This window comes from Eumetopias jubatus, unplaced genomic scaffold, assembly GCF_037043125.1.
Source record: "Eumetopias jubatus isolate StellerSeaLion01/CBP00866 unplaced genomic scaffold, mEumJub1_p1.0 scaffold_15, whole genome shotgun sequence".
Lineage (NCBI taxonomy): Eukaryota > Metazoa > Chordata > Mammalia > Carnivora > Otariidae > Eumetopias > Eumetopias jubatus.
The window spans coordinates 47,551,018-47,621,484 of record NW_028274821.1 but is presented as its reverse complement, the minus strand read 5'-3'; the positions used below and the strand labels follow the sequence as shown (position 1 = coordinate 47,621,484).

Here is a 70,467-nt window from a genome sequence, read left to right as displayed (position 1 = left end):
GTAGCTATTAAACAGAATGCAGCAGATCTAGCAAAAATATAGTGATTTTCAAGATACATCATGAGAGTAAAAAAAGAGAGTGGTACCGGATAATGTATGTAGAATACTTCAAATTAAATTTTATTTTATTTGTTTATTTTTTTAAAGATTTTATTTGTTTATTTGACAGAGAGAAAGCAAGAGAGGGAACACAAGCAGGGGGAGTGGGAGAGGGAGAAGCAGGCTTCCTGCAGTGCAGGGAGCCCGATGCAGGGCTCCATCCCAGGACCCTGGGATCAGGACCTGAGCCAAAGGCAGACGCTTAGTGACTGAGCCACCCAGGCACCCCGCAAATTAAATTTTAGAAATATTTGTATATGTGCTTGTACATACATAGAATATTTCTGGAAAGACATGCAAAATGTTGACTGTTGCCTCAGGGTAAGGACATGGATAGCTGGGGGCTGTGTGGAGGGTGTTTTATTTTGTACAGAATATAATTTGCTACCAGTTTTAAAAATAAGTGTTTGAGGGGAGGGGGGTGGGAGAATGGGTTAGTCTGGTGATGGGTATTAAAGAAGGCACGTTCTGCATGGAGCACTGGGTATTATACGCAAACAATGAATCATGGAACACTACATCAAAAACTAATGATGTATGGTGATTAACATAACATAATAAAAAAAAAAAAACCCAAGTGTTTGAACTACCTAATACAAAGAACTAATAAAGTAAGCCAAGCACTGGTAGCCGGAAGTTTTTCTAGAACTGACCACATTCTATTTCGTAAGAATTCTGCAACTGTCAATGTTGCATTAACAGGAAGATTAAAAAAAGAAGAGACATCAGGGTATTTCAGTTAGTTAGGCCTTATCTAAGCCTTAGTTTCCTCATTTGTAAAATGGGTACAAATGTGGCTATTTTGCAGAGTGGTTGCCTGGATTAGACATAAAGGGTATAAATTTATTATACATACTAGTACACACACACACACACACACACACACACACACACACACACACACATCCTCCTCTGGCTTTGGCCTTCAGTTTACCCAAAATAGTTCCCAGAGAAAGACCAAGCTGGACTTGAAGCAGGAAGAATTTAGGCATACCACCACATCTCAACGGCCCAGGACTTAGCATTAGCAGTTAAGTCCTACCCCCTTGGACTTCTGTTACTAAACAAACATTACCTTTGTAGTACTGAGCTGGGTGCTTGGATACAATGATGCACAAGACAAAACTCTGTGCTTTAAACTATGTTATGCAGTTTATACATGAGTGAATTTGTGTTCAAATCATATAGAACAAAACTAATGTTTCCTTTTGCTGCTACAGTTGTCCACAGAGGTAACTGCTGATATCCTCGTAAAGGTGGAGGAGATCTGTTATGACTTGTGGTTTTGTTTGGTGCATGCTGTTTTCCCCCCTTATATAATATGCATCATAAAGTATGCACTGTTCTGTAACTGGCTAAAATATCAATAAGTCTTGGAGATTTTTGCAGGTCATAAAGATTCTCCCCTGTTCTTTTAAACTGCTGCAGGTATCCTCTTATATGGATACATGTACCAGTTACTTAATCATTCCCCTACTGATGGACATTTAAGTTATCAATTTTTACTTGTATTGAATGCCCTAAAGAACATAGTTATACATACATCTGTTTCATACATCTTTTTCTTTCTTCCTTTTCCTCTGAGGCTATTAGCCTTGGTTATATACATTACAAATGTCTGCCAGCTTGTTGCTTGTATTATTACTTTGTATATGTTATTATTCAAACTACAGAATTTAAATTTTTAGATGGAAACAAATATACCAACCAATCTTTAAAAAAAGATGTCTTACAACTTTGTTGTCATGTTTAAGGTCTTTTATACACCCAGGATTATACACACACATTCTCCTATATATTCTGTTATTATTTGACATTTACATATTTTATCAACCTAGAATTTATTTTCAAAGTATGTCTTGTGGTAGGCAGTATAATGCTCCTCCCCACAAGATGTGTATGTATATCCTAATCTCTAGAACCTGTGAATATGTTAGGTTACAAGGCAAAATGAAATTAAGGTTGGAGATGGAATTAAGGTTGGTAATCAGCAGACTTTAAGATGATGTATTGGTTTCCTATTGCTGCTATGACGAATCACCACAAATTTAGTAGCTTATAACTCTCAATTTTATCCACTTATAGCTCTGGAGGTCAGAAGGCCGAATGAAGTAAGTTTCACTGGCTGGATTGAAAATGTAGGGCTGGCATCAGAAAGGATGAATACCCAACTATTACCTCAACATGGATGGGACTGGAGGAGATGATGCTAAGTGAAATAAGTCAAGCAGAAAAAGTCTATTATATGGTTTCACTTATTTGTGGAACATAAGGAATAGCAGGGAGGACATTAGGAGAAGGAAGGGAAAAATGAAGGGGGGTAAATCGGAGGGAGAGATGAACCATGAGAGGCTATGGACTCTGAGAAACAAACGGTTCTAGAGGGGAGGTGGTTGGGGGCATCAGTTAGCCCGGTGATGGGTATTAAGGAGGGCACATACTGCATGGACCACTGGGTGTTATATGCAAACAATGCATCATGGAACACTACATCAAAAACAAATGAAGTATTGCATGGTGACTAACATAACATAATAAAATTTTTTAAAAAAGAGAAAGAAAGGAAGAAAATGTAGGGCTGGTTCTTTCTGGAGGCTCTGAAGGGAAAGTCCCATCCCTTGCTTTTTTCAACAAGTGGCTACTTGTATTGCTTGACTTCCTCTGCCTTCAAAGCACATCTCTCTAATCTCTGCTTCTGTCATCATATCTCCTTCACCTTCCTGTTGTCAAATCTCCTTGGTCTCTCTCTTATAAGGACGCTTGTGATTATATTTAGAGCTCACCCAGATAATCCAGGATAATTTCCTCATTTCAGGATCCGTAACTTAATTACATAGGCAAAGTCCCTTTTTCCATAAAAGTAACAATCATAGGTTCCAGGAATTCAGGTCCAGGTATTTGGGGGGACATTATTCAGTCTGACACGTAGAGGAACATTATTCTGGATTATCCAGATGGGCCCAACATATCACAATTCTTATAAATAAAAGAGGGAGGCAGAACAAAGAGAACCAGAGAGATGGCAGAACCAGAAAGACGCAGCTTTCAAGATGGAGGATGCACTAAATCAAGGAATGTGGGTGACCTCTAGAGGGTCACCCACAAAGGCAAGAAACAAATTATCCCCTAGAGCCTCAAAAGGGAACACAATCATGTTAACACATTAATTCTAACCCAGTGAGACCCATCTTAGAATTCTTTTTAAAAACTTTAATTTTAGGGGGCACCTGGGTGGCTCAGTCAGTTGAGCATCCAGCTCTTGTTTTTGGCTCAGGTCATGATCTCAGGGTCTCATCTCAATCCACATCAGGCTCCTTTCTCAGCGGGAAGTCTGCTTGGGATTCTCTCTCCCTCTCCGTCTGCTCCCCCCTTTGTGTGTGCTCTCTCTCGCTCTAGAATAAATAAATCTTTTTTTAAAAAAGCTTTAATTTTAGTAAGAACACTTAACATGAGATTTACCCTCTTAACAATGTTTTTTAAAGATTTTTTTTATTGGGGTGCCTCAGATGGCTCAGTTGGGTAAGCAGTCCGACTTTGGCTTGGTCATGATCTTCCTCCGCTTGTGCTCGCACTCTCTTTCAAATAAATAAAATCCTTTTAAAAATTAATTTACAGACTTTACAGAGAGAGCTCGTGCGTTCAGTGTGTGTGGGGGGGAGAGGGGCAGAGAGAGAGGGTGAGCAAGAATATCAAGCAGACTCCCTGCTGAGTGTAGAGCCCCCTTTTTCCCACGACCTTGAGCTCATGACCTGAGCCAAAATCAAGAGTCGGATGCTTAACTGACTGAGCCACCCAGGCGCTCCTCTTAACAATTTTTCAAGTGTACAATACAGTATTACTGACTATAGGTATAATGTTGTAGAGCAAATCTCTAGAACTTATTCATCTTGAGATTACTGAAACTGTATGGCTGTTATTAATAATTCACATTTCCCCTTTCTCCAGTTCCTGGCAACCACAGTTACACATTTTGATTTTATGAATTTGACTATTTTAGATAACTCATGTAAATAAATCATACAGTATTTGTCTTTCTGCGACTGGTTTATTCCACTTAGCATAATGTCTTCAAGGTTCATCCATGTTGTTGCATATGGCAGAATTGTCTTCTTTTTTTTAAATTTTATTATGTTATGTTAATCACCATACATTACATCATTAGTTTTTGATGTAGTGTGTCATGATTCATTGTTTGCGTATAACACCCAGTGCTCCATGCAGCACATACTCTCTTTAATACCCATCACCAGGCTAACCCATCACCCTGCCCCCCTCCCCTCTAGAACCCTCAGTTTGTTTCTCAGAATCCATAGTCTCTCATGGTTCATCTCCCTCTCCAATTTCCCCCCCCTTCATTTTATCCTTCCTACTATCTTCTTCTTCTTTTAACATATAATGCATTATTTGTTTTAGAGGTACAGGTCTGTGATTCAACAGTCTTACACAATTCACAGCTCACCATAGCACATACCCTCCCCAATGTCTATCACCCAGCTGCCCCATCCCTCCCACCCCCCATGACTCCAGCAACTCTCAGTTTGTTTCCTGAAATTAAGAATTCCTCATATCAGTGAGATCATATGATACTTGTCTTTCTCTGATTGACTTATTTTGCTCAGCATAATTCTTTTTAAAGGCTTATTTTCCATTGTATGTGTATACCACAATTTCTTTATCCATTTATCTGTTGATGAGCATTTATGTTGTTTCCACATTTTGACTATTGTGCATGGTGCTGCAATGAATATGGGAATGCTAATATTTTTTAAGATCCTCCTTCAGTTCTTTTGGAAATATCCAGAAGTGGGATTGCTGGATCGTGTAGTAGTTTTATTTTTAATTTTAATCTCCATTCTATTTACCATAGTGGTTACACCAGTTTGCATTCCTATCAACAGTGCACAAGGGTTCCAAATTCCCTATATCCTCACCACACTTGTGGGGTTTTGTTTTTGTTTTGTTTTGTTTATAATAGCCATCCTGACAAACATGATACTTCATTGTGGTTTTGATTTGCATTCCCTAGTGATTATTGATGTTGGAGCATTTTTTCATAAAGCTGATAGCCATTTACATGTCTTCTTTAGAGAAATGTCTATTCAACTCCTTAGCTCATTTTTAAATCAAGTTTTGGGGTTTTTTTTGTTTGTTTGTTTATTTTTTTGCTGTTGAGTTGTAGGAGTTCCTTACCTATTTTGGATATTAACCCCTTACCAGATATATGGTTCACACATATTTTCTCCCATTCCATAAGCTGCCTTTTCACTCTGCTAATTGTTTTCATTGCTGTACAGAAGCTTTTTAGTTTGATGTAGTCCCACTTGATTGTGATGCCTTTAGCTTTGTTCTTCTTTCTCAAGATTGTTTGGCTGTCTCCTTTGTGGTTCTATTTGAATTTTAGGATTTTTTTTCTCCTTCTGAGTAAAAGCCAGTAGGATTTTGATAGAGAATGCTTTGGATTAGTAGATAACTTTGGGTAGCATGGACATTTTAACACTATCAATTATTCCAATCCATGAATACAGGATGTCTTTCCATTGATTTATGTCTTCTTTAATGTCATTTATCAATTTTTTTAAAGTAGGCTCTGTGCCCAATGTGGGGCTTGAACTCAAGAGCCTGAGATCAAGAGTCACATGCTCTACTGGCTGAGCCAGCCAGGCACTCCTCATTTATCAGTGTTTTGAAGTATTCGGTATACAAGTCTTTCACCTCATTAGCTAAGTTTGTTTCAAAGCATTTTCTTCTTTTTGAAGCTATTGCAAATGGGACTTTTTCTTTCTACATAGTTCATTGTTAGTGTATAGAAACACCCCTGATTTTTCTATATTGACTTTGTATCATTCCACATTACTGAATTAATAATTCTAATAGTCGGGTTATTTTTTTTTAGAGTTTTCTACATGTAAGATTATGCCATCTACAGAGATAATTTTACTTCTTCCTTTCCAATTTGGATGCCTTTTATTTTATTTTCTTGTCTAATTGCAGTGGCTAAAACTTCTAGTACTATGTTGAATTGAAGTAGAAAGAAGAGGCATCCTTGCCTTGTTGTTGATTTTTCAGTTTTAGAAACAGCTTTCCATTTTTCACTGCTCAATATGATGTTAATCATGGGTTTCTCATATATGACCTTTGTTAAGGTCATTTTCTTTAAATTCCTAGTTTATTGACAGTTTTATCATGAAAGGATGTTGAATTTTGTCAGATGTTTTTTCTGTATCTATTATTTAATCTCTTGTTATAGGCCTATTCAGATTGTCTTTTTATTCTCAAGTCAATTTGGAAATTTGTGTGTTTCCAGGACTTTGCCTGTTTTATCTGGGGTATCTAATTTGTTGGCATACAATTGCTCATAGTATTCTTTTATGATCCTCTTTATTTCTTTGAGAACAGTAGAAGGGTCTCATCTTTCATTTCTAATTCCAGCAATGTGAGTGCCATCTCTTTTGTCTTGGTTAATCAAGCTAAAGTTTTGCCAATTTTGTTGCTCTTTTCAGAGAATCAACTTTTTAATTTATTTTCTATATTTTTTCTATTCTCTGTTTTATTAATTTCCATTCTACTCTGTTTCCTTTCTTCTTGCTTTAAGTTTATTTTGCTCTGAAACTCTGTTCATTTTTCTTCATTCTTTTATCTCTGCTCTTCAGGTTGTATAATCTCTATTAAACTTTATTCAAATTTGTTAATTATCTCTTCTAAATCAAATCTACTGCTGCTGATCCTCTTTAGTGAATTTTTCACTTTAGTCATTATTTTTCTACTTTAGAATCTTCCATTTATTTTTTTAATAATTCCTATCTCTTTATTGATATCCTCTATTTGCTGCAACATGTTCATCATACCATTTTAACTCTTTAATTGTGTTCTCTTTAGTTCTTTGAACATGTTTATAATGGCTACTTTGAAAACTGTTAAACTTGACATCTGGTTGCTCTACAGGCAGTTTCTGTTGTCTGCTTTTTTCCAGGGTATGGGTCATACTTTCCTGTTTCCTTGCATGACTAATCATTTTTATTGGAATCCGGACACTTTAGATAATATATTGTAGCAAATCTGGGTACTGGTGCCTCCCCTTTGGTGCTCCTTATTGTTATTTGCTTATTTGTTTAGTAACAAATTATTTTATTAGAGTCTCTTTGTCTCTTGCACCATTACGCTTCTGATATTGTTCTTCAGAGAGCATATCCTTAGGTTATGCACACAGTCACCCTGGGTTAACAGTGTTTTCTTTTTCAAGGTTCTCTTCGGTTGTCCCTTTCCCTGATCATCCAGCTGTTAAACTATTGCTAGGTGATTTCTTTATTGCTTACAACAATATAAATGCTCATAAACTAACTCAGTGAAATTCAGATTCCTTCAAAGAGATAGTTCTGGAAGTCAGTTATTGATATTTGTTCTGATCCCAGACAGTCTTCTGTCAGCTATGTTTTTCCAGGTTCTCTCATGCACACTAGCTGGCCCAGTTTAGCTTATATATCACATGATTCTACCATTATCATCCCAATTGCCCTTCACTACTACCTTCACCGTTTTGGGGAGCACCCTTAGGCTTGAACTTCTCCATACTCTGCTGCAAATGAAGTCAGTTCCTTTAGGAAAAGAAATGGAGCTCTCTGGTTTATTGCCTACTCTCCCTCCAGGCAAAATCTCTGAGTTATGGCTATGGGGCTGGAAGGGAGGACAATGACAAGTTTCTCTCTGAATGACACTTTCAGTTTAGGAGCTGAGTGCTCAGTGGTGGTGGTTGGCTGTGGGGTGCGGGGGGCGGTACCTTCAGCTTTTTTTGCTTGACTCTCCTCATGTTACAGGCTGGGGGAAGGATGATTGGGGTCCCAGTATTCTTAGCAACACCACCTACAGGGTAGAGTTCCTTAAGGGCTGGGTAGAAGAAGAAAGACTCCACCCCTCACTGACACTTGCCTATAACTTAGCCTCAGTAGCAGATAGGTTGGGGGCAGTATGAGAAATACTGACATCCTGCCCCTCCTGGGATGATAGCTCTCCAACTGGGAACTAGGGGAGATGAAACTCTGTGTTCTTGGCTGCACCAGTGTAGAGTAAATTTTCCATCTTTCTGAATTGGGAGGGAGGAAGGGGAAAGCAGATCTTTCAGTTCAAATACCACAGACTGCCATGGTTCCTAACACATTTTAGTAAATTCTCTTGAATGTGTGTTTATTTTGTTACTAAATGTTCTTCAACCATACCCAGAGATTTTATCTGGTTGTTTCAAAATAATTTTCACTGGTTTTGCTGGTGAGCTTGTCCACAGAGTTCCTTATGCTGTTACGCTGAGAGTCAGAGAAATGCCACCCATCTTCTTTATTTCCTCTTTCTGGAACATGTGTTCTCTCCAGTAAGATTTATGTTGGGACTTCTGCTGTGTTTTACATTTCAAGGTGTCTGCCATGTTTTCCATCTCGATTTCTCTGTACATTCTGAGTTTTAGTTCATAATCCAGCTAACCAATTTTCTCTCCAACTCTGTCTAATGTTCTGAATTACTCTTTTGAGTTTTTAATTGTATTGACTATATTTTAAATTTTCTTCAGTACTATCTAGTTTTTTTTTTTAATCTGCCTGGTATTTAAGATATAATCTCATTGTTTTCTCTTCCTATGGCTTTGTTTCTAACCATTTATCCAATATGTATTTCATAGTATATATCTGATCTGTTCCTAAAATCTAAGGAATTTCTATTTCTTGTTTACTAAACTTATTTGCCATGAATGACTTAAATTTTATGAAATACTCTGTATATTGAGACATATTTTTAAAATTTATTTATTTATTTGAGAGGGGGATAGGGGCAGAGGGAGATGGAGAGAATCTCAAGCAGGCTCCACACCCAGTACAGAGCCTGTCGAGGGCTCGATCTCATGACCCCGAGATCATGACCTGAGCCGAAATCAGGAGTCAGACGCTTAACTGACTGAGCCACCCTGGTGCCCCAAGATATTTGAACTTTTGAATATTCACTGCATAGTTGATGCCATGAAGGAAATTTTAATTTTCAAATGTGTGCGAATGGTATTGTGGCTCCCTTAAAAATACTTATCCTTTAGAAGTACCATAGAAATACTCATGGATGAAATTATATGATGTATGTGAAGTGCTTCAAATAACATGGGAGGAGTGTAGTGGGTGGGAATATAGAAGAAACGCATTGGCTATGAGATGATTATTCTTGAAGCTGGGTAATAAAAGTTCATTACTATTCTTTGTATTTTTGTATACATTTGGAATTGACTTTCCTATTCCTTACTGCTTTAACCTTGTAATCTTGATTCTTACGGGGAGAGAATTTGTAAACTAAAGTGAGGTCAAAAAGAGCAGTTAATGAACACATCATCACATTCCGATGTGTAGACTTTTTAAACCTGAATCATCTATAAAGCTGAGGGCATCGTTTGCAAACACTGACAATTTCCTGTTAATTTTCCCTAAATGAAATCATCAAATGCTTTTGTTTTTATTCTGGAAAAAAATGTGCTCTGCAACAAAATACCTATGAATTCAAGCACACATCTTTTTCAATTATATGCTGAATTCTACAACACTTGGGTATTCTGGTGTTTGTACTTTTTTCAAAAATCTTTTCCTCAAGATCCTATTGATGTGACCAGCTATTCGATTTCTGTGTGTGTTCAGTTTACTGAGTGAGGTAAAACCAACAACTTTTTGTTGATTGCTCATTTTTTTTAAAGATTTTATTTATTCATTTGAGAGACAGAGGCAGAGAGAACATGAGCAGGGGGAGAGGTAGAAGGAGAAGCAGACTCCCCGCTGAGCAGGGAGCCCGAAGCGGGGCTTGAGCCCAGGACCCTGGGCTCAGGTTAAGCAGTCGCTTAACCAACTGAGCCACCCAGGTGCCCCTCTTTCCTTTTTAAAATAGATTTTATTAAGTCCAGAGCAGAAACAACCTTTTTTTGTTTTTAATTTGACAGAGAGAGCACAAGCAGGGGGAGCAGGAGAGGGAGAAGCAGGCTTCCCCACTGAGCAGGGAGCCTGATGTGGGGCTGGATCCCAGGATGCTGGTATCATGACCTGAGCTGAAGGCAGACATTTAGCTGACTGAGCCACCCAGGTACCCCAGTTCCTGAATATATTTTGGATGGTAGAATAAATATCTTCCTGGTGTGTGGGTTTTGAAGAGTCAAGGATAACTCCATGTTTTCGGTTTGAGGAACTGGAAGGATGAAACTTCCAACGCCCGAGATGGGAGAGTACTGGGAGAGATTTAGGGGTGGAGGTGGGGACTGGAACCAGTCACTGAGGAATGAGTGGAGATAGAAAAGTCCAAGAGTTGACCCCTGGAGCAGGTAACATTAAAAGATCTGAGAGAACAGCAGGAACCAGAAGAGACTGAGTAGCAACCATTGAGGTAGAAGGAAAACTGAGTGTGGTGTCCTTGGAAGCCAAGTGAAGAATATTTATCAGGGAAGAGGGAGGGATTAAATGTATCAAATGCTGCTGATAGGAAAAGAAAGATTAAGTCTCAGAACTGACCAGTAGATTTAGTAAGGAGGTGACCTTGAGAATAGTGGTGGTGGTGTTAGAAGTGGGGTACTGGCAAAATCTGGATTGGAGTGAGCTGAAGAAATAAAAGGAATTGGGAGACAGAAGAGATCTTCGGGGGCTATATCCCAGTAAAAGGAAAAGCAGTAAGACAAACAGCACACTAATTGTGGCCAAGAATTTTTTTTTTAATGGGAGAAGTACCAGCATATTTGTGTGCTGGGAGAAATGATCCAATGAGGGAAAATTTGAGTATGGAGAGATGGGCAACCACTAAAGTGAGGTCTTTGACAGTTGAGAGTCACACAGGAAAGACAGAATTAGATTTTCATTTACACAAATATTCGTCGAACTTGTGCTAATTACAAGGAACTGAGGATCTCAAGTGAAAAGGACAAAGTTCCTGTTTTTATGGAGGTTTATCAAATAGTGAGGGAGATGGGGAAGTCCTTAACTGAATGACAGCCCTTTAAATATTTAAAGTTCTGTTTTTCCTTCAATGGTTAAAGATACTCAATTTCTTTAACCATTACTTATGTGGCATGGTCTTCCCAGTGCTCACACCCTTCTAAACTGGTGCTCTTTAGATGGTCAATGTTCTCCTCAAAGTGTTGTGCCCAGAACAGGACAGTGTTCCAGACATGATTTAACAAATTCAGTATCAAGAAAGATTATTTTCTTATTTTACATGAACTGCTACAAAGCCAGGTCTCCTCTAGTGTCCACTCCTTAAAGAGAGTAGATGATTATGGTAAAAATCTCAAACAGTGCAGAAAGGCATGAAGTAGACAGTAGGTCTCTTGATTCATACCTCAGAGATTATTACTAAACTTTTTTTTTTAAAGATTTGAGAGAGAGAGAACGAGGAGGGGAGGGGTGGAGGAAGAGGGAGAAGCAGAGTCCCCGCTGAGCAGGGAGCCCAACACTGGGCTTGATCCCAGCACCCTGGGATCATGACCTGAGCTGAAGGCAGATGCTTAACCAACTTAACCAACTGAGCCACTCAGGTGCCCCTATTACTAAGCTTCTTACCAGAAACTTCCTATGAACAGAAAGCATAAATATGCTATCCACACACCTGAACTGCATTATTTTACTTCATGTATTTTTCTGATTTCCACTTTAACCAGACATGATTCCGTACTGGCACATAAAAATAATGCATCATTTATTTGTATTATGTACCTTATTTAGATGCCACCATTGAGGATTTTAGCCGTTCCTAAGCTTGCCTATTATAAACAACTCCAGGATGCACTGGGGCTAATGTGCAAAACATTTCAGGTCTCAAATATAACCCTGGTATTCCAGCCTTCTCCATTTTTTTTTTGGTTAACACTCTACATATGAACTATTCTGGTTCATCCACAAAATTATGAAAAACAATGCATTACCAATAACGTTTTCTAAGTAGATGCAAATGCACTTATCAGTAACTTGGCACTCTTCCAAAGGGCTAAGTCACTAAGCTACAACTTTTCCATTATGCCCATAATCCACTGGGTTAACTCTGAAATACTCAAACTGATCACCGTGTTTACTTAATTTTATAGCTTAAAAAAAAAAAGTGAAAGATGATGTAAGTAAAAAGCAATCCAGGAAGAAATGGTCAGCAAAGTCCTCAAGAATGAGGTATCCGGAAGAATATATTGGCTTTGTATAAGGAGTGGCTGACGGGTAACAACAATAGAAGAGAAGTATATTCCACGTGAGAAATCTGAAAATGAGGTTGCTAGAAAAGGCTACTGAATCAAGAGACACCCCTGAATGCCACTGGGGGAGAACTGTACTTTTTGAAGGCAGGAAGAAAAATGCCCACGTTTTTGCCTTGACATCCTCAGACATGTACTAAGAACGAAGGAAAGAAGGTATATATAGTATTATGGAGTAGTGGATCAGGGCTTACAGAGACAGGGAGCTCTGGGTTCGGATTCATTATATCATCTGTGTATCTCTAACGTGCAGCCAGGGTTGGATCCCTGCACTGGGGAATTCAAGAGTCATGATCCCACATAACCCAAACAGCTCAATATTAATGCTGGGGGGGCGGTAACCGGTTTATTTTGTTGTTTACAATTAGCAGCTTATTATCTTGAAGACAGTCTCCTAGACACAAACACAGACTTTACAGATTCTCTAAAGACAAGCTACATGACTAAAGGACCCAGTAACAGACCACAGTGAATAGTAGTATCTCTGAGGGAAAAAAAGGATCTCCCTGCGAGAGAAAACAAAACACATTCCTATAAAATGAACAACAAAAAGCAGAGAAAGAAGCAAGCTTCTGTTTTATGAAAAATTCCAAACCATTAACTCATGTAAAATAATTCATCAACTCATAAAAAGTAGAAACAAAGGTCAAATATTAATTTTAAAAATACCTGACACACTAACAGGTGTGTCTGTAGTCTCTTACAGAGTTTCGGACTCTCTGAGGATTAAACACCCAGTTATTCTCAAGTTGTTGCAGGACTAAGTATTGTTCTCACTGTACAGTTATTAATGATCCTCTTTTTTAATACAATGAAGATGGAACCCAAACAGAACTCCTCTTAGAATTACCATCTTAAAGTTTGCGCTTCACATCAGTTATGTTTTCAAGAACTGGATCTTTTTATTTTTAAGACAACTTTATTACTTGATTATATTCATTGTAAAAAAATGTGAAGACACAGAAAAATAGAAAATTAAAATGATTCAGTGACCCAACCCCAAATACAGTAACAAAAGATTACATATCCATTTCTGGTCTTTTTGTACATTAATGTAGAACTTTAAAACAAAATTAGCAATGGAAAATGTGTGCACATATTCTTTTTTCCTTTCATATTATAGAGCAGCCATTTCTTTAGGACATTAAATGTTATGTGAAAACATGATCCTCAGTTAGCTGCTCCACAATCCAATTAGAGGTAGGCCGTAATTTACCTCCAACTGTTGGATATTCAGATTGTTCTGAATATTTACTATTATAACTAATGGTATATTAGACATCCTTCCGTATACATAATTCTTTGTATCTCTGATAATTTTTTAAAGATAAATTCCTAGGAGTAACCAGCACAAAGGGTCTAAGTATTTTTAAGCCTTTTGATACATTTTAGCAAACTGCCCTCCAAAAAGACTGTACAAATTTAGTCACACCAATCAACAGCCTAAGAATTCCCATTTCTTCCTCATATTTCCTTGGTAACATTAGGCAACTGGATGTTACCTCCCACCCTTTATTATTACAAATTTACTGGGGGAACGGTAGATGGGGTCTAATCTTTTTTTTCTTAAAGTGTCAGAATTTTTCCACATATTCACTGGTCATTTTCTGAAGCAGTCTAAGCCTTCTAGAAGGCATCTCTGATACGTGCATGTCTTCTTGTCTTATCATGTTCTTCTCCTTAACAGGCGAGGGCATGAGAGCTGCATCTTTTCCATATTTTTTCCAAGTTAAGCTGAAATTTCTCAAATGGCTGAAATTAGAAAGTCTTCTTGTCTCCTAGGCAGCCGTGCTTGTTTAATGTCTTGGTAATAAAACAGAAAACTGGGCCATATTCTAAAAGGAAGAAAACAGGCACAGTTAACCAAGCACTTGCTGTAGGTAGTGATTCTGAAGATCAGGATAATCACCAGGAGTACTTATTATAAAAAACCAGATTTTGATTTCAGAGACTGAGGACTCACGGTATACATTCTTTCAATAAACTCCCCAGGAATTCTCCTGTTCACCAAACCTTAAAACCAACCAACCAGATGTGGGACTTGTGACATAGCCCCTAACTCTTAGTTCCTCTCTCTCCTTTCTTTGTGCTTATCTCAAGAAGGCTGTTCAGATTCTCCCGGACCTCCAGCCCTTGCACATCCACTAGGATACATTTTATACACCAGCCTCCAGCCTGGATTAAGGTAAATCAACCTCTGTCATTCACCTTAACCCACTGAAAAAAAAAAATCCTTGAAATCTTAGTACGTTAGTATCTCTAAACCTAATAGGATCTTATTCATCACTGCAAGTCTTATCTATCTTTGTAAACCACAGCTGGCCACACAGTGCATGCTAAGTGTTTCTGGAATGAATGAGAGAATGGAAGACACACATTTCAGTGTAGAGGGGACTGAACACACTACCCCAGAATAAGGGATTATTAGTAGGGTGTTCCTTAATGTGACAGAATGGAGGCCATGATTCTCAGTATCATCTAGAGCAGCAATTCCTCATTTTCTTTCTTTAGATCATGTATCTTTTTGAGAATCTGAGGAAAGCTACACATATTAACCCTCTTTAAAAATGCATACATACAGAAGCACGCTATTTTTACATACTTGCAGAAACTTCACAGAAGGAAAGGAGAACATGGATTTCTACCATCCTAGCATTTTTTTTACTTAAAAATGAAGCTGAAATATACATTTATTGCTTGAGAAATTATCTTCAAATTCAAGACTATGGTCAAAATGGGGTCAGTTGGAAAACCTAAAGAAAACCCCAAAAACAACAAAAAAAACCCCAAAACCAAAGAACAACCCATCACATGTTGCAGGTGACATTAGCCTCTGCAGCAGCAGAAGTAGGAGTCATATTTCCCATAATCAATAGCGTGCTTATTTAGAGAAGCTAATGTCCTGCCATTCCTGTTGCCCTACATTCAAGGAAATATAACAGTTTCCACTTTAAACTGACTTTCCTCAATTCTTAGAAATTAATTTGTTTCCCCTTTCTTCACAATTATAATAAAGGCTTGCCTATATTTCAATTATGATGCAACACTTCATGGGGGAAAGAGGGGCTATCATTTACTCATTAAGGAACATTTAGCTCCTAGGTATAGAGGCTGAAACCAACACATGTGTTTCCTGTCCCTTATGGGCTTAAAGTCTGGTGAGGAAAAAATGGAATACAAGTTCCAATATACCTGACTTTGCCAGTGCACAGGGCTGAGAGACAACCTGTTACCTGCAAGAACAGGCCTTGTGTGTCTCTCAGGGGTTTTGTAATGATAGCTGGAAACCGGCTGGGTTGGAGCACTTCCACCATGCACATGGTATCCACTAAAATCACAGCTCCTCAATGCCCAGCAGCTATCAATCACTGACCACCACACAGTGTCTTCATCACACTAAAATTGTGGCTTTCATTCCAGAGCTCCTCAGTGGTAGCAGGTCAGGTAAGGGAGGGCTTTTATCAACTTTTCAAATCCTCTCTCAACTACTTGTCATAAGACCCAAGAGTATAGGTATGAGCTAGACCTTAGGACATGCTAGCCACCTTCTCTGGATACTAGGGGAATGTAATATCCAATCGATTTGAGGCAACTCCTTATCCAGTGTGGTTAATCAAGAGAGTCACAAAATGTCCAAATAAAAATCATGCGTCTCTGAGCTTATTAGCACTCAGTTTAAATTATATTCTGGGAATTAATACTAGAGTTGAAAAGCTACCAGTCTACAGCCCATCCCATGTTTATCATTAATCACTGTCTTTGATACAACATCAACACTAAGTCGACATTCCTTGGCACTGTTTTGGTATTGCTATTAGAGTTCTGGCTTTAAAGGCTGCCAACACTCTGCCTGGGTCTGCCAAAGAGCAAACCGCTTTGTCAGCAATGTAAGCCATGCACAGAACAAGCACTATCAACCTTCTGAAGTATGACTTAGGGATACCCTGCAAAGCATGACAATGTTAAGAGCCTGGCAGACGAGATACTAAAACTCTCACCACCTGAACTTTCAACGGTCTTACATTACTTGCCAAAATATATAACTACTCAATTTCACAATGGTTAGTATGGTAGTAAAGAGCATGAAAACTTGTAGAGAACTTCTAGACTAGTATAAAATACACGACGAGCTGGACCAAGGACGAAATGCAAGAAAGAGAAAAAGGCAGCTGATGGTCTGTGGAAGCGTCTGCTTGCAGATGGCTGAGGGTACCTACCTTCAGGTTATGGAGGGTTTCTGACCATTCCATGGACCCTATCTGAGGTATGGTAGTGAGGAGTAAACTTTTGGCTTTATTGGCATTTTCTTTCAGGGTCTTTAAGACCCGGTCCACCGAAACCTAGAAAAACAACAGCACACGATGTTACTAGCCATTTACAATCCCACTGCTCTCCGCAGAACATTTTCCTGAGCTCCTACCTGATCTGTAAAGTCGGTTTACTCCAATTTCAATCCCCTGAGCACCAGCTCTGCATTTTTCAAGGCAGGCTTGTTCCCGGGGTGGGGGTAGGGGGGTTGTGCCTTGGAGAAACCCAATGACATCTCTGAAAAGCACTGCTGTTTTCAATATAATGTCTGGGAAACTATCTCAGATGTATAATGTGTTAGCATGGTCTGGAAAGATGTGGCTAATTCTCCTCACATCCACAGTAAAATGGATTCCAGTCTTAAAATTGTTTCCACACTGGCTAACCAATCACAAGATAAGCACATTGCTCTTCAGAGAAGTCTTCGAGCTAATAGAGAAATGCTGGAATCATAGTACCATCATTTCTACAGCTCCCAATGAATTAATGGATGGGCGGCTAACATCACAGAACAACAACAAAAAAATCCCAAACCGAACAAACAATCCACTTTAATGAGCTTCCTGACAGGAAAACTAAACAGTGGTTTTGACATCTGAATTGGATCAACTCTCTGGAACCAGCTGTCAGTTTACAGAAAATACAGAGGACAGAGAAATCTGTCAAACTACCCCCAAGGAGATGATTTCAGTGATCCAGAAAATTTCCTATAGGAAACTCTACAAGACAGATGACCTAGTTTCTTTTCAGAACACTTGGAAGTAAAAAATTGTGATGTTTGAGATAGCTAGAAACATGAACTGTGCTTCAATATATTAAGGAATTACTGTTGGAATGTGACAGTGATAATGGGGTTAGGTTAGATGTTTATGGATAAAATCATCAATCAGAGTCCAGATGAAATATAATTGGTCCTAAGCTGATATGTTTATAGTTGAAGCTGGATGTTGATTTACAAAAGCTCATACTGTTGTCGACTTTTGTATATGACTGAAATTGCTCCATAAGGATGTTGAAAAAAAAGTTGTGAATGTAAAATGGATGATCAGAGGTGGAGTACTTGTCACACCTCACCTATACTTAGAGGGTATCTGAGGTTCAGGGACATAAAGATTACAACTTTCTTTCTATTTCCTGGAGTTTATATAAAGTCCAGATCCGTCCCACAAACACTGAGGTGTGTTTAGAAAAAACTGACGAGCACTGTAGCAGATGGGAGTCCCATTACTGTGGGAACACCCTGCAGTGACCAGCTGGGTGCTCGCAGGTACACGCAGAGGCATGCTTTAAGCAGTCTTCCAATGCAGGCTCATGAAGCATCCAAGAAATTTACCTTATATTTACTTTTTTTCCTTACACTTTTCCTTTGACTGATATTTCTTTTCTTTTTTTTAAAGATTTTATTTGAGAGCAAGAAAGAGCACGAGTGGGGGGGGAAGGGGTAGAAGGAGAGGAAGAAGCAGACTCCCCGCTGAGCAGGAAGCCCGATGTGGGACTCGATCCGGGGACCCTGAGATCATGACCCGAGCTGAAGGCAGACACTTAACCTTCCTTTGACTGATACTTCTATACAGACTCTGATTGCTCTTTTCTCGTCTTTGTTCCTGCTGTTGGGCTCCACCCAAAATGCCTGTTCTACTAACCTCCTCACAGTAAAATCTAACCCTCTGTTGAATGCCCAGTTCAAATGTCCAGTTTTCTTCCAAACATTTCTGCGCCACCCCCCTGCATTATAGCTGGCACGTGATGACCGCCTTCTCAGGAGCCAACTCTATAGGGGCTGCTCTACGTATCTAATTTGGTTTCATTCTCCCAGAAATCCCGCAAGCTCAGAACTGTAAGTAAACAACCACCACCCCTCACCTCTGGCTCCATCCCACAGAAGAGTAAATGGATCAATGAACTTGCCCAGTGTTACAAGTAAGTGGAGTAACAGGAACCTGAAGGTGGGTGTAGGCAACTCGAAAATCTTTGTACCGTGCCACACTGCACATCTGGTTTAAAGCACGGTGACACACACGGCTGGCTGAGGATGCGATTTTCGCCTGTGCTTTTCTTGTGGCATTTAGCATCATCTGCCTTCATGCCTTACCATTTACACACAGCTTAGCGTCTCTGCTTTGAACTCAAGGGGCTCTAAATGCCTGCTTTCCAAACCTCATGTAGTAAAGGAAAGCACCACATGCTCTGCAGGGGAGACAGATGTTACTAGACTGAGCAGAAAGCCACAGGCAGGAAGCAACCTGCTCTCAGGGAGCGGTAGAGACTGGAGCCTCCTGCTAACTGGAGGCTGCTTCTCACAACCATGAGGCTGAGCTGTTCCTTAGGTGACCAGAGCCTCCCGCTAACTGGAGGCTAACTGGAGGCTAACTGGAGCCTAACTGGAGGCTGCTGTCCCTTAGGTGACCAGAGCTGCCAAGTCAGAGATTATGCTGTGTCAGGATCTGGAAGTTTCTTGCACACAAAATATCCTAGTAGTTAGCAATGGTTTATTACACTGAGGAGTCGGGACAAGGTACTCACACAAAACAAAGAACCTGTGTTCAAGTACAACCCAAACTCCATATACACACATGGACTGACAGCAAGGGTACCTTACTGTTTTACATGAAAATGGACAGCACAACAAGCAGCTCTGAGATGGTGGGAAGGGTCATCTTGGAGAAGAGGTCACCTCCCATAAATGTGCTCACAACAGCCACCCCTGCACTTGTTCACTTTAAATCCCCTTGACTGTAATTTTGTCCCTTTCTCTATTTTAAAGATTTTTATTTATTTGAGAGAGAGAAAGAGAGAGAGTGTGCACACGAGCAGAGGTCAGGGCAGAGGGCGAGGGAGAGAGAGAATCTCTAGCAGACTCCATGCTGAACGGTGAGCCTGACATGGGGCTTGATCCCACGATCCTGAGATCATGACCTGAGCCGAAATTAAGAGTCAGACGCTCAACCAACTGAGTCACCCAGGTGCCCCCCTACCCTTTCTCTATTTTAAAATGAGACAGGATAAGACAAAGGATCCAGTTTCTTCAAGTGAAATGCCAGGAGTGAAAAGACGGGGGAATATTAGATTAAAAGAGATTTAAGAGGCAGATCATTTAAATGCAATATGTGGATTATAAGGGACCCTGATCTGAACGGTTATATGAGACAAGAAGGAAAATGTAAACAGTCTGGATATTTGGTTACATTAAGGAATTAATATTTTTTGGTACAATACTGGTATTGTAGTTATTTTGTTATTATTTTATTTTATTTATTTTTTATTAAATATATTTTATTTATTTATTTGACAGAGAGAGACACAGCGAGAGAGGGAACACAAGCAGGGGGAGAGGGAGAGGGAGAAGCAGGCTTCCTGCTGAGCAGGGAGCCCGATGCAGGGCTCAAGCCCAGGACCGTGGGATCATGACCTGAGCCGAAGGCATATGCTTAACAACTGAGCCACCCAGGCGCCTATTATTTTATTTTTTTCAAAAAAAGGCCTTCTGGAAAAATATTTACTTCAAGATAATGAGGGCAGGGGAGAGGGAAGTGAGTAGGAGCATACATAGGACACAAGACTGGCTGTGGCTGGTAAAGCTACATGATGGGTAACTGGGGGTTCATTATACTAGCCTCTCTCCTTTTGCCTATGTTCGAAGTTTTCCACAGTGAGCATATTTACGGCGGAAGCCTGACTGAATTTGTCCAGTGTCTTCCCATACCAGCTGGACCTCCCTATCCTTCCTGCCCAGAACCCCTCACTGACCTCCCCTCTGAAATACTTACATAGTCTACACGGTGCTGCCTCCCTCCCTCCCTCCACTTCCCCCCAAGCGTGCCTGTTTTTCCCACCACCCTTCCACTGGAAAGGCCTCCCAGACTTCAAATCTTGGGTTGAGCCAACTGGATATGTGCTTCTCACCACACTATCTCTTTATAACCCTGAGCTTTCTTACACTGGTTGACTTAATTTCTGCACTTCCCCCCTAACCCCCCCCAAAAGCCTCAGAATGTTCGCGCTCCTCACAGGCTCGTCTGTCGGCTGTCATATTCCTACACCAACAGCCTGCAGTCACGGTAGGTTCAAGGACAGGTATGAATGTAGAGGCCTCTTACCAGGCAGAGGTAACAGATCTTTCCCTTTGAAAACACATAATAACCCATAGCACAGGATAAGAAAATGAGAACCAAAACACACTTTCATCCTTAAAATAAGGCCCAAGTCTCAATATGATTCCCACCACACCTACATGTCCACAATGTACTGTTTATCCGTGGATAAAAGTGTCTTTTTCTTCTCTGTGGAGATCTTCGTATCTTCCAACAAGAACTATAAAGAAAATACCTGACCACATACAGAACTGACTTTAAAACCTGGCAGAAAGGCCCTTTCTGGAAGGAATACAGTAGAACAAATGGTGAAGACACTCTCTCAAAGGCTCCCACGGGGCCTTACATGTTGGGAAGAGAATTCCACCTACCGCTTCCTCATGCTCCTTCCAGCAGTCATAATCTGTTGCCATGGCGATACTTGCATAGCAAATCCCAGCCTCCTTAGCGAGAACCACCTCTGGAACCGTGGTCATGTTGATAACATCCGCCCCCCAAGTGCGGAACATAAAGCTTTCTGCCCGGGAGCTAAAACGAGGTCCCTCGATTGTGACCATTGTGCCTTTTGAGTGGCACCGGAGTCCTAACTTTTTAGCAGTCTCTATGAGGACCTAGAAAACAAAGAACCACACACTCAGAAAATACAAACATAAGTTAACAGCTTACTATTTTGTGTTTTTTTTTTCCCTGATGTTTGACAAGTTAATTACTTCAAGATTTTTACTACAAATGGCTAGTACCTGCAGGCCCTCAGACAGAGCCCGGAAGATCTAGATCCGAACCTCCTCACATAACCCTGTTCCCCCGGCCCCTTGCACACAGCTTACAGCTACCAGAGCGAACAGTGAGCTTTTTCTCTACACCAGGCATTTGTTTATATTAATTTCACTTATTTCTTAACAGCTTGAAGAAGACTAAGCTGAGTTGTGAACATGGACTTGAGTCTGAGCCCTTCACCAGGGTGAGCTAAGGTGCCCCAATCCTATTCACATCTCCTCAAAGACATGCTGAGAACGGTTTCCAAGCTCTTTCACACAAAATCTGAAGACTGTTAGAGAAGCTTTTTTTGGTTAGAAAATGATTTCTGGGGTACCTGGGTGGCTCAGCTGGTTAAGCATCTAACTCGTAATTTCGGCTCAGGTCATGATCTCAGGGTTATGAGATCGAGCCCTGTGGCTGGCTCCGAACTGGGTGTGGAGCCTGCTTAAGATTCTCTCTCCCTCTCCCCATCTCCAAAAAAAAGAAAGTGATTTCTTCATAACATAATCTCTTTTGCCTGTTGTCTCTCCCAAAAACAAAACCAGAACGGGGATGTGCTGGTTTTTTCTCTCTAGGGATAAACTTATCATGGCATCTTACTTTAATGGCAAGGCCACGCATGGGTTTTAAAAACATTATTTAAAAGTTTGATCACTTTTTCCAGTGACTAATAATACACATCTAATCCTCAAGTTATTAATTTCTAGCCTGTGTCTCAACATTCCTTTTTAATAAAAAAAAATTAACTGTTAACCCACTTAAGCACTGCCAAAACTTCACTTAATCTTTGTATGTTTTCATTTTCTCATCTGTAAAATGGGAATAATGAGATTGTATTGCAGAAGTACTGTGAGGATTAAATGAGCTAAGGAATAATACAGCACAGAATTGTGTCGGACACATTTTAAACATTGGATACAAGCTAAATCAGTCTTCTAACAATTACTAACACTGGCACCTTCTACCCTTGTTTGCCAAATAACTGGCACAGACTCCTGGGGTGCTTTATATATAAAATGGTGTGACTCAGTGTCAATAAAGGCTCCAATTCAGGCCAAAGTCTAGCCTGCACATGCTGGAACCACATAAGCAAATTAACCTGTTTCTTTAAAAATAATTTTCATTATGCTATAGCAATGGGAGAAAGAATTTTAATAAGAGCCTTGGCAACACCAAATTTAGAAGCGTGACAAGTCACAATGAATAGTTGATATTATATCATGTTTGTTTATAATATATATGTTGAAAATAAGATTATGCTTAATAAAAACTTTCCCCTCAAGTACAGGTTAAACATTCGAGGGCCTAAATCACTCTTCCTTCATCTCTACCTCCCCCACCCCCAAATTAAAATATAGCCAGCCCAGTCCCATCTTCATTAAATGTCTTTTAAAGTCCTGAATAACCAAGCTGTATATCTTGGCCAAACTTCAGTATTTCCAGAAATGACTGGAGGAATATCATAACTACCTTGTACACTGGACTGCGGCATGTTAAATTCTCATGTCACCCTGGGAGGGGGGTGCCATGATGGTGAGGAGGAGGAAGTGAAGGATTATGGATGTGGACCAGCCACAGAGACAGACCCTGGGGTCTCAGTCACTTGAACCAGCACTTTGCACCCCTACAACCACAAGAACGGACAACTCCAACATCATGTACCAGCAATACAAACCACAGGCTGAGAGATCTCTGGGTCTGAGGCAAAGATGCTTTCATTTGCATGTTCTGAGCAATGATAATGGAACTCCTGAATCTACCACCATCCTTCAAATGTATTAGCAATATTAGATCACCAAGCTAAATATATTTTATGTGCCTAGACTTTGAAAGACAGTGCTTCCGATTACCTCCTAAAATGACTAGAGGTGAAAATATTTTGGGGGTAGAAGTGACATGGGACAAAATATTAACCCCACATATGTGACAAATGTTTTCTCTACCCATGTTCTAGCGAACCAGTTCACCTCCCCAAGGGAGACCACCAGTTTCTTTGGGTCAATTTTCTAAAGATTTTATTTATTTTTATTTATTTGACACAGAGAGAGAGATAGTGAGAGAGAGAGCACAAGCAGGGGGAGCAGCAGGCAGAGGGAGAGGGAGAAGAAGGCTCTCCCCTGAGCAGGGAGCCTGATGCGGGGCTCGATCCCAGGATCCTGGGATCATGACCTGAGCCAAAGGCAGATGCTTAACTGACTGAGCCACCCGGGCGCCCCTCTTTGGGTCAATTTTTTAAAAACACTCTATCTGCAGATAAATATTGTCATATTTACCTCTTTATATGTAACACAAGTGGCAGAAATCTTGTTTGCCACTTGACAATTCACCTTGACAATCCTTCCACATCCATACATGAAAGGTCATGTGAATGTTTTAAGTTAAACTGATAATTGCCAAGGGGCAGCACCATCTACTCTACATTTCTGGACAATATTTACAAATCTCTTTCAGAGTATGTAGGAATAAAGTTATATTCTGAAGGCTTATTTTTCCCACTTTCCTTTTTTTTTTTTAATTATTTATTTATTTGACACAGAGGGAGGGAGAGAGAGAGAGAGCACAAGCAGGGGGAGCAGGAGAGGCAGAGCAAGAAGCAGGCTCCCCGCTGAGCAGGGAGCCAATGAGGGGCTCGATCCCAGGATCCTGAGATCATGACCCGAGCTGAAGGCAGATGCTTAATGACTGAGCCACCCAGGCGCCCCATTTCCCATTTTCTTAAACCGCCTTTCCTAGCATTCTTTTAGTCTTACATGGGGCAGGGAGGGGTTCACTGGCTTGGCTAGGCCAAGAATAGCTGAGTTAATGTTGGCTCAAGGGAGGCTAAACTCTGTTACGGCAAACAGTCTCCAACTGCTGATCGCCAAGCCACCACATTTGCATCTATTCTGTTTACATCATTAGTTCATTAGTATTTATTTCCCCTACCCTACCTCTGCTGCTAGCACCTGAATTCAGTGTTTTCTGTGAGACACAACCTCAGGCCTATTCTCTCCCTGGTCTATTTCTTCCCAAGCTCTCCCTATTTTGAAATGGACAAGAATCTTATACATACCTAATTACCCCTGGAAAGCAAATTTATTACGTGGACAGATCTGCATTTCAGAGAGAAGACTAGGAGCAACGTTTTGATATATTCTGCTGATAACTACTTGGAAACATACATATCCCAAATACCCAAATACACACTTAACCTGCCATTTTTTTAAACAAATAAAAAGTGTATTTTCACACAAATCAGAATCAACAAGCAGTGGTATATCTGAAATGGCTCCCCCTGACTCCTGGCTTCACATTCTAGACTTTTAAGACCACCGTGAGGTTAAGGAGCCCTTGCTGTAAACTATGAGGAAACTACTTTTATACAATTACACAGGGCTGAACATAAAAGCTGCAATAAATCTACTTTCCATATGTAGGCGTTAATATCTGAATGAGTAAAATGCTTATGTACTTCCACTAAAGGGCTACCCACTTAGTTCTAAGATTTTACTGTAATCCTGGAGAGGAGGCTGGACAGTAATAGCCAAACTCGCCTCAAAGGCCAATGATGCCAATCTGACAATTTACAGATGATCAAAAACTGAATTCATAAAAGCAGTTGTTGGATATCTCATAACTAATAGGCATAGCTCAAAGCACTTTATAAATAATGACTCACTCATTTATCCTTCACACAGTGCTGTGAGATACATGTACCATTACCTTCATTTTCCAAATGAGGAAACTGAGGCCCAAGGGCATTAGGTAACTTGTCCAACAAGACACAACTATTAAGCACGAGAGCAGAGATTTGATCCCAAGTAATCTTTTTCCAGACTGTACACTGTGGATTAATATGCTAAATGATTTAAAAGGTATTCTGACAGCAAAATCAAAACCTATAAAAAAGGTAGGTTGCAACTCTGAGTGACTCAGCTTATCGATGACTGAGAGTAGTGGAGGCAGTACTAACAAAGGGAAAGTCTTCTAGTAACCTTGCAGAAGAAGCACACTGGAGAGGGAAAGAGGGCCTACCTGCTTAGCCAATTAATCGAATTCTAAATGCCACCCCAAGCCCTTACGACTTATTTTGGCGCACCTTCCAGAAAGACTACGAACCTCTCTTGTTTTGGGGCAGAACGGCTCAGCCATGGGAATATGGCATACTCCTCTGGTACTGGAATGACTTCCATCATAGAAGGTCTGAGGCCTTTTGGTGGTCCTACAAAATAAAGTGAAAAGGTTTGTTTGTTTGTTTGTTTTTAAAAAAGCCCTCACTCCATCCTCTGGGGGCTGATGAATCCATGGTATCTAGGTCAACACCTTGGTTCTCACTCCAGAATCGATAGCTCTGGATAAGCTGAAGGCAACTGTTGGAAAAGCTGCTTCAGGACAGTATCTGGCTCTGGGCTGGTGTGTGTGGTCTGGTGACTGACAGAACAACCACAGCAGATTGTAGGTACAACTCAACTTTGGGCTCAGGAGGCTGGGTAAAACCCTTAAGAGCTCACTACAGAATTCTCAATCATGGTAGACATAGAGGGGTTGTACAGTGAACCCCATATATGTCCATTATCTAGATTCAACAATTCAAACTTTGTCAAACTTGCTTCATCTGTTAGTTTTTCCATGGTTGCAAATCTCAGACTTTGTCGTTTCACCCCAACTTCAGATGGACCAAAATATGTGGATTTTTCACTGTAATGTCATGATGACATTTGATAAATATCAATTCCTCCATACCAACTAATACACAGACCAGATGCAAATTTCCCTGATGTCCTCAAAAATGTCCTATTTTTTTTTACTTATCTTTTATTTTTTAACTAATGCTTTTTTAGCTTCAAGCTCCAAACAAGGTCCTAACCTTACATTTGATTGGCCTGTCTCTAAATGAGGCTAATTCCCGCCCTCCACCCCCGACCGTATTTTTTCATGCCTTTGGTCCACTGAAGAAAGCAGCCCTTTGTCCTGCCCCACTTGCGGGACTCTCACTGCCCCCTCATCTAGCTTGTTCCTCTACTCACCGTAATTAGTTCTGAAACCTTAGTTCAGCTCCTGGTAGAACATTTTTGAATCCACAAAAGAAAGGCTAAAATTAACCCAGAGCCAAGTCACCCTGCAATTTTTCACCCAAAGTTTTCAGAATAAAGTACTTTCTGTGTCCTTTATATTGTTCTCAACTTGAACTCATGAGTAATACAGGAAAGAGAGTCTTCATCTTTCCTATGGTGGGGAGGGCCGGTGAGGGACAGCCCAAGGGAAAGCAGGGGAAGGTGGGCCACTTCATGTCTGCTTTCGGGAGCGGGAGGGAAGGGAACACCATGGAGAGATACACTGGTTGGATTTATACAGCTGGCACGCCCACCTACCAAAATTCACCTGTTCCTTCCATCCTGTCACATACTAAACAGTGACACTTATCTGGCACCAAAGCCACCTGGCTTCATAATGAGGTCTCAGTGCCCTGCAGGGATGAAAACCTAGCCTGGACTCCTCCCAGCCCTCTGTCATATGTGTTTTGGGGGAAGGCCAAGTTAACCCCCAAGCAATTCCAGATGGGGTTGAAGAACAGGTCAAATGGCCGTCCTAGCCCACAGAAACAGAGGCTTTCCTCTGTTTGTAAAACTAACCAATAAAATGGGGCCACGTACTCCAGCTCTGGCTTAGTCTCAGCCTTCCATGAGTCATTTACCACCATGATGAAGTATACGAAACCAGGGTCACAAAAACCTCCAGCAGCTATACCTCCATAAATGTCCATGCAACACCCCCACCTTACCTAACTCCATCCCTCTCTCTTCTCTTTCTACCCCTTCTTTGCCTAATCGCTTCTCTTTGTTCTGAACGTCTACCTTAAGACAAAACATGTGTTATGCTTTATGTTATGTCACATACACTCAATACTTACTACTACAGTTCATCCCCTCTGTCAAGTGGAACATTTTACATTTTTCTCTTTAACTACTAACTACAGGGCTTAGAGCAAACTGCCATATCTGTTCGATTCTCTATTTCCAATCATAAAATGTAGTTCATCCACCCATTTGTACAGGCATCGGGAGGATGAAGCCAACCAAGATGTCCAGACGGCTGCCGGCAGCTCAGAAGCAAGGTCGGGAGCTAGCGACAAACAAGGACCCGGCACCAAGGAGAAGCTATGGCTGAGGCGGGGCCTCAGTGCACTCAGCCCTGTAGGGGCAAGTGAAGGGCGGAGCACTGAGGAAGAAATGAAGACTCTAATACCAACATTTTAATGGTTTCAGGGCTAAAATCACTATAAACAGCAATACTCCTGTCCAGCATAAAATGATAAGGCATGACTAATGCAGAATGAAATTCTGACCAAGAGCCATAGGATTTACAATAGGGGGGGGGAGATGGAGCACATTTTTTCCCGTAAATACAGTATAGTATGTAAATGTATTTTTCTCTTATGATTTTTTTTTAAGATTTTATTTATTTATTTGACAGAGAGAGACAGCAAGAGAGGGAACACAAGCAGGGGGAGTGGGCAAGGGAGAAGCAGGCTTCCCGCTGAGCAGGGAGCCCGACGCGGGGCTCGATCCCAGGACCCTGGGATCATGACCTGAGCCGAAGGCAGACATTTAACGACTGAGCCACCCAGGTGCCCCACTTATGATTTTCTTAATAACACCTTCTTTTCTGTAGCATACTTTATCATAAGAACATAGGACATAACGCATATAACAAGATAAAATATGTGTTAATCGACTACGTTATCAGTAAGGCTTCTGGTCAACAGTAGGCTATTAGTTAAGTTTTGGGGAGGTCAAAAGTTATACATGGATTTTCAACTGAACAGGGGTCAGCACCCCTAACCCCATGTTGTATAAGGGTCAACTGTAATTTGTTACAGCACCTACAGGACACTAATGCACGTGCTTATGTGGGTTAGGATATAGTCAACCCAGTTATGGCTCCCACAGTAATAAAGAAATGATCCTGAAGGTTGGCCCCAACTCTTGCTTCATTAGCAAACCCTCCCAGCTAGGCAAGGGGACTGCAAATTTCACCTCCCCATTAGCTTGGGACCCCAGTGGAAAACAGACTCTGGGACAGACTGACTTGGCTGGCTTTACCACTCACTCCATAACTGTGCCTCAGAGAAAAGTCAATCTGATCTCTCTGCAGCTCAGTTTGTATCCATTTTCTTATATTTAAAATGGGGAATAAATAATACCTACTTTCTAAGGTCGACGTGAAGACGGAATGAGACAATGGGAAGCAAGTGCTCAGCACGAGCAGCTACTATTTATGGAAAATCTGCTTCTGTACTTCTCATGTGCCCACCTCAGAGCCTGACGTGTATGGACCCTCAAGTCGAAGGTACACAAAAAACCGCCTGAGGCTATCAAACAGGGACACATACTAAGAGAAGTGAAGTGTGCATCCGAACAAAAAACTGCCCATGGGAGAGTGAAGGAGGCAAAACTGTGTTGTGCACCGGAAAGAGAGAAGTAAGTTCAAGACCGCTACGGAGAGAACACCGGGCACTTGCACACACAGGACAAAGAAAAGACCAGAAAAAGGCTGATGGACAGGTTGTTGAATCGGCTGGTAGACTGACTGGTAGACTCTTGAATCAGCTCTCAGACAGCCATTTGTTAATAATTTGCCTCTGAGGAAAAGCGGAGTTGCAAGCAACAAGGAGAACACTTGTCCTACAGCAGAAGCAAATGCAACTGCACATCTCTGAGGAAGCACATGTCCCCAACAAGCCACAGCATGCAGGAACATGAGTCAATTCATCTACCAGCAGAGCAGGCCCGACGGCTGCTCATAAGTAGCATGGTTTTGGGGAAATGACTCTACCCACGTCACTTAAAAGATATCTAAACAGTAATGCGCATGGACAAACTCAAACTGAGTCTCCAAGAAACCTAAATAAAACAAAAAATCCTCCCAATCTCTCTTTTCTTTCTTCTTTTTTTTAAAGATTTATTTATTTACCCCAAAGAGAAGGGCGGGGAGGGACCAAGAGAGAGAGAGAGAATGTGAGCAGGGAGAGGGAAAGAGAGAATCCTCAAGCAGGCTCCCCACTGAACTCGGAGTCTGATGTAGGGCTCGATCCCACGACCCTGAGATCATGACCTGAGCCAAAATCAAGAGTCGGACCCCCATGTGACTGAGCCACCCAGGTGCCCCAATCCCTCTTTTCATTAAAACCTGAGCTCTGAGGGCAAGTGGAAGTGTTCTCTGCAGCAAGTCATCACAGCCACCACAAATTCGTATTCACACAAATATAAAGGTAACTGGGCATACCAATGTTAACCGAACCACAGTTAATACAAACAGAAAGCTGAAAACAACCAATTTCCCACCTAGCAGGCAGCTTAAATAAACCACACTGCCAGCAATGGCAGAGGGTTATGTCCGTTAGGAAGAACACGGTGGTATCTGACTACACGTGTGGAAAGCTAAGAGAGATGGTTAGCTCATGTTGTGAGCTAGGAGAGAAGAAAAAGATAAACTGCTCTTTTTCTAGAATTCCTATAGAGTCACACAAACATATTTTTTGGGTGTGTTAAAAAATATATAAATGGTATGTAATATGGACTGTCTCACAATATGCTTGATTTAGTTAATGACGATAGATCTTGAAGACTTTTCTGTGTCAGCACATAGAAATTTACTTGTTTCAAGTTCTGAATAGAAGGCCATGGATATATCAGTATATTTAAATTATTATACAAAAAATGGGTAATTAAAAATGGTACAACCACCGGTATCTCTGCATGAGCTACCTTGTACATGTTCCTCAAAAAACCAAGAAAAGGAACTGTTGCAAAGGTTTCACATCTTCAAGTTTAATGGACAGATTTTACCAAATTTCCCTTCAAGTAACCAGAAACTTAGGAGGGTTTCACTTTTTACCATAAACCCTCCTATACTATTTTCATTTCATCTCATTACAAATATGTATTACTCTTTAAAAGCTCTAAAACACAGGTTATGTTGGACAGCATTTTAGTTTTAGCACACACTAGAACACCAAAGACAATTTAAGTTAAAAATTTTAAAAGTATACAAACAGAAGATGGCAAAAAACAAAATAAAACAAAACAAAAAAGGTCAGGTCACCAACTGGTTAGATCAAAAGGATATTTATATTCTAGGAAATAAGCCTAACTTTAAGATCAAGAGGATTAAGAATGAGCCCTCTAAATGTCTAGGTGTATATACATGTGTGGGTGCACAATTTATGGACAGCATGATGTGAGCATGCTTATTTATTTATTTAAAGATTTATTTATTTTAGAGAGAGAGAGAGAGAGAGAGAGCGCGCACAAGTGGAAGGGGCAGAGGGAGAAGGAAAGAGAGAATCTCAAGTAGACTCCGTACTGAGCACAGAGCCCGACACCGGGCTCGATCTCACAACCCTGAGATCATGACCCGAGCCAAAACCAAGAGTCAGATGCTCAGCCAACTACACCACCCAAGCACCCCTGTTGCGAGCATGTGAATAAGTGAAGGGTCAAATCCTAGAAGATGTGGGTCATGGAGTTAGGGTACAAAGGGTTCTCATCTGGAGGAGAAAGGTAGGGCGCTGAGGGGGGAGGCAGAGAATTTAAAACTGCAGTGGGGAGGGGCGCCTGGGTGGCTCAGTTGGTTAAGCATCTGACTCTTGGATTTCAGCTCAGGTCATGATCTCAGGGCCCTCAGATCTGAGCCTCACATCTGGGTTTTGAGGTGAGAGTAGAGTCTGTTTAAGATTCTCTGCATCCCTTTCCATCCACCCCTCGCCCCGCCCTGCCCCACTTATACTTTCAAAATTAAATGACACTTAATTATTACTTTCAAAAATTAAAATGACAGTCAGGAAAAGTAGAGGAAATTTTGACATGAATGACATGAATGGCAACCCATTATGACATGGAATGAATCTGTTCTCTTAACCAGAAGGAACTGAGAGCTTCCAAATTTGGATACATGTCATTAAGATCCCTCCATTGCTCTGATCTCATGAGTGCTTATGGTGCCACAAGAAAGGAGAAAAACGTATGATGTTTATATCCCAGCAAGGAGGCAACACTGTTTAATAAACATGTACAGTTTTCTCTTATTTTCTACTTTTCATGAGGTCTTGCTAAACAGAGCACGCAAAGCAACAGCACGGTAACAAAATCCTGGCTCTGACATAGGGGCTGAGTAACAATCTCAATGGGCCTCAGTTTTCTCAGCTGTACAAGGGGGACGTAAAAGGTATGTACATGATGTTTCCTAATGCTGTGATAATTAGCAGCACCAGGAACATAGTTAGGCCCACAGAAGCAGCTTTGTTTCACCGTAAAGTAGCAGGGACATGGCTCCAGGTCAATGTATGTAACTTTAACAAATCCCGTTTACAACTTCACCACATTCCACAGCTGTTCAACCACCGCCTTAGGCTGCTCTTAAGAAACAATATACACACATCCTGGTTCCATGTGTCTAGAAAAATACACCATTTGGTGCTTTTATTCTTAGGACTGCAAACCACAAAAGGGAAGGCTTGTTGGACAGGCATGCATATTTTAAAACTTACTGAGTCAGACTGCCTTTTAAAAAGAGTTCGAGGGGCATCTGGGTGGCTTGGTCAGTTAAGCGTCTGACTCTTGATTTTGGCTCAGGTCATGATCTCATGGGTGGTGAGATCGAGCCCGGCATCGGGCTTCGCGCTTAGCACAAACTCTGCTTGAAGATTTGCTCCCTCTGCTCTCTCTCTCTAAAACTAAATACATCTTTAAAAGAAAATAAAAATAAAAAATAAAAAGAGTTGTAACTATCTCTACCAGCAATAGGTATGTGAATGTGAATCATCCAGGACTTAACAGCATCTGACATGTGGGAAGAGCTTCATATTTTCTTTCACTTCAAAATTATCCAGAAAAAACAACTTCATGTTCAGAAGAATAGATGTAACCAGATAATAAACACTAATATTTCACTGAGAGGGAAGTGGGCAGGGATACTAAGTACAAAGGCAATGGAAGAAACCACCACAGAGGTGACAAGGTATTTTTAGGTACATGTCAAAGATCATTAGCATCGATGATAAAAGGAACTAGGAAAAAATGACATCATATTACCGGAAGAGCTGAAGTCTTCTACACATAGAGCTTGTTAGGAAATTCCTTCCCCCTGGACTGTGCTGTGAACTCTGAGCTGGTACTAATAATCACTGCCCACTAACAACTCCAATGAACAATGAGGTTCTGCGGCAGCCCCGCCCAGAAAGGAGTAGAAGCTCCATTTCCGGCACTTTCTTTTTTTTTTAAAGTAGGCTCCACAATGGGCATGGAGCTCAGTGCAGGGCTTGAACTCACAACCCTGAGATCAAGACCTGAGCTGAGATCAAGAGTCTGGACGCTCAACAGACTGAGCCACCCAGGTGCCCCTCCAGCACTTTTCTGATCATGTCTTTGTTTCTATTATATTTTTATTTATTTATTTTTAAAGATTTTACTTATTTATTTGACAGAGACAGCCAGAGAGGGAACACAAGCAGGGGGAGTGGGAGAGGGAGAAGCAGGCTTCCCGCAGAGCAGGGAGCCCGATGCGGGGCTCGGTCCCAGGACCCCGGGATCATGACCTGAGCCGAAGGCAGACGCTTAACCCACTGAGCCACACAGAGGATAATTAAATCTTGAATTATAAAGCGTGAGGTATCTTTGGGACCCTGTCCTGGATCTAGTGGCCAGAGTGAATGTGAAGGGGGAGGGGAGAGCTGGAAGTGTGCGTGTGAGGAAGGGCGGGTAAGGTCACAGACGCTGGACGCTAATGGAATTCAAACTCCACAGGTCCCACTTACTAGCAAATGACCAATATTTTTGAGTTTTAAGTTTCCTCAACTATAACCTGGGAAAACTACCCTTGAACGAGGTGAATAGGATTAAGTGATTTGTGGCACTTAGTAGTACCTCAAAAATTGGGAGCTTATCAACAATTTTATTAAGAGAAGGGACAGAAGGCGAGGCAGTAATAAGAGAGCTAGGTTGCGGAGCAGAACGTGGGAAATGCTGGGACCATGGCAGTAGCTACCCCGGCTCCCAGGACAGGTGTGGGCAGGAAGATGACCGAGGGCAGGCATAAGTGACTGGTGAGAGGGAGGGGGAAAGAACATGGTCAGTTTATGCCTCAGGAAGCCATGAGGACAGTAAGGGTTTCAAAGAGTTGCTAAGAATGGGAAAAGAGCCAAGGGAGGGCTTCCTGTGCAACTGTTTACCATAACCCCCCAAGAGTATGGATAAAAATCCATGCCCTGCCCCAGAGGTTCAAAGGCTAGTGATTAATGGGCATCAGAGCACACCTCAACCTCCAGGCAGGTCCTCAGCAGGGGCGGGGACCAACAATCTTACCTCATGATTGAGGCCGAGAGGGGAAGCCCAGGGCTTTGGGAAGGGGAAATAAACTGACATAATCCCTTACCACTTTGTGTACTGTGGGACTTTCCTGATGAATAAGCCAGCAAGTATTGCAGCCAAGCTCGCCAAAACTTTCCCTAATGTAGTGAACGCAGGACTCTCCGAGGAGGGAGGGCATCACAACTCAGACATCAGAACACAGCACCCTCATCTTGCAATGAGGACACTAAGTGACAGAAGAATTTGGGGGCAGAGCCAGGAAACAATTCTGGAGGTTCGCACTTCCAAGCTGGGGCTTCTCCCACAGCATTCTTCAAGCAGAACCTAACCGGGGGCCTCAGGCATACCAGGCCAACGTGGTAACAGCATTTCGCAGAAAACATCTGCCGCTGGGAATCACACCCTGCTGTTTTCCATCTTAATTTTTTGGTTGTATTTTTCTCATTGTCAAAAAAACAAATTAAAAAAAAAACAAAACCCAAAGTCCTTATCAATGTAAAACATTCCTGATAAAGACCACTATTAGGAAGTAAGAATCCTATCCTTGTCTTTAAAGGATATGCTTGCTGGGCACAGCTTGAGATAGTTCTGATAGCCCTAGCAGTTGAATGGGTCCTACTAATCTGCATCTTTTTAAAGATTTTATTTATTTATTTGACAGAGAGAGAGAGAGGGAACACAAGCAGGGGGAGTGGGAGAGGGGGAAGCAGGCTTCCCGCCGAGCAGGGAGCCCGATGTGGGGCTCGATCCCAGGACCCTGGGATCATGACCCGAGCCGAAGGCAGACGCTTAATGACGGAGCCACCCAGGCGCCCCTAATCTGCATCTTTTTACAAAAACAATTTAATAGAATGTGGGCATCTTTCCCAACAGCTTATAGATATATGGTGAATTCAGTTCCTTTCCACGGTAATGATCGGGGCTGATGGTGAAGAGGAGAGAGGTCATGTGTGGATCTGCTGCAATTCTCTACCCACGTGTACCGTGCACGGCACGGAGAGCAGTTTGCGGTGACAGGTACACGCTACACATACAAAGGTTTGTACCACAGAAGAACCCCCAAATTATGGATCTTGGAGCATCTCCCTTGAGAGAGCCTTTTAAAGTATAAATAGCCTCACAATGGTCTCTTGGGACAGACGGAAGGTCAGATTCTTTCCCGAGTCCAGATGGACTGTGGAATGACCATCCAGAAGTGAAACAAGTCCCATTCTCAACCAGGTTTGATCCTGGACTGTCAAACGACTCGTGGCTCTGACAACAAGGACCTCCATCGAGGTAGACGAAATGGATTCGTCAAACCCCATTCATCAGGAGGTATGAGGCACCGAAGACACCGACTGTGGACGAGCCTCCTCCAAGCTCTCGGTTATCAGCTGCTGTTTTTAACTTAACTTTGTGAGGAACATCGCCCATGGAGCCCCGGACCCAGGGCAAGGGCAGAGTCAAGTAACCTATCCCTCTACACTGAGAATAGGAAAATGACAAAACCAACAACAAAATTTCTGGTATTTAAATTCTAGATCGAGATCCATTTTGCATTTCCACAGCTACCCTAATCACAAACACAAGAGGATTACTTTCACTTTGAATATTAGCTAAGGCATCTCCTTGCATGTCTGAGGAAGAGAAGCCCAACTGCCCACACCCCAAAAATACCTGGAGCCCTTCCCTTCCCCACCTGTCTGTTGTCCTGCTCTCTCCGGGTCAGCCACACCCAAGATTCCCCTTCTCTCAGGCCCAGGCCTTCAACTTTTCACAGGCAGGAACATAGCAGAGAGAAAAAAAAAATTATTTTCAGAAGACAATGAGCTTATTTTCTTAAAAGAGCTTCCAACCCACCAGACTCCTTTAAAGGCATATTCCATTTTTAGAGTAGAAATCTAACGTTTTTAAAAACAACCCTAACGTCAAAGCCACCTGTCACTCTTCAACGTAAATGGCCTCTCAGGTATGTAGAGCCAGGCCAGTGGACCAGGTTGGTGGTGTTTTTCCCTACGCTGGGCACCGAGGGCAGAGAAAGTAACGTGCTTTAGTTCTGTCGTCTATTAAGTAAGAACAGCCACACTACTCCATCCCGATTCTTTTTTTTTTTTTTTTGAAGATTTTATTTATTTGAGAGAGAGTGAGAGACAGCACAAGCAAGGGGAGCTGCAGAGGGAGAGGGAGAAGCAGACTCCCCGCTGTGCAGGGAGCCCGATGCGGGCCTTGATCCCAGGACCCCGGGATCATGACCTGAGCCGAAGGCAGGAGCTTAACCGACCGAGACACCCAGGTGCCCCTCCATCCTGATTCTTTATCACAAATTTATGTTAGGGAGATTAAAAAGATCCCTCTCAACCTCTGAAGACCCCTTGAGGACGAGGATATTTTTTCCTAAGATAATGTGCCAGCAAAGTGGCAGCAATTAGCAAATGTGTGTTTCCGGATCAGTGCCTGGAGAGGTGACTGGGTAGGGAGAAGAAGCCTCAGCGATGGTGGAGCTCAAACTTGGACTTTGAAGAGAGAGGGCCGTGGGCCACAGACGTGCCTGAGGCTAAAGAGAGCCAAAACAAAACCTCCTGATCCAGGGCTCCTGTCCCCGTGGCTATAATCCACTGGGTGGCTTTGCAGAACGCTGCAGTTTCGTTCCCCAAGCTGAGGCTGGGTGCTTGGCTGCGGGAAGCTCAGGCTATGGGCAGCACAGCCTCTAGCTCAGCATTCTGGGCCTGAGGTCGGCACCGAGAGGACCCAGCAGGTGCCTCCCTGAACACACCAAGATTCACTTATGAGAATGTGTTATTAGTACAATGAAGGCCATTACTCATAAGGCGAAAAGTGCTCATTCTCTTCTCTTCTGAGACAAACATATGGTAAATCACGTATGCACCCAAGCTTGGTGAACTGACTGAGCCAACGGCAGTGTCATTCAGAAACACTGTCCAAAAGCAATAGAACACAAGCCACCTAATGTCATTTTAAATTTTCTAACAGTTATATTAAAAAAGGAAAAGAGGTAAAATTAGCTTTAATATCTTATCTAGCCCAATAAATCCAAAATGTTGCCATTGTAATATGTCACATCAATATAAAATTTGAGATTGCTTCTAAATGATATTCCCTTTGGGATCCTCCTTTTCAGAGAACTTTTCTTCTGTTGTTACCACATAGTGTTAACTGCAGACCCCTGCAGCCAACAGGCCACATTCACAATAATGGCACCCATGTACTAGGCAGGTAGCAGGTGCTAGATCCCATAAAAGGCATTTGATAGAGACTTTGAACTCCCAAGGCAAGAGTTAAGGAGTCAGGGGCGCCTGGGTGGCTCAGTCAGTTAAGCTTCTGCCTTCGGCTCAGGTCATGATCCCGGGGTCCTGGGATCGAGCCCCACATCGGGCTCCTTGCTCGGCGGGAGGCCTGCTTCTCCCTCTCCCACTCCCCCTGCTTGTGTTCCCTCTCTCGCTGTGCCTCTCTCTGTCAAATAAATAAGTAAAATCTTAAAAAAGAAAAAAAAAGAGTAAGGAGTCAGGTTATCCACACAGCACATAAAAGAACACAGATACCAAAAGATCTTAAGGTTACACGACTAAGGACTGCTACGACAGAATGAAACTAGATATGATGTAACACCTGTTTTCTTTTCTATTCTCCCTTTCTGCCCCAACTGCTTTCTTGAAAGAGCCAGTATGTGAAACACCTACATTTACTATATATGAGGAAAAGATTTGGCAAATATGAGCGTACAGTTACATCATTTAAGTAACAAATTAGTCCGAGGCTTAATACCCAGTTCAGACTTTTCTATCCAGGATCATCTACGATACTTTATAAATCTGGATCAGTCTGAATAGGGAGTTTTGTACTCTGCTTTATTTTTTTCAGTAGGCCCCATGCCCAATGTGGGGCTTGAACTCACAGCCCTGAGATCAACAGTCCCCTGCTCTACTGACTGAGCCAGCCAGGCGCCCCACATACCCTGCCTTATTGAACAAGCATATTACAACCATTTTCTTAAGTCATTACCTCCAAACTCATGGACTTTGACAACCACAGAAATCTTGGTTAAGAATGCCAGCCTCCCTCTTCCATCGAATGATCATGTTCATTCAATAGCTCTAAAAAGACTGAGCAACTACACGCCATGCACTGTTGTGTGTTGTTAGGGATAAAGTGGCAAATAAGGTCTTTGCCCTCACAGGGCCTATATTCTAGAGAGAAAGATGAACAATACATACGTAGTGTCAGGTGCTGAAAAAATAATAGGAAAAATGATGGGTGAAGGGCATGTAATGATTTTAGTCTACCCCCGTTATTTATTCGGCCGAGCCACATGAAACTGCTGATATTCAAGCATTTCTGACCTAGAAAATGGTCAGTTTCACACAGTCCCACCTAACAGTTTCACTCCACTGGGAAACAATCAAGAATGCTTCTGATGGACTCTAAATTAGAAGAGACCCCTGACAGACAGAAAACACAGAGAACTGGACTAAACAAACTTTCCTCCCATGGAAGAGGTGAGAAGGTGCTTGGGTGGAGTAAACTCAGTGACAGCAGATGGAGAGGGCGGGATGGACAGAGGTGACAGTCTGGGGACTTCAACAGGAGCCACCAAATGGCTTAAACTCTGTGCCACTTCTCCCCAGCACTGATTCAAGGCACTGAGTGTGGCCACCTGTCTCTATCTGGAAACCTGGGAGGTGGTTCCTTTCACCAGGAATTGTAGGGGCACAGGGGGCAGTGGGAAGGGATGCCCCGCAGACCACCCACTTTCCCTTGTGATTTCTTCAACTATTTCTTTAGTTTTTTTTTTTTTTTAAAGATCTTATTTATTTGTTTATTTTAGAAAGAGAGAGTGGGAGAAAGGGCAGAGGGAGAAGGAGAGACAGAATCTCAAGCAGACTCCCGGCTGAGGGTGGAGTCTGATGCAGGGCTTGCTCTCACCATCCTGAGATCATGAACTGAGCTAAAATCAAGAGTCGGATGCTTAACCAATGCGACCAACCCAGGTGCCCCTCTTCAACTATTTCTAAATTCAGAAAAAGCCCAGGATCTTGGCCATCTATTACTGCTGACTTTTTTTTTTTTTTTTGGCAAAGGAACATTAAATATTACTTGTACAATTAAATAACAAAAAAGTCCCCAGCTCCTGAACCAACTGGTCAATCTTAACACCATGTAAAGACAACTGGACATTACACGCCTGCCAATATGATGCAAGAAGGGAGGGTTCCTGCCAAGAATGTGAACCTGGTTCTCAGCAGGCCTCCAGAGCTACCGACTGGTTTACCGCAAACACAGGGGACAGGGGAGGACACCGACACTTAAGGAGGCAGTCAGTAACATCCGGACCGGGGACACTACAGGACAACAAGAAAAAGGGAAAAAGGAGGTGGATGAAACACTGTTAGTTCATACGTGTCATGCGTGGACCCCCTCTGGAATCTTCTTTGAAAAAACCAACTTCAAAAAAGTCCGCGAGGCACTAGGGAAAAAGGGAGCAGTGTCTAGAATGTTAAGGAAACCTGAAGCAACTCGCTTGTGCCTACGAGAGCGCTTATCTATTCACGTTACAGACCACAGCGAACTGCGAGATGGCAGAGCTGGGAACTGGTCAGTGGACAGTGGATTCTTACTCTGGTTTGCCCCTGTTTAAAAACTTCCCACAATGCAAAGTTTCGAGCAGATCTGTGGGCCTGCCCTCCACTCCTCTCCCAGGCCCCCACACAACCTCCACGTGAGCTGGGAATGATCTCACCCGAGCCTAAAGCATCTTAGAGGACCTGCTCACCTGTCGATGAACTGATCAATAATGACGATATCGCCGGGCTGAATCTCTTCCCTCAACGAGCCACAAGCTGTGGTCACGATGACGTGTGTACAGCCCTCCTCCTTCAGAGCCCAGACGTTCGCCTGGTAGTTGACTTTTGAAGGCATGATGGTATGCTGTCTCCCATGCCTGTGGGAAGGAGTGGATACAGTGGTGGGGGGGGGGGTGTGTGAGCAGGGTGCTCAGACGCTGTGAGGAGAGAAAACTTACATATAGCAGTGCCTTCCAGCCCTTTCCATCAGAGCACTTTTACAGGCAGCGGCCAGAGGATAAGTAGCCTACTGTAGATACAAACCACTGGGTCTTAAAGTGCAGGCCACCTTTACATGGTATGTATTTTTCTATCAGGAGCCAGTAAGGAAGATGTACTTGTCTACCCTGTGGCGCACGGACACATCAGAATCTGAGGCAGATGATTTCGCACGAGCCACAACACGGAAAATAAGAAGTGCCCGTGAAGAGAGATACAAAATAGAAGGAGAAACTCAAGTTTCCAGTTGACTCTCTCCATTCCTTTGTCTGATCCCCCAAGTAAGTTAGTGAAACTTTCAAAATAATTAAGAGTTCCCAGCTGTTATGACACTGGCAGGTTTTGTGCAAGAACCAGTCACCTCACTCATGACCACTGTTAGTGACTGAATTGTGCCCTCCCCCCATTACCCCAGAGTTCATATTTTGAAATCTAATCCCCAGTACACCAGAATGCAACCATATTTGCAGAGAGGGTCTTTAATATGGTAATGGAGTGAAAACGAGGTCATTAGGGTGGACCCTAATCCAGTGTCCTTACAAGAGGAGGAAATCTGGACACAGACTTGCACACTGGGAAGAACGTGTGAAGGCACAGGGGAAGATGGCCATCCACAAGCCAAAAAGAAAAAAAGAGGCCAGGAATAGGTCCTTCCCCCACAAGCCCTCAGAAGGAACCAATCCCGATGACACCCTGATCTTGGAATTCTAGCCTCCAGAGCTGTGAGCAAACAAATTTCTGTGTCCACCCAGTCTGTGCCAGTTCCAGCAAACTAATACAACCACCACCAACTTCCTACCATGCTTCAAATAAAATCCAAACACCTAACCACGGCCCTCATGTCACTCGGGCACCAGGGTCCTAATGCCACCTCAGCTCTTATCCCAAGTCAGCCTCGCTGGCCTTCTCGCTGCCCATCTCTGCCCATTCCTGCTCAGGTCTCCAGCCAACTGAGCTCTCCACTCCAAAGTCACCTCCGCAGAGAAGTGCTTTCCACGACCACTGAGTCACAGTCACATCGCTGTCCCCTTTTCTTTCTAACCTCTGTTGGTAGCTCAAACTACGGTTCCTTTCCCGTGTCTCTCTTTCCCACTGGAATCAGCCCCGAGGGGGTGAGGCCCTCGTGTGTGCTCCTCGCTGGGATGCAGAACACGACTAGGAGCACCAGCCAGTAAACAGCCAGTCAAGGCAACCCAATTTCTAAAATTACTTCGAAAAATTCACATGTTAGATGATGGACTTAAATAAGCGGGATTTCATAATGACTTAAAATCATTCTGGGCTGCTTGAAAAACTACCAATATAATGGTATAATGGTCTACCACGGAAAGGCCAAGTGTCAAGTCCAGCGTCCTTCACGTGTGATAATGCAGAAACAGGCTTTCAAGGAAGTAGGGTAAACACACAAAAATCTCACTTTCTACAATGACGATTAAGTTTGGGCTTTGAAGTGAAAGTGCCTGGGTTCAAATCCTAGCTTTGCCATTTCCTAGTGATGTGACCTCCTCATAGCCACTCAGCGCTCTCAGTCCAATTTTTTCCACCTGGAAAATGGTTAATAATATTACCTGCGCCACAGGGTTGTTATTAAATATCCCTTGTATCATCCCGTGTTACTATTAGAAGAAAAACTTGAGTGTCTTTTCTGTTCACCAACAGAACTGTGCTTTGCACATAATTTCAGACAGGCATAGCAAATCAGGGTTTTTACCCTGAGTGCACAGATGACCTCTCAGAAGGTGGGGGTCCATGAATGTACAGACAGTATATGCATTTTCCTAAGGCTGGTCTCCAAAACACTAATAAAACTTTTCAAAAGAAATTCAAAAACCCAAAGTCATTAAGAAACACCTGCATTCGCGGGACAAACCGTAGTCCAACACAATTCAGTTCAATGGGCAGGAGTATAATAAAAGCCTCCCCGGAGGACCACACCACCAGCTGCTTTCTCTTAGAGCCTGGAAAAAAATGAATCAGTCCTCCAGCAATGACACGGACCAACAAAGAGGGTTGCCTGAAATCCACCCCATGTGTCCATCTACAACTCAAACTTAGTTTTACTGGATTCAGCAAAGTCACTTCTGTTTCAAAAACGTAGTGTGGCAGACAGACTCTAGGCTGATCCCCCATTTTCATGTGCGGTGTGATTCCCTCCTCCCTCCACTGTAGGTGGACCTGAGATTTCCTTCTGGCCAATGGGCTCCACCAGAGATGCCGGGGGTCACTCCCACAATCAGGTGCCACCTCACCAGCCCGCCTCGGAGAGCCCCTCCTGCTGGCCTCGAGGAAGCAAGCCACTATCATGGAAACTCTGCCCTCGGAGGGTACCACGTGACAGGGACCGTGGACGAGCCTACAGGAGCTGAAGGCCTCAGGCCTACAACTGTGAGGAACCGAATTCCACCAACGCATGTGAGAACCTGGGGAGCCAGATGAGAACAAGTCCCTGAGTAAACCTTGTGTGATCTTGCATGACCTTGTGTAACCCTGAACAGAAGAGCCAGCTAAGCTGTGCCCACACTCCCAATGCTAAGAAACTGTGGGAAACTGTGTTTGAAGCGGCTCAACCTGTGGTAATTTGTTCACAGCATGAGAAAACTAATACATGTGGTCTGACTAATTTCCAACTGTGTGGTAACAATGATTTGCCTCCTCTGTAACAGTGGGATGGTTCTTGTCAAGAGACAGAGTGTGGATACCAAAGGGAACCCACTCCCTGCAAACCTATAACTATCACCACACACGGGGTCGCGAATGAAGCCATTCATCTTATTAATTAGAGGAAAAACAATAAATAAGGGAAAGCACCTCTCCTCTCACAGTTAGAAGTGAAACCAGAAGCTTCAATTTTAGACTCATTCTATTGCCTACTGATTATTCTAACCGCTTTCCCAGCCTAAGGGGAGTGGGGTGAGCTCTCTGACCTCCAAAATCTCCATAATTTATCCTAAAACTGTAAGTGGTAAATAAAGGTGCCTGAGATGCCCTGGCTCTACCAACTAAAAACTCACGCCCACACCATTACTCTCTCCAGGATTTAAGTTTAAACCCTCCTGCAGTGGCAACGTTCAAAAAGCTTAAAATATCTTACCTTGCAAGGAGGACGCAATCGACATTCTTGATCTTCCCCAAAATTAAGGCATCAGAAGGCTGAATGTAATGAAAAATGGTCACAACGCAATGACTTGAAAACATTCAACATACAAACAATTCAAAAACTGCCATTTCAATTGTTCAACCACAAAAGGATTCACGGAAAACTTGGAAGATGCACTTGAAGAGGGTCCAGATTTGACCAACGTAATCCCTCAGTCAACGCTGAGGCCTCTGCAGGACAGGGTTCATGGCAGCGGGAGGCCTGCCTCAGGAGCGTGGGCAGGTACCGCTTAGTAAGATCTATTTGTAGCAAGCACCCCAGGGGACTCCCATGTCACTCTGGTCAAATACAGATGTGTCAAGAATTTGGCAGGTCCAAGAGGTGTGAGAGTGAAATGCAATGAGGAGGCAAATGTCACAGAATTTAAGAACTCAGCCCCAGAACTGCTTGCCATGTTCATCAAGTCTAAGACGGCCACGGGAGGACCTGAGGTAAACGGAGGGGAAGATCCTCAGAGCCAGAGAGCGTTCAGAAAACATGAGGCCATGAGATGAGCCAAGCTGAGAGCAGCACTTAGAGAACATGAGGTCAGTCTAAGGACTTGGCTGGACAGGAGGATTGGGCGGGAACTGCCGGATGGATCCTCCAAGGAGGACCAGAAGAACCGTTGTGTTTGGAAATAGCACTATGGGATTGGGAGAAGGTAGACATCTCATCCTAGCTGGATGACACAGGAGCTGGAAGAAGTAGCTCCCCCACCTCTTTTTTTTTAAAGATTTTGTTTATTTTCAACAGAGAGAGACAGCGAGAAAGGGAACACAAGCAGGGGCAGAGGGAGAGGGGGAAGCAGGCTTCCTGCCGAGCAGGGAGCCCGATACGGGGCTCGATCCCAGGACCCTGGGATCATGACCTGAGCCGAAGGAAGACACTTAATGACTGAGCCACCTGGGCGTCCCGGTAGCACCCTTTTAACAGAAAAAGAGGAGTGTTTTATTTCTAGTTCAGTTATGCTTTGCTTTCTGGATCCTCAGGAAATCCCCCCCAAACCTTGGGTCAGGGCTTACTAAGAAAAGGCCACTTTGCATTATATGTTCCTGTTTGCCACCTATCTGCATAATTAATGTGGAAGACCTATAGGCCCCAAATTAGAAGCTAATTTGAATTCAGTGGTGTGAAGATGTACCACTGCTATCTCTGAAATGAGTATCTGGCTTCTAGAGATAAAAGCTGAGAAGTTATGTGTGCATGTTCTCAATCCTGTGAGGTCCAAGGCATTCTTAGGGACACTGTCTCAGCTGGTAGAACCCAACTGGGCCCTCTCAGCGCGGGGCAGACAGCCCTGTGCTGCCAAGACAAAAGCAATAAAAAATATATATATATGTATACGTATATACACACACACACACATATGTGTATATATATACATATATATACATATATATACACACACACACACATATATATAAGAATTTATTTTTGAGAGAGAGAGAGAGAGAGGAGAGCACGCATGCGTGCATGCACAAGCAGGGGGAACGGCAGGAAGAGGGAGAAGTGATGTGGACTCGATCCCAGGACCCTGAGATCATGACCTGAGCCGAAGGCAGATGCTTAACTGACTGAGCCACCCAGGCGTTCCCCCCACCCACCCAAAATATACACATATGTATATACATACATATATATTTTAACATAAAAACCAAACCAGCAAGAAGAAAGGAAAAAGCTGGTATGTCTCCACTAAATGGATGGATATTAACCTTGCCAAATGGAGTATCCACATATTTTTCAGTTCTTCCTTCTAAGATTTCTGGATCATCCAGGCCTGTTCCACCAATTATTCCAATCTAAAGGAGACAATAAAAAGACAACATATTTGGTCATTTTTCATTAGAAACAAAATCATTATTTCAAGCAAATTCATTTATTCATATACATACACTCTTCTCCATTTCTGCTAAGCCCTGGTCGCTTTTTTTTTTAAATTAGTTTCAGAGGTAGAATTTAGAGATTCATCAGTTGCATATAACACCCAGTGCTCAGTACATCACATGCCCTCCTTAATGCCCATCCCCCAGTTACCCCATCCCCCCACCTCCCCTCCAGCAGCCCTCAGATTGTTTCCTAGAATTCAGAGTCTCTTATGGTTTGTCTCCCTCTCTAGTTTCATCTTATATTATTTTTTCCTTCCCTTCCCCTATGTTCATCTGTTTTGTTTCTTAAATTCCACATATGAGTGAAATCATATGGTATTTGTCTTTCTCTGACTGACTTATCTTGCTTAGCATCATACCCTCTAGGTCCATTCACGTTATTGTAAATGGTAAGATTTCATGGGGTTTTTTTTTTTTTGATGGCGGAGTAATATTCCATTGTATATATATACCACATCTTTATCCATTCATCTGTCAGTGGACATCTGGGCTCTTTCTATAGTTTGGCTATTGTGGACATTGCTGCTATAAACATTGGGGTGCAGGTACCTCTTCGGATCACTATGTTTGTATCCTTTGGATAAATACTTAGTAGTGCAATTGCTGGGTTGTAGGGTAGTTCTATTTTTAACTTTTTGAGGAACTCCATACTGTTTTACAGAGTGGCTGCACCAGCCTGCATTCCCACCAACAGCGTAAGAGGGTTCCCCTTTCTCCGCATCCTCACCAACATCTGCTGTTTCCTAAGCTATTAATTTTAGCCATTCTGACTGGTGTGGGTGGTATCTCATCAGGTGGTATCTGATGAAATTTTGATTATTTCCCTGATGCCGAGCAATGTTGAGCACTTTTTCATGCGTCTCTTGGCTATTTGGATGTCTTCTTTGCAGAAATGTCTGTTCATGTCTTCTGCCCATTTCTTGATTAGATTATTTGTTCTCTGGCTGTTGAGTTTGGTAAGATGTTTATAGATTTTGGGTACTAGCCCTTTATCTGATATGTCATTTGCAAATATCTTCTCCTATTCTGTCGGTTGTCTTTGGTTTTGTTGACTGTTTCCTTCACTATGCAAAAGCTTTTTATCTTGATGAAGTCCCAAGAATTCATTTTTGCTTTTGTTTCCTTTGCCTCCGGTGACGTGTCTAGCAAGAAGCTGCTGCAGCCAAGGTGGAAAGGTTGCTGCCTGTGTTCTCCTCTAGGATTTTGATGGATTCCTGTCTCACATTTAGGTCTTTCATCCATTTTGAGTCTATTTTTGTGTGTGGTGTAAGGAAATGGTCCAGTTTCATTCTTCTGCATGTGGCTGTCCAGTTTTCCCAACACCATTTGTTGAAGAGACTGTCTTTTTTCCATTGAACATTCTTTCTTGCTTTGTCGAAGATTAGTTGACCATAGAGTTGAGGGTCCATTTCTGGGCTCTCTATTCTATTCCATTGATCTATGTGTCTGTTTTTGTGCCAGTACCATGCTGTCTTGATGATTACAGCTTTGTAACAGAGCTTGAAGTCCGGAATTGTGATGCCACCAGCTTTGCTTTTCTTTTTCAACATTCCTCTGGCTATTCGGGGTCTTTTCTGGTTCCAAACAAATTTTAGGATTATTTGTTCCAGCTCTGTGAAAAATGCTGACGGTATTTGATAGGGATTGCATTGACTGCAATGGTTTGGGTAGCCTAGACATTTTAACAATATTTGTTCTTCCATTCCATGAGCATGGAACGTTTTTCCATTTCTTTGTGTCTTCCTCAATTTCTTTCATAAGTGTTCTATGGTTTTCAGAATACAGATCCATGACCTCTTAGGTTTATTCCTAGGTATCTTATGGTTTTGGGTGCGATAGTAAATGGGATCGACTCCTTAATTTCTCTTTCTTCGGCCTCATTGTTAGTATGCAGAAATGGAACTGACTTCTGTGCACTGATTTTATATCCTGCCACTTGGCTGAATTCCTGTATGAGTTCTAGCGATTTTGGGGTGGAGTCTTTTGGGCTTTCTACACAGAGTATCATATTGTCTGCAAAGAGTGAGAGTTTGGCTTCTTCTTTGCCAGTTCGGATGCCCTTTATTTCTTTTTGTTGTCTGACTGCTGAGACTAGGACTTCCAGTGCTATGTTGAACAACAGTGGTGAGAATGGGCATCCCTGCTGTGTTCCTGACCTTAGGGGAAAGCTCTTTTTCCCCATTGAGGATGATGTTCGCTGTGGGTTTTTCATAGATGGCTTTGGTGACATTGAGGTATGTTCCCTCTGTCCCTACACTGCAGGGAGGGGGGTCTCACCAGTTCTGCTGCTTGCAGAGTGGTGGCCCGACTGCGCTGCGGTTCCATTTATGGCGACCCTAAGCGGAGAGCCCACTCCTGGCCTCGCTCATCGCAGCCGGCTTCCCTGCTCTGAGGCCTGGGAGCTCTGCTGCACTCAGGAGCCCCCGGTCTTCCTGTGAGCCCCGGGGATCCCGAGACCACACTGCCCCACCTAGGATTCCGCTCCGCTTCACCACCTGGGCACCTTTCAGGCGGGGATGTCCCCCCACCAGAATGGACTTCAAAAAGTTCTGGTTTTGCACTCCATATGGCAAGTTACATCACTTGCCAGTGGCCGGCTGGTGGAGGCTCCCTCATCCCGTGGTTTATCTTCCCATATATCGCCTCGGATTCACTTCTCCACACCTCCTACCTTCCAGAAAGTGGTCGCTTTTCTATTTGCAGAGCTGCAGCTGTTCTCTTCTTCAATCTCCAGTTGAGTTCACAGGTGTTCAGAATGGTCTGACAGCTGTCTAGCTGAACTCCTGGGACCAGACGGCCTTGGGGTCCCCTACTCCTCCCAGCCCCGGCCGTTTCTGAAAACTGCACATTACTGAAAAGCAATCACCCATTCAATAAATATTTGAGGGCCTTCCATATTGCAGAAACAACCAGAGCAGGGGTTATGTTTTTTACTGTATGACATTTATTGCTGACTATGAGAATAATAAATTAGCACAGAAAGATACTTTAGCTAGCTTAAGTTAGAAAAACCAAACCTAAAATATAGGCATGTGGTTGTAGACAATACTTTCTAACCAATTTTATTTTCTCTACTACATGGTTTATGGAATAAGGAATGTTCAAAAGACCTCTAGGACAGAAAATACTCTGTATACCCAGCTAGTAATGTTTCCTCCTCATTATACCATTTGGTAAAGAAACGAGAAAGATTTACTTTTCTATGCCACTAAAATCACAGAGTTGTAAGAGACCATGGATAGAAGAGTCTGGAAAAGCACGGAAAGTTAGTCCGATGTATATTTATAAAATCAAACTATGCTTCCTATATATGTAAATGTAAATAGGTAATGCAGAGGCAGCTCTAAATTTTTTTTAAGTTCAAGTACTGTATTGCATTTTCCAGAGATGAACTTATCAGCCCTTGTCTTTGGGGGCTAATCTGAGTTACAGGAACCTGGTCCTGCAACTCCAGAGTGAATCTAATTTGATGACTAAGAAACACAAACAAGAACAGTTACAAAAACAGCTAAATATTAACTGAACTGTTAACTAAAAATTAAACGACGGAAATCATTAAGGCTTCTCTGGGCTGATAATTCCTAAAGGAAAAATAATACTTAAATTATCAGTAATAGGTTAGAGAGAGGACTCTCTATTAGAAACGAAATGGAAAGTGACCTGAGCATTTTTTTTCTCCACGAAACACTTTAAGTCTACTGTCACTTGAGTAAAATTTCTACTTAGCTCCTTGAGAAAAAATTCCAGGTTAAGAAAGTCACTGAACACCTAAATAATTTTCAGATCCGTTTACACAAGTTGATTTTATATTATTGTGAATGGGCCATCTCTCCGGCCCTCAGTTTTCTGGAGACAAAAAAAAAACAAAGCAGGAGGGGCAATTTAGTGAGGTTTTACTGAAGCACTGCTAGGTGCGTTAAACCAGTTTTTGAAGTTGGTGCCACCTTGTGGTACGTTGTTGAAACCACAGCAGGCTACCTTCTGGGCCCACCCCACGTCTTGCTCCTACCTTGCCACCACAGATCATCCTAAGACTAACCAATATTACAGTTTTTAAATCAAGAGAAGTGTTCGTTTAAGTCAGTAGGCCCAAATCATGCCCACCCAGTAGAAAAAAAATTGTAAATCAGTTTTATATAATCTTAACCCTTCCTCCAGCTGGCTTCTCCATTTTATCCTTCATTTCATGTATCTCTGAGGCACCCCAGACCGTGGGGCGGGGGCAGGGGGAGGGGCTAATAAACTGCCCAGCCTGTGTCATCACTCTAGGTCACAAAACCAAACTGCTGACTAATCTTGGGGGATTCGGTTGCTCTTTAAAAAAAGGGAGGGCAGAAGTTTTCAAGGCTTATCACCACTTTGACTTGGCTGTTTCTGGATGTCCCCTGGGCCATCGCATCTCATATTCTGGATTCAGCACGAGACTCTCAGACTTGCACATACACGACAAAACTGTCTTTGTTGTGAAACCACCTCTTGGTTTGGGGCAAGTGAGCCCAGCATCGCGGCAGTGATTAAGAAATGCCAACCAGGGGTCCTGCCGAAGTTCATTGCCCTTGAGCCCACGGTCAGCAGCCTCAAGCTTCAGTCCACAGCACCCCGGCTGCATGACTGCATTAGGTAGCTGGTAACTCAGCCCTCCGAAAGGAACATGTACTGGGCATGAGAGCAAGAGCGTCTACTGCTCCCCAGAAAGGCTGGCCTGGGGTCTCTGGCACCAGAATTATCTGTAGGCGAGCGTGTCCACTCACCCAATCGGCTCCTACAGATATGACTACAGAAAGTCCTATCTTGCAAGGTGTCCAGGACGAGTGTAGCAACTGCATACTGCCAAATTGGGAAATGGACCTCTAACCATTTTCCAGCATCAGTGCCAGGATGGAGCAATGTCGCCACCTGCTGGCTCCACAGCAAAGTACAACTAGGATGGAACTCCCAAGCACCAGGGCCTAATTCTGCGTCACCTGGTGCCTCTAAAGTCAATAGTTGAATTTAAATTCAGTACCTGCCTTGGTAATAAAGTCACTGTGTCTGAGTACTCAGATGTCCCAGGCACTGTGCTAAGTGCTCCAGCCACCTTCCCCCATTTGATCTTCACAACCACCCCATAAGATACGCCCTACAGTATTATACCCATTTTCCCACAGACAAAAGAAAAGCATCAAATTAAGAAACTCGTCCAAGAACAAATCATAAGAAGGAAAGCCAGAATAGGAACCCAGGTCTTTCACATTCAACGGCTATGATGAACTGTCTCCCAATATCCCCTGGAGTCCTTTATTACATCACATCCCACCAGGAGAGTCCTCCTCTCTCCATGTACTGAGGAAACTGATGCTCAGAGAAGTTCTGGGCCAAGGTCACAGAGCAAGCATAGAAACAATGACTTTGGGGATCTAAGCAAACACCTCAAGAGGGAGGGGCCTCTCCATCAGTGACCTCCTCCACACTTGGGACATAACGACCAGACCTTACCAGGCCTCCTGGGCCAGAAGCATCAGGTAAGCCTAGACTGCATAGAAATGTATTTGAGGACTGGGATGGAATTCCTGGGCCAATCCTGCCCAGCCAGGACTTCTTTACAGGAGATAAAGTTCTGAAACAGAGAACCCCTTGGTCAATCACGGTCATTGCCAACTTTTAACAGCTACTGGTTCATCCCACACATTCCCACTGACAGACCACTGAGTCAATTTCCTTAAAAAGAGAAGACGGTTTGACTTCCTGAGAGTGCAGAAGCACTTTATCTAAATGTTAGCTTAACCTGGCCAGACTGGTGTTTTCCAGCAATGCCGAAAGGGCTCCTATGAACCCCTACCCTGTGTCTACTTCCCCTAGCACCTGGACCCAGGAGATTGCCCATATCCCACTTGGTTTCAAGAACCACTCACCATCACTTTGAGGCCTAGATACGCTACCTCAAAGGACCTAGCACTCCATGTTGGCACTCTCAAAACACAGAAGCCCAAGCAGTTGAGGCTAGCTCATGCCAGGGAGGTGGGCCACCTCTGAGTGCTTCAGCCTCCCGGTGAGGGGAGAGGACCAGAGCTCAAACTGGCGGCGATCCCTGATCTGAGCACGTCAGGCCTTCAGCTCTGGTTGCCACGGACGTATTTGGCAAGAGCAACAGACAAAAGTTCTCCTTTTATTGAGCCAACCTGCCTTCAAGCCCCCCAGGGCCTTGTAAAATCCCAGAAGCCAAGCTGTGTGGGGAGAGAGTGTCCAAATGTATCAGTCTGGGTGGTCCGTTCAAAACCTGCAATATGGTCCACAGAGATCGCTGGTGGCCTGATCTCGGACAAGACGCTCCTCTCTGGAAGCCGCCCTTGCAGGAGACGGTTATGGGCTGCATTGGTCACCATCCCCCCCCAATCCTATGTTGAAGATCCTGGAGTCCCGGGATCGAGTCCCGCATCGGGCTCCCTGCTCAGTGGGGAGTCTGCTTCTACCTCTGACCCTCTTCCCTCTCGTGCTCTCTATCTCTCATTCCCTCTCTCTCAAATAAATAAATAAATAAATAATCTAAGAAAAAAAAGAAAAAAAAGAAGATAGCAGGAGGGGAAGAATGAAGGGGGGGAAATCGGAGGGGGAGACGAACCACGAGAGACGATGGACTCTGAGAAACAAACTGAGGGTTCTAGAGGGGAGGGGGTGGGGGGATGGGTTAGCCTGGTGATGGGTATTAAGGAGGGCACGTTCTGCGTGGAGCACTGGGTGTTATACGTAAACAATGAATCACGGAACACTACATCAAAACTAATGATGTAATGTATGGTGATTAACATAATAAAAAATTTAAAAAAAACTAACGATGTAATGTATGGTAACATAACAATAAAAAATTTTAAAAAAAAGGATGTTATTCTAATGGGCAGACACCCTTTTTTTTTTTTTTAAGATTTTGTTTATTTATTTGACAGAGAGAGAGAGAGAGAACACAGGTAGACAGAGCAGCAGGCAGAGGGAGAAGGAGAAGCAGGCTTCCCGCTGAGCAGGGAGCCCGATGCGGGGCTCGATCCCAGGACCTGGGATCATGACCTGAGCTGAAGGCAGATGCTTAACCTATTGAGCCACCCAGGCGCCCCAGGCAGACACCCTTCTTGAAGACCTAGTTCGCCTCCTGAAATTGCCAATTTTTTTGAGAAGGCTTTTCCTCAACACTTACTGTATTCTGTAGAGCTCTCCACGTGCGGGACAGCAGCAGGAATCTTCCTCTAACCCTGGATCGGAGAGTCCCTCGGGGAGCTTTCCATACCAAAGCTCAGGTCCAAGGTTCTAGAGACTCGATTAAGTGGGCAGGGCAAGGTTTGTTTTCTTAAAGCTCCTCAGGTAGTTCAAACGTGCAGCCAGCATCGAGACCTTCACTCTAGGGCCTAGACCATGAACTTCCACAGTCTGGGCTAGTTGAGTGTCACAGGCTAAATAATGCTCCCGAAAGAGGTCCTGTCTGCTTCCTGCTTCCCAGAACCTGTGCATGTTACCTTACCTGAGTAAGTCAAAGACCTTGAGATAGGGAGATCATCCTGGATTATCTGAGTAGGCCCTAAAATGTAACCATAAGGTTCCTTATAAGACGGTCACATGAGGAAGAAGGCGAGATGATGCCAAAGAATGCTGGTGACTTGTAGAAGCTAGAAAAGCAAGGGAACGGACTCTCCCTTGGATCCTCCAAGAGAAGCTGCCCTAACACCCAGGTTTCAGTCCAGCAGGACTCATTCTGTGTTTCTAACCTCTAGAACTGGGCAGGGTTTTAAGACGTGTGGTCTGTGGTGACTGTCAGAGTAGCCACAGGAAACTCTTACACCAAGGATCACCTGAAGGCCTTGTTAAAAATGCAGATGCCAGCGCCTCTTCAAAGCCCTCTGGGTCAGCAGTTGTCACACGTTCGCGGGCATCTGAATATACTGAGGCTCTTCAAAACCCAGACTGCAGGGTTTCCCCCCACCCTCTCCCGTGCTTCTGATTCAGCAGGACTGGCATGGGGCCTGATAATGTGCATTTCTAACAAATCCCCAGGTGGGTGCGGATGCATCCCAGTTTGAGAACTATGGCCTTAGATGCTTCCGAGGCACAGACTAGAATACGGTGATCAGTCACAGTGGAGGATGAGGGTCCACTGCACACAAAAATTTATTATCCCGTTTGCTCATCTGTACCTAAAAGGTAAGATTCTTCCTTACTCTGTAGAATTATGAGAATCAGGTGACATAACGCATTAATATCTGTCACTGTTTCTGTCTTCCCACCTCCAGCAAAAACAAAATAAAAATAAATCTCCTCTCCAGGCAATGACAGAAGGCCCCTTATCTCCTGGTCTTTCTCTGCCAGCCGGGACACAAGCCAGGCTGCTCTTATATCTCCTCATCGGGCAGTCTCTGTCTCAGGGATCTGGCCCAGGTTCCCCATCCGGGTGTGTACCGGCTCTCCTGGGAGTGTCTGGAAACCCATGGGGACATTTCTGGCTCCATGATGACTCGGGGGAGGGCTACTGGCATTTTGTGGGGAGGGGTCCAGGATGCACTACAGGTCCTGCAATGCTCAGGATAGTCCTACAAAAGGAGGAACTGTCCAGCTCAAAATGCCACCGGGCCCTAAGCAAAAAAATGAAGGCTCGTGGTCCTCTGGCTTCCAATAGGGACCCGTGGGTCGGTTGTCCCCTGGTTTCTGAGGGTCACTCAAGAACTCTCAGTCTGAAGGCATCTGCCAGCCACACTCAGGCACCAAAAGGAGGGTTTAGAAGGCTCAGTCATCCCAGCCTAGACTCCATGACTTGTCTGTCTCTCTTAATACCATTTTGCTGATAGCCCACTACCCACTTATGATGGGACCATATGCCCTCCTTGTCATAACAACCATGATTGATAAGGCTTATTTTTAATCCCCCAGAGCAATGGCTGGGCAGCTGCCTGGGGGAGCCACAGCCCATTGAAAGAGCCCTTTAGAATGTTCTGTCGGGGCGCCAAAGACCTGTTCAGCCCTCCGCATGGTCACGTATACCACCTGCCCACAGCTGATGCTGGAGGATGCTGTCTCCCTAAGGTCCTCCCAGAAAACAGCCATCATTAATAATACCATGGGAGAGCGTCCAATGGGCATGGGGGGCGGGCTGCATGATCTCTCCACTCACACCATAAAACGGGGCCCAAAGACCACATGTCAGATTTCAGAACTGCCTCACAGCATCTGGCTGGTGGAAGGCCAGGCTCTATGCCCAATTCTATCACTATCTAGGTCCAGCTGTGTAGTTCTGGACACCTTAGTCGACCTCTCCGGGCCTCGGCTTTAGGTCCACAAAAGGGGGTTTGTGTGGCTATATGGTCTTCAGAACGTTCCAGCGCTTCAGTCTATGATCCGGGGAAAGGGTATGGTTTTATGAGCCTGGTTTGCTCTGCACACTAGCACCTGCTGTCTCCTGTACAGGATGTTGTGTCAGCAGGCTGGGGGATTTGGTGTTGCCATCGTGGATGCTCAGAGCAAAGCTGTCACCTTTCTAAGCTGCTTTCTAAGCAATCAGCAGGCAGGCCTAGCACTATTTGTCCCTCTTAATTTTACATGCAGCAACTCGCCAAGCCCAAAAATATACGTCATTCAATATTTACATCAGGGCCCTAATCAGCGCCCATTCTGCAGTTAAATGCACTGCGTTGATCTGCCTGGGAAGCTGCGTGGCTGGAGTGGGACAAACGAGCCTGTGGGGATGTGTTCAACATCATCCCTCTCTGTGAGAGACTCATAACTCTAGGGAACAAACGGAGGGTCACTGGAGGGGAAGCGGATGGGGGACGGGGTAACTGGGTGACGGGCATTAAGGAGGGTGCGTGATATGAGCAGCACTGGGTGTTGTATGCAAATGGTGACTCACGGAATTCTACCCCTGAAACTAATAACACAGTATGTGTTAAACTGAATTTAAATTAAAAAAAAAAAATCATCCCTCTCTGCTTTTAATGTCACTTGAAGGGTATTCCTGCAAGGGAGAGGTGATCACTTCCTGCTTACCCACTGAAAGCCGCAGCCTAATAAGACCCATGACAATAACTGCTGGAGAAAAGACATGCAAAATTAATTTCAGCTCCCCCTCCCCTGTAAGCACTAACATTTAATAAGTTTCAAGTGTGCCGGACAGGTAATTATAACCATCCCAGCAAACCCTGCAGGAAAATCCCGCCTTAGAGATGGACACCTAAGGCTCACCTACTCTGCACATAAGCTTCACGAAAGCGTTCTGCCTTGTTCTCTGTTACTGATAAGGGAGAGGCGTCCTACAAGTATTTGTTAAATCCAAGATTCTTTTCAAAACGGAAACACGAATTTCATGTCCCCAAATATGAACGCGACTCTCTCCACCCTACTACCCCTTCTCCTTCTAAGTGTCTCATTAAGAGCAACAAGAGCCTGATAAACTACTCATTCTGGCTGAATACACACCGCAGAGATCTGCCTTCTCCCAGAACCGAACACAAAGGCGGGAATCAGGAGATACTCGAAGAAAGATCCCAGACCTTCCTATCCCAACGACCAAGAATTTCTAAAGTAAAACAAATTAACCGAGTTCTTAGCCAATCATGAACAACCTAGAAGAGATCTTGAGTTCTAGCATCCATTTTTCCATTGCACTGTAATTCTACCCACTCTCTCTCCCAAGACACCAACCAGGATATAAGGATTTAAAAGCCCCAGGGGAGCTCGGGGCACCCTTCAGAACTCGTGCCCTCTTCCGGCCAAAGCTCCCACCGAACAATGATCCCTTGTACGGAGAACTGTGAGGTCTGAGGGCACAAGGAAACGGATCTCTAACTTCCAAGGTTGCAAACAAAAGCAGTTTAAACCCAGAGGCCTCCAAACCGGGAGCGGCCCTGCGCTCCCTGTCGGTGAGGTCAAAAAGTCTCAGAATTCCCCCAAGCATTGCGCTGCAGGGAAAACTTCAGGCCAGAAAAGCCCTACGTTGGGAAGAATAAGAAAAAAGCCGGAAGCCTGCAAAAACGCAAGCACCCAGTTCACGTGGGCTCAGCGAGCCGAGTCGGAGCGGAAGCCTGAGTCCGGCAGGCTACGAGGAGTTGGTCTCAGCAGCTGCAGACGCCCACCCTGCCGGCATCCCCGCTGGCCCCCGGAAAGGAATGGTGCCGGGGACGGCTGGGGGGCGGGCGCAGCCTCCGCCCCCTGCTCTTCTCCAAAGGGGCTTGTCCATTCCCGGCGCGGCACGGGTACGGCTGAGCCCAAGGTGGTGGCGGTGGCGGTGGCGGTGGCGATGAGGCGAGATTGCAAGCGTTCCCTCTCCCCCAACCCCCGCCCCTGGGCGAGTGACCCCGGGGCTGGGCCCCAGCCCCTGCCCACCGAGGCGGGGCGCACAAGCCGGGCGCGTGGCCCTGGGGCGCGGTCCCCCAGGGCGGAAGCGAGCGCACACAGCAGGGCGGACTGCAGCCGCCGGGACGGCTCCTCTCACCTTCACTGCCGTGGGGGTGGCACCCGAGGCCATGTCTGCGCGGAGTGGCGGCTGCGGTGGCGGCTTCGAGGGGCCCAGCAGCCGAGGCGGCTGGAACGGCAGCGCGGGACTAAGCGGTGCGGAGTCCCGGGGGCGGCCCTGGCTCCTCCTCTTCCTCCCCGGGACAGCTGGATTGGCTGCTAGCGTGGGATCGCCCCCGCCACCCCCTTCCTCAATTCGAGGTTCCCGCGTCCCGCCCCTTTTGCAGACCTTTCCGGTTCTCCGTGGTTTCTCTCTCCACCCCAGTGCTAAGTAACGGGCTCACGACTGGGCTAATTAACGGAGACCGTTGGTTGAGCCCTTGTATTGGCCCACACTCTGTGCTTTTTACTTTCACCAGCTCCGTTAACTTTTGCAAGATCCCTACGAGGAAGAGCGCCACGCCGTGCTCTGCCCACTAGTAGCAGCATTCTCGGCCTCCTCGGTAAAATCAGGTCGGTCCGCGTTCCAGAAGTTCTCGCGGGAGGGAGACTCTTCCTCCGGAGGGAACTGGCTGTTCGCCGACATTCCTTCCAGATGCTAACGCCCCGCGGCCGCGCTTTGCTCTTCCTACCGCCGCGACCAGGGGTTTTTGCTCCAGGCCCTTATTCCTGGGGGACGGAGCAGGGATTGGGTTACCCCAGACTCGGGGATGACAAAAAGGAAATAAACAGAGTAACCTGCTACGGGATAACCTTTCTGATGTGCAAGCTATAGCTTTATTCATCTTAAATTTGTGAGGAGGCTTTTAAGGGGGTGAGACACTGTCAGCCCCCAGTTGGGCTTGAAGCGGCCAAGGCCATCTTCAACCTCTCCCACCCCGGCCAATGTCCAGTACACCTAGATTCAGAATCCAGACCCATGGGTTCATCGTTCAACACTGGTCATTCTCACCCCCCGCCCCCCAAGCATGGCACCAGCTCTCCACTTGGATAATCCCTTCTTCTCAAAGTCCCCATCCCTCCCCTGCTAGGATAATCCAGTTTAACCTCCCTTGATGGATTAAACTCTCCAAAACTAAATGCTCGGTGGCAGTCATGTTCTGAGACACAAAAATACTGCACATTACCCCGGGGATGGGAGGAAGAATGTACTCTTTCCCTACAGCAGCAAAACACTGAAACAAGACATAAATACAATTTCATTTAAAATACCACCGTGGGGGGGGGGGCGCCCCTATAACCCGTTTACTGAAATAGTAAAGACTCTCAGCCTCTTATTTTTTTGCTCTAGGTCTTAACTTTTCTTACAATGTAAAGTTTGTTCTGTTTCTTTTAAGTTATAAAATGAAATGGCTAACGAATAGAAAGTAGAAGACTGGGGTGTTCTTTTGAAAGGGCAGAAGGCTGGGAGTCCCTCAAATGTGGTATTTCAGGAGTCTGTCTGCTGATTGCTCTACGGAGGAGCAGGAAGCCCACTGATCAGAAGGTAACTATTGGGGGGGACCCTGATACCCTGGGATTTATGGCTGCTTGGTAATTAGGAGACCTTGACCAACTTATGTGCTTTGATGTGACCAGCAAGTCCAGTTTCTACTCAGTATTGGGTCTCTGCCAAAAGTTAGGCCCTATAAACAGGTTAGATCCTGGAAGTGTTAGAAGACCCTCAGAGAAGGAGGTATTTGAAACTTGGAAAGGGTTAAACTGGACTTCTGGACTTTTCTACGGTAACTTGCAGGTCTGGGCTCAATCATTTGCTCTTGAACATGTGATGTCTGTGAAGGGAAAATTGTCCCAAATCTGGTCTGTTTTTTTGAGGGATGTAATTCACAAGCCATTAATAGGAGGATATTGGCAATTCTAGACAAAATTTAAGCAATTTTCTAACCTCTTGTAAGAAAACAGGCACCCAACCCCCAGCTGGTTGTTAGGCACTGTTTGTGTGTGTGTGTGTGTGTGTGTGTGTGTGTGTGTGTGTGACATGTAGTTCAAGGCAAATTCACCCACCTCCCAAGGGGATTCCACTCACCCAAGAAGCAGAGGACCCTAGGGGAGACTTGTTGGATAATGCCTTAATGTGTCTTTGGCTTATTTCCAAGTTTTAGATAATTTTTTCTTAACAAGCCCTAGAATCAATGGAAGACAAAATTTGTAATAGTGGTCTCTCTTTTTGATCGGTATGGGGAATTCTCAACAGGACAACAGGTATCTCAAGAGTCTATATATTACATATATACATATATAGGTATATACATCAATCATATAGGATTTTCAACTTTGAACAAATTCCTTAGTGTGTCTTCTTAAAATGGTGAAATTTTATTTCATACCTACTTGAAAAACCTGAAAGTTCTCTGATGTTTCTTAATTTTTCTATAAAGTGACATACATACATAGAGAGCACAAGCACAGGGAGGGGCAGAGAGAGAGGGAGAGAGAAAATCTCAAGCAGACCCCTGCGCTGAGTGCAGAGCCTGACACAGGGCTCGATGAGGACCCTGAGATCATGACCTGAGCCAAAGTCAGACGCTTAACCAACTGAGCCACCCAGGCGCCCCGTGACTATACTATTTTTGACAACATTTGTCAGATAACCAAATTTCCCAAGAAACAATCTCAAGTAGGATTAGCCATGATCAACTTTCTTCCTTGGACAAACTTACAAAATGCCATTATGAGCCTTTGTGATTGCTGGTTATAAATTAGAGAGAGCTCAATGGTCCTTGAAAGTATTCATGGTGCGAAAGTAATAATTTCTCTGATGGGATGCACAGACAAAGTTGGGAAATATCTGATTGTAAGCTGCTGCTTATTGAAATCTTTGCATTCCCTTCTGGTCTGACGACAGTAAGCTGTGGGTAACCCCCCCCAAACAAAAAAATTGATTTGCTGTATTTCTGAGTAATATAGGTAATTCTATAAGTATATAAATAATTCCATTTAAAAATATTTGAGTTCTTGGAAATGCTTTGCTTATAGGTGTTATAAATGTGTCCTGTCAGGAATGTGAAATGCTTCGACATGAAATAAAATATGTAAAATTTTTGAAAAATTTAAAATATTTAATTGAATATAATTGTAAAAGAGAACTGAGGAAAATTATTCTGTTCATCATGGAAATGTTAACCAATAATAGTTAATACAATCATCAGTGAAAAAGCAAAGATGATATTTCTCATTGTACCCAATATAGAAATAGAATAACAATTCGTAAATAGAACATAAATGTTTAAGAAATACTTAAGACTTGTTTTTGATTGTGTGGCCCTAATAAATTGAATATTAACTTTAAAACCAAATAAACACTTCCTTATACATACAAAGCTCTCAACCATCTGACTGTAGAATATTAAACATAAAGACAAAAGCCTCCCATTGATTATTCCACCAAGAGCGGAAACTGACCATATTGAAGAGAGTAAGGAATGGTCTAGAAGTGAGGAAAGGAGACAACAGATACCTCCCTTCATGAAGTTTGTATGAAAAAGGAGAGATATTGAAACATAAGAGGATAAGAAGTCAATGTTGGTTTTCTTCCCCTTTCCTTTCATGATGAGGGAGTTTTGAATATGTTTGTAAGCAGAGGGGAAGAAGTTCACACAGAAGGAGAAGAAGGAAAAATGGAAGATAGGAATGAGAGGGATGCCTAATGAGGCAGGGTCCCGGAGTATCCCAGAGGGATGGGATCAGAAGTACTGATGGGGAGCATGGTCCTGTATCAGAAGAAGGGGATACGGGTCTGGGAAAAGGAGGTAGGACGGGGGCTCTAGATAAATTTAAGAGAAGGTGTTGTGAACCTACAGGAGATCCCTCCTGGTGTCCTAATATTCTCAACAAAGTAAAAGATAGGGTTACAGAATGGCTTTGAAGAGAGATGGCATACTTTTGGCATGGTTGTGGGACCATGTCAGATTAGGGACCATAAATCTAAAATGGTACCAATCTACAGGGGCATATAATTTCCCCTGGTAGGCCCCTATTGTCTGACTTGATGGTCTCAAGGAATGGAGGGTATTGGGGGATGAGTTTATATTATCAACACTGGGAGTCCAGCCTTACACAGAGCAGAGGCCAAGAAGGAGCTGGGTGATGGTGAAGGCACTGGAGGGCTCAAAGAAGTCTCAGCTCAGTGGTGGTAGAATGAAGGGGTGTGAGAAATGGAAGGAGGGCAGGTCCTGAAGGGAGATATTGAAGCTCAAGTTTTTAGAATTGTAGCCCTAGGTTATGGCAAGATCCAAAAAGTGAACAACTGAATCAAGTCATCAGATAGGACAGAAGGCGCTTTTTGTGTGCATTGTCTGAGATCATTCTACATCTACTGGGACCGTGGCAGAACTTGGGGAAAGGGGAAGGCGGGGAGCCAGGATCCAGTTGCTGGGAAGGGCTGGCAAGGGAGAGCCCCAACGCTGGTCAGAGACCTCACAATAGTCCTAGTTTTATAGACATCAGGAAGCAAGCCAATCTGGAGTTGGCAGTGAGGAACCAGCAGTCCCATGATATATGGGGAACACTAGAACATTTGGCCTGCCCTGGAGAGAGTCGTGGAGGGAAATGGTTGACTAGGTTTCAATAAAGGCAAAGAGTTGGAAAGGGCCATCCAGAAGGAGGGTGAGGCTGTAGAGGAGCTTATTAATGATTAAACAATCATTTTACAGAGTGCAGTAGAAAATGTACTTATAAAGTGCTGAGGGAAAATGCAAGACAGGAGTTCTTAATCAGACTGGTAGCTCAGGAAGAATCAGGACAAACTATCCAGAGGAGGTGATGCGGGGATCCTGAAAGACAACCCGGAAGTAGCTAGGTAAAGTGGGGAGGGAGGAGGTAAGGGGGAGGGAGGCGCCAAGTTTCAAGCCAAAGGATAATATTTCACAGAGATACGGCACCTCTATGGTATCACCATATGTTCCAAGTGGCCGAATTGAAGAGTAGGTTATGATGTATCGGCCATCACTGACGTAGCTTCTGATCAAACTGAAAATATCTATTTTTGGCCAAATGGAGCGCAGGTGAGTGAAAGGAAACATGGTGTTGCTGAGAATTCCATAGGCCTCCCCACAGATCTTATACCAGATGCAATATTTTATTCTAGACCATCTGACCGTAACAGCCAGAATTAAATTAAAACATTAGACGCAAATCTTGCTCCAAAAGGAACAGGCTCTTGTTAAATTCATCCAGCTTTTTTAAAAAAAATTATTTGTATTTTTTAAAGGATTTTATTTATTTATTTAACAGAGAGAGACACGGCGAGAGAGGGAACACAAGCAGGGGGAGTGGGAGAGGGAGAAGCAGGCTCCCCTATGAGCAAGGAGCCCTATGAGGGGCTCGATCCCAGGACTCTGGGATCATGACCTGAGCCGAAGACAGACGCTTAACTGACTGAGCCACCCAGGCGTCCCTCATCCAGCTTTTTATTGAAAAGTTTTATGGTTTTAATGGACTTAAAGTAAAAAAAGAAGCAACTGGTTGTTCCCTAGGTGTTGCCGTGACTGGGTCACACCATGCTCACCGCACTGTGCCTGCCCTCTCCCACCCCCTACCCTTCCCTTTCCCTCTCTTCCTCAGACTATTATTAAGACAGGCATCACAGGTTTGATACCATTGAATTTATGGACTAGATCTAGGGACACTTTAAAACAGATTTTCATGTCATTTGCCTTGAAATTCTTCGTTTTTCTTTCCTTGTTTCATTGGTCAGGTTTGTGTCCCAGTCGTCTTGCACACAGCATGGTGCACAGGTGCAGAGTACGGCTTATAGTCATTCATTGAACGAATAACCGAGTGAACGACTATGTGAATAAATAAATAGAAGAACAAACACATTAATTACGCTTTTAGTTTTAACAAGAATGAAAGCTCAGAAATGCTGGCTCTTGACAGCAGGGGGCAGCAAAACAGTTTTTTTTTTTTTAATCTTTCAAGTCAGTATTGTCTAACGTTTGTCACATTGACTTTCTATGAGAAAGACACACATACACACAGGGGTGCTATAATTTAAAGGTCAGTTCTAAAGTGACAAGTGGACTCTACTTGGGTTGCTTCTAACAATGCACGTGCTTTTTCACAGTCTTTTCTTCAAGGACCCCAAACTGTTCATACTGCGTTATATACCGATGGCCAGCAGATGGCAGTACTTTTCACGGTCAGGATTACAGAACAAGATTTTGAGGAAAAAATAAAGCTTTTAGAGGGCATGAAGTTTTTTTTAAGATTTTATATATGTATGTATGTATTTGACACAGAGAGAGAGAGCAGGGAGAGGAGCAGAGGGGGAGGGAGAAAGAATCTCAAGCTGAGTCTGTGCCGAGAGGGGCAGGAATTCTTTATTTTAAAAACTATAGAAGTAAAATCAGTATGAAGTAGAGGATGAAATCTTCTAGGTCTCAAATGTCTTGATGAAAGAAAGGTAGAATTTTAACCATAGGCACATTGTTCATTTTGAAGCAAGGCGATAACGAAAACGTTTTTAAAATGTCAAGTTTGAGTCTTACAAAAGGTGAGTTGTAATTGATGGTAATCATTTGGATTTCACTGTGTACTTTTAGAATGTTCCTTTATCAGATTTTTCAATGATCAATTCACAGATGTTAGCCAAGGGAAAGACACTTAAACCACTACACAATGCTTCCAGATTACTGATTAATAACACAAAATGACTTCCTGCGTCGTCCCTGGCTACATTATTTAAGTGCCAACAGAGTACTCAGAGGCTTTTACATTTTATTGGGTCTTCACCTTTTTTTAAACATTTAACTACTTTAGTTGGCTTTTAATAATCAGGTTGAAAGTAGGAACAACGTCTGTAGTTGAAGTACTTGAACTGCAAGGGCAATTGCAGACCAGCTGGCTTGGAGAGGGACAGCACTTACCTGGACTCTGCACACAGGACGGGAGACTTCCATACGGTGAAGGAGCAGACACCGCTCTAGCACTTGGCTGCTTTTTAGATCTTCCATTCCTTAGATATGCAGAGAAACGATAATTGCTTGGATGGGAATAAAAAGCATTCTGTTGCATTTCTGCATGTAATGAAAAGTCCCCCTGTCTTCGGCTCTTTGATTTCCCACATGGAGCCCAATTTGGATTTTACTACAATAACAAAGGGCACTAGGAAAAACAGAAGGGCATATTTGCTTAAATTGCTGTTTGCACGAAAGAAACTCCCTAATGGGGTTATCACTGGGTCAGGCTGCACTCTGTTTTTCACCAAGGCTGAGTTGAGGGAAAACGGATTCAGAAAGTGAGGTGGGTTTAGATACTTCGAACACCACGATTTTAATAAAGTTTGGCCTTCTTGGCAAAACAGGCTCTGAGCTCTTCTATTTGATTAGTAACTGAAAGACATGTCGAAAGGGATTAGAAATCCTGAAGAATGGTCAACTACCAGGAAATGACCCTTAGATTTCATTTTGTTTCCAAAGAATAACACTGCTCCCTGTGGGAGGAAATATGGTCTGGAAGTGTGGCCTCTGACCCTACACTATTTTGGTATTGAATGTTGTCACATTCTCTGCTTCAATTTCCTCATCTGTAGAATGAGGAGGATAATAGCGGATTGGGGTGAAAGTTCAAGTTAACACTTGTAAAGCGCTAGGAATGCAGTAAGAACTATGTGCGTTAAAGGTGATAATGATCTACCAGGCACTGCTTGAGGTGCTGAGGAAACAGATGCATAAGACGGAAAACCAACCATCACTCCAGGACGCAGGCTGGTCTGGGCATCAGGGGCTGGAGAGAAAAAGCACACTGTGCTACTGAGCTATGCTTATCTCTGAAACCAAGTTGCAACCTCTGAGTTACATCTAATATTCGCTGAACAAATGTAGGAAGCCGGCTCTGTGGGAAGTTGTCGACAATTCTACTCTGCTTTTAGGGAGTCTCTTGCGATTGTAAGTACTTGGAGGAAGAGTACGCTTGAATGAATAAGACACCAATTTTGGCCCTCAAGGAGCTTATAACCTGGCGGAAGAAATCAGTCTGCAAATAAATAACTAATTCAGAGCAGAAGCACATGAGTGTACTGGGGTGGGGGGTGCCCAGAGTAAGCAGCTTCCCACCGAGAAGCAGCAGCAATGAATTCTGATTTGGGGGGAGGCTCAAACAAGCAGGTCTTTGGAAAGAAGGAAATGAGACTGTATTTTTCCCCCAAAATTTTCTGTGAGAATGCCCTAGGAATAATTCCTAGAAAAGAGATACTAAGGATCTTACAGCCAGACAGGACCAGCTAGAGGCAAATACATTCTAACCTTCCACTTTACATAGAAATTAAACCCTAGCAAAACTCCCGTAGCTTGAAGGAAGTAAATTTTCATTCCCATGCCAGGTAGCAGATGCTCATTCATTTCATTTCATGATCACTTTAAGGAAACCCAAACACACTGACTAAAGAAAATGTAGTTTAGGTTGTTAAAACTGAGAGTTATGAAATCCTTCCTATACCTTTGTTCAAATTAAGTTATAAATTTTACACCAAATCATACTTTAGTTACAAAACATCTTCCACCTCAATGAATCTTTATGCCCTTTCTAAACAGACTTTTTAAAAAAATAAATTTAAGACACTTTTTTTTAAGGGAAGTCTCAACCGGCATCAAATAATATATGTCATGTATATTATATATACATTTTCTCCCTCAGTATAGCAATGCCTCTTTAAATATACATATACATAAAAGTTTCCCCCTCAGTATAGCATTAAAGATAGTTAATGTAATTAAGTGTTTCACCCTTTGTAGGAAAAAAAACCCATAGGAGAATCTTAAAATGGTTTATAAATACGTCTAGGAGTAGATTTTAATCACTGTTCTCGTCCTCATCTGGCCACTAAGAGAAAGCAAGACTGACAGTTGAAATGACTTATGCAAAGTTGAGAACATCAGCAAAGCTTCGACTCTGGCTGCCAACATCATCTTGTCCCAGAGGCCACACTGTCTAACTGCTGGTCACTCATTCAGAAGGCATTTCTGGAGTCTCACCTCTAAATGGATTTGCTTGGTAGTTGGTAAAACAGGGAGGATAAATCAATGATTTCCTCCCACTTACTGAACAGCTTGCTGGACATTTTGTACACTATCCAGGTCACCGGGATGAGAATCTCAGGGGAAAAAAATCCGCCAAGTCTGAAGAGTTGCGAGCACTCCCAGAGAATAAAAGCAATTTCTAACCCAAAGGTATGAGGCTTATTTTAGCTGAAAATTAATCTTTATGTCTTCATTTTTTCCTTCTTCTTCTGTCTCAGATCTCTTTTATCATTGCCTAGGACTGGTAGGAAAAATCCCTGAAATATTTAAACCTTAATACATTAAAAGTAAAAAAAAAAATATTGATTCATAGGAATGAGCTAGAGAAAAGGGCTAGTTTGGAGTGATGAATCCATATTTTGGGTCTGCTGAAAATTCACCACATCCTGCAAGAGAAATCAGTGGATTACGCCACTAAGAAGGAATCTAAACTGTACTTATGCAGGATGGCACTCAGATTTATCTTTGGTTATTGAGTGAAAGTAAAAAGAGAATGCTATGGGCGCCTGGGTGGCTCAGTCGGTTAAGCATCTGCCTTTGGCTCAGGTCATGATCCCAGGGTCCTGGGATTGAGACCCGCATCGGGCTGGGCTTGGCGGGGAATCTGCTTCTCCCTCTCCCTCTCCCTCTCCCCTTCCCCCCCGGCTCATGCTCTCTCTCACTCTCTCTCAAATAAATAAATAAAATCTTAAGGAGAGAGAGAGAGAATGCTATGACATTGGCAAGAATGTTCAAGGCAGAATTTCCTGCAGGATTTTATTCATGATAAATGAAAAAAATACCCAATTGTTATCAGACCTTTTTTCTAGCCTGCTCCTCTGCATTTATCCACACAGGAAACATGATTTTCTATGATTTAATTGCTGTTCTTTCTCCAGCATGGAGCATTCACCTGTAATCGAATGCAGTGTTTGCCAAGTAAATGAGAACACATGAATATCATCTTTACGCCAGCATGGAGAGTGGAGCTGATTGTTCTAGAGAGCAGAGGGCAGAGAACTAGCTCTATTAACTCTCCCTGAATCAAGTTGTAGTGGAGACTAGTCTATTGTATCACATCTTCACTAGCGTATGGATTATTATTAATCCAGTTTGGCTCATTTGATAGAATTAAGCTAATATTTTGATTGTTATTTTTTGTTAATTTTCTTTATAATTTGTATCTCCTGTGTGAAGTCATTGCTTGTATCCTCTGAATACTTAATTATTAAGATTATTTTTCTTATATACTTGAATATGGGTATTAATCATTCTTCACATTTGATGAAAATATTTTTCCTTTCAATTATTGTTTTGTGATTTACGTATTTGTGATTTTATATATATTTCTGTATATTTGAATATTTTCCTTTGAATCTTTTTTATTGCATCTGGGTTGCATCAAGATAGAATTATCTTGTATTTTTTTAAAAGATTTTATTTATTCACTTGAGAGAGAGAATGAGAGAGAGAATAAAAGCGGTGGGGAGGGCCAGAGAAAGAGGGAGAAGCAGACACCCTGCTGAGCAGGGAGCCCGACTCAGGGCTCGATCCCAGGACCCTGAGATCATGACCTGAGCCAAAGTCAGATGCTTAACCAACTGAACCACCCAGGCGCCCCAGAATTATCTTGTTCTTTATTTTTCTTCTTTTTTATCCTCACACATATATTCTTAACTTTGGGGCTTATTTTGATATGCAGCATAAGAAAGATTTTTAGAAAAATAACGTACTAGCAAGCTACCATATTAAACAGGTGTTATTTGTGTTTTTGAGATAAGGTATTATAAATAAGGGAGAACTACAGCAGGATTCTACAAGAGGCTGAGAACAGATAGCTGATTCTTTAGTAGAGAGCCTCTTTGCTTTCATTTTGTGCTGGATTGTCCTGATTCCAAACAACGAACTCCAAACAAAGGGAGAAATCTATGTCCAGAATAGAGCAAAGAGTTTAGTACTGAAGACCATGTTGAGGTCTCACTGTCTCCTTGGCTTGGCTGATCTAATTTATCTTTTCTTTTCATGAAATTAATCTTAAGTGCACACACTGTTCATGCTCCTGAATTCAGGGATGCTTAATGTACTTAGTGCAAGCTAGAAATATTGATTTCTTAATGTAGTACTTAAACACATATATTATGGCGCCAATTCCTGGCATAAACTATTTTAATTTAATTCTTTTAATGAGTAAAAAATAAAAGTGCTGTTTGTGGTTAGATATGTAAGTATACTTAGCAATAGGTCCAGCCTGGTAACGTTACGGTCTAGAAATTCTAGCAAAATATTGTGTCTCACTCGGTTACTTCACTGTAGACACAGAAAGACCTTGTCTTTGGCTTTTGGTTTTTTAAGCGTTTCATTTCAGTACATCAAACATTTATTAAGTACCTCCTCTGTACCAGGCACTATGCTGGGGTGCTAGGGGTAAAAAGATAAATAAAAAGATTTTGCTGAGGCAACTGAAAGCCTACTTATAGACAGGCACATAAACAGATAATGGCAATATAGTTCAAGTCCTGAGATTCAAAGCACTTAAGTTTGTGTCCAAGATTTTAAGGGAAGCCCATACTTTACTCTTTGCAGGACTATTCTCCTACCCTCTGACACTGTCCCCAGTCCAACAGGAAAGGGCTTTAGAGATGCACAGGCTCCCCTCCCATTAGCCCACCCACCCGCTTCCTCCACCTGCTTCATCATCACCTACTACCTAAGCACCTTATCCCAGGAAGGAAGCTGTACTTAGAATTAATTTCCCCCTTTCCCTAAGAGGCCATGGGACTAATGATCATATCTCACACCCTCACTGGCCTTAGTCACCACAAGTGCAAACCTCTCAGATCAACACAGGGACTCTCATCCATACATTTCTGGACAGTCCTTTAACTGAGCCACTCTCCCGTTCCTTCCCAAACTTCTGTCCTTTCCAATGTGGCCTTTGGAGCTCAGAGCTTGAATAGCAACATCTGTCTTCCCTTCGAACCCTTCTTTCCACACTCTTCTTTGGATACCTTTGCCTTCTTGCTCTAAGACCTGGATCATCCCCCTGCATCCTGCCCACCTGCAGCCCTTTCAAATCGTGGCTGTGTTTGCTTCCATGCCCCATATTTCCAGGTCCTGGAGGTGGGAATGGGAAATAGGTATTCTTCTTGTTTCTCATCACCGCTTCTCTTTCAGAGACTCCGGCTCTCTGGAGGTGATATTAGATGGTTTTCATTTCCTCCCCACCCAGTTATTCTGCTTCATGCCTGGCGCATTTTAGCAACCGGCTCACCGCGTTTCCGTCCATTACTGCTTCAGACATCGTTTTCGGTGACTTTAGCGTCCATATAGATGGTTGGTCTTCAAATTTACTTGCGTATTTGAATCACCTGAGGATGTTTTTAAAGATTACCTGTGCTCAGGTCCTCCCCAAGCCCCAGAAATATGGATTTAATTGGTCAAGATAGGATTCAGGCATTAGGGTTTTTTGTTGTTGTTGTTGTTTTTGTTTTGCTTTTTTGGGTTTTTCTTCTTTTTTAATTCACAGGTTGATCTGAATGCGCAGGCAGGATTCAGAACCCCTTACGTAGGCGATCAATTCCAGTTCCTTAACCTCACTCCAACACCTCCCCTCCACTCACCTCCCTCCCACACTCACCTGCTCCCACAGTTACATCCTAGATCTTGTTATTATCAGCAGCCTCCAAAATCTGGTTTTCCATCACCCCACTTTGTGATATCCACAGCATCTCTTCTTCACCCAAAAGTAACACCATTCCAGTAATTCAGGGATCCACCCCATGACCTCTCCCTGCTCCAACTCTCCCCTCTTGACTTACTTCCTTACCCAGCTTAGATGCCACAGACTGTCACCACAACGTCCTTGGATGCACCCTCAACTCTTTTGCCTGGAGACCACCTCCACTTACTTCCCTGACAAAATGCAAACCCTAGCCATATGCAACTCTGTCTTCCCCACGTCTGCATCCAAGCAGCCAAATGGATGGGACGGGCGAAAAAGACATTTGCTCTGCATGCATTGCCACAAAGCTCAAGTGGGTTCTCGGAACTGTAGGATGACTCTGCTAGAATTCTCTGTTCCATTTCCTGCCCACGTGGTCAGACGACTGCTGCATACCTTCTCTCTTTTGAAACCTCTGGCACTCCCTCCCAGCCGTGGCCCTCAGCTTATTGCTAAGGAAATAATAGCAAGTGGAGGAGCACTGCTTCCTTTCCCCTTTACCAAGTCCACCACCTCCTTGCACCGCCCCCTCCTGTTCTGTCTTCTGTTTTGCCATCCTCCTGTCCCACCTTTTTTTCTGCTTCCCAGCCTCCAGAGCCGTCAACTTCGGACGGGTCCAGCCACCAGCCCCAGCTCTTGCCCTCCTCACAGGCTGTCCTCACTCCCTGGCTGAGCTCATCCAGGCACCTGGCTTGAAGTAGCATCGCTGGGCTCGTGAGAATCCCTTTCCCTCCTTCCCTCTAAGCTTCAGGCTTGAATATCTCACTACCTACTGGATAGTTCCACTTGTATGCTTGAAAAGCAAAACCTGTTAAAACCAAAATTATTCAATTTTTTCTTCTCCAATCTGCCCTTGACACGGATTCTCTTTTTCAGTAAATGGCATCACCATTGCCTGAGGTGCACAGTCAAATGTCTAGGTGTCACCCTGGGACACCTGGGTGGTTCAGTCAGTGGAGCTTCCGACTCCTGGTTTCTGCTCGGGTCATGATCTCAGGGTGGTGAGCTCGAGCCCCATGGCAGGCTCCATGCTCAGTGGGAAGTCTGCTTGAGATTCTCTCTCTCTCCTCTGTCCCTCTCCACACACTCTCTCTCTCTGAAATAAAGAAATAAATCTTTAAAAACAATGTCTAGGTGTCATCCTTTATTTTCTTAAACTTAACTTCTCTTCAGCCAAGTCTTGTCAGCAGTACCTGCAAAACATACCTTGAATCTGACAATTCTCACCACATCCACCTCCTATAATTTTGCTCCAAGTGACTATGACATCTGGCTGTGGCATTAATTAAGTTCCTAACTTGTCTTCCTATTTTTGCTCCTGCTTTTTTCCAATTGGTTCTACACGAAGCTGCAGATTATGTTTTCAAAATATAAATATAGTTCAGTAAGCCCACTTACACCTCTCCTGTGCTTGCTATTACACT

General features: G+C 43.3%; 1 protein-coding gene across 1 annotated transcript; it reads right to left on the bottom strand.

The window, feature by feature from the left end:
• Positions 1-12,651: 12,651 nt before the first annotated feature.
• Positions 12,652-56,521, bottom strand: MTAP (methylthioadenosine phosphorylase). The gene is made up of 8 exons (XM_028115194.1): positions 56,367-56,521; positions 44,750-44,836; positions 42,987-43,045; positions 39,607-39,774; positions 25,588-25,690; positions 21,102-21,341; positions 16,549-16,671; positions 12,652-14,166 (listed from the first exon to the last, which is right to left on the bottom strand). The coding sequence occupies exons 1-8, from the start codon at positions 56,397-56,399 to the stop codon at positions 14,128-14,130; spliced, it is 852 nt and encodes a 283-aa protein (XP_027970995.1). The 5' UTR covers positions 56,400-56,521; the 3' UTR covers positions 12,652-14,127.
• Positions 56,522-70,467: the final 13,946 nt, after the last annotated feature.

Bases quoted from the DNA above. Each gene is read 5' to 3' on its own strand.
- MTAP (XM_028115194.1), bottom strand. From the start codon at position 56,399: ATGGCCTCGGGTGCCACCCCCACGGCAGTGAAG. The intron at 44,837-56,366 runs GTGAGAGGAGCC...TGTCTCCTTTAG, and splicing joins CCACCCCCACGGCAGTGAAG to ATTGGAATAATTGGTGGAAC. The intron at 16,672-21,101 runs GTAGGTGGAATT...TTGTTTTTCTAG, and splicing joins GGAAGGAGCATGAGGAAGCG to GTTTCGGTGGACCGGGTCTT.